Raw genomic sequence first — 72,089 nt, 5'->3', positions numbered from 1 at the left:
GAAATACACAGAAATTTGTATGTTATTTATTTGTAAAGCTTTGTTTTCTCTGTGCATTTTGGGAAAAAAATGTGGCCATTACAAAATCTAGCTTCCACTGTTGTAAACCTAAGTCAATAGGAGTCCTTTAACCAGGATTCATTAACGTAATAACATTTCTGCAGGGTTTTTTAAGCCATTTGTAATGTGCGTAGCCCTATATATTTCAGACTGTCTCTACTGATGGGATTGCCTTGAAAGAAAGAAATAGTGCTGATAATCAGAATGTAGAACGGGCTTTGCAGTTCTAATCTGATTACTGATATACTTAAATTGCAAAGGCGTTTTGCAGAATCAGAGGCTTAATCTTAATTTTATAAACCCTGTAAGAGCAAGCAGGGTAAAACCCAGCCAGCTCTTCCTTCTGTCAATTAAAAAGTTTAGTTTTTCTTTTGACATATATCAGAAGCCACTTCTATGCTGAATTTTATTTCACCTCTCTCTTTGATTTGTCCATACTTCATGCTGTAATTTAAAGGTTAAATACAGTGCATCTTTAGGTCTTTCCAGCACATCAAAAATGTAAAGCCTAGAAAATAATGATTTAATTCTAACACAAGACAGTCACAGTTAACTGACTGAAGCAAGACTGAGATAAAAAAAAAAGAATCAAATACACAGATTCATCTGGAATGGATGAAAATCTTTAATCTTTTGTTTTAATGTAGGCTATTTGCAAAAGCCCAGGACTTTTGCAATAAGTGATAATGTCTTTGTCAATAGAATAGCAGAAATGTAGGAGTCTTACAGGAAGATAAGTAACTACGGAAAGATTTTAATTACAAAATCAATGTACTTTTATATGTACAGACTAATTCATTTCAATAGTAGGCTAACTATTAATACTTAGTATTACTGATGAGTAGTACTTCACAATAATTCTGTTTAACGTTTAGAGCTCAAACAGTTAAACTAAACAGCAGCGGTAAGTATCCAGAACTTCACTCTTAGGAGAACTGTTGTCTGGGGTTTGTTTGCTGTGAAGGCTATGTGTGAGCTTCTTCATTTTGCTGAAAATCACTATTTTAAAAGCTCTGAATTTTCTTTGACAAGTAACAGCTTGAGATTTAACCCTCAGCTGAGGAATTGAGCCTCCTTATATACTGTGGACAGTTATGGCCAGAGGCCTAAAAGCAGACTGTGTAGGAGTACATTGCATCTCATTTCTCTCCCTGGGCCTCCTGCTTGCTGGAGGCTGTGCCTTGTCATTCCCTGATATGTTCATGACCCTGACAGGGTGAGGTGTTGTGACTTAGGTCTTCTTGGGTGTTTCAAAGTGATAAACTTTTCTGTTATCAATCTTCAGATTGTGCTAATTGATATCAATAGAAGCCAATCTATTGACTTAAATGATTATTGATTGTTAGAAGTCCTTAACTCCAAACATGACCAAGTCCCATCTTACATCAAGGAGGCTTTCTTTAGGTATTTTGGTTGCTTTCTAAACGCACTGAAAACACATTTTTTTAAACCTAATTTTGAAAAAAAAAATTTTTGAAAGAAGTCTTTTGATGCCATCAAATGCAAAATTTTGTTTGCCCTTATATACAAATACACTTTGATGAACAAAAATAAAAGATTTAATAAACCGTTATTCTAAATAAGGAAATAAAAGAAATGCAAGAGTAGAATTACAACTACAGAGCCTCTAACTTGAGATAGTTATCAAAGGAATAAAATCTCTGAATTGCAGACTTCAAGCTCTGGCAGTAACATCAAGGCTTTTAATATTAGCTTCTTAGTGAGCCAAAAGATCCAGTAAATTCTGTAAAACAGATTGAGAGTCATCTTGCTCGTGCTCATCTGACATGATATGTTTTAGGCAGTTTCAATAAAGCTCAGCATACCACAAGTTGTATTTTGTAAGAGAGGCAAAGGGGAGGCAGAAGCCTCTACAGTCTGTGCAGCTGCACCAGTAATGCTCTGCCCCAGCCTTTGCCTCTCCTCCACACCAGTCTTTGGGTAACAGCACATCTCATCCTGCTCTGCTGTACGATTCCTGCCCTGATGGGATCTGACTGCATGGCAGATAGGCCACATTCTAGGTTGCGGGTGGGTGGCAAGTGTTGGTGGTGGGGGGCAGCAGTGGAGGCCTCTGCAAGGACCTATCACTGCTCAAAGCTGACCCCAGCCACAACAAGTGGGGCACATCGGGGGAAAAGTAGCCAAAAAGGGCAGACATGCTGGACAGCAGTCTGTGAGAGAGAGGAGTGAGGAAAAAATGTGTGAGAAATAGCTCTGTAGACACAGAGTTGGTGAAGAAGGAAGGGAGGACCCTCACCCCCTGCTCAGTGAAGAGAAGGGGTGGAGGAGTCAGGGATGAAGGAGTGGAGCTGAGTCAGGGAATGGGGGAGGAAAGAAGTTGTTTTAATGTTTGCCTTTTTATTTTTTACTACCACAACAGTAATCACGTATTTATTTTAATCAGCCACGTGCTAAGCTAATTTTCCCCAAGTTAAACCTGTTTTGCCCACAAAGTCAATTAGTACGCAACCACCCTGCCTAATATCTCCACCCATGAGCTTTCTCATTGCTCTCCTTCCTATTTTCTCTGCATTCCCACTGTGAGGGGTGGTGAGAGGCCTGAGGGAGTTGGGCTGCCAACTGAGGCTTCCCCACCATACACTGCTTGACACGAGCCTTTACAAAACCAAGGCATTCCCTCAAAGAAAAAGAGTAATGTCAAGAAAGAACTGAAATGATAAGAAATACCTAATTTTCCTGCAGTGGAAAATCTAGAAATTATCATTACTTTTTGAACTGTCAAATGGCGATAAATCTGGAAGGGATTTCCCATAGCTTTCAATGAATCTGAAAGGATCATCTCTGTCTCATATAATCTTATGCTAATGCTGTTTATGGTTGGATAAAACCATAACTAGCTGTATGAAAAAAAATCAATTTCATGAAATTCAATCACAGACTTTCTTCACAGCTAAAAATTCCTGATGTAATATAAAGGAAGAATTTTTTTGCTTAAAAGTATTTAAGCAAAAATACATATCTCAAAAATATTTAGAAAATAATTTGAAGAGTAACTAAATCTTCATTCATATACAATAAGGTGGTCTCAGCTGCCTGTTGTAAATATAATGTAGCTCTTTGTCTATTATAGTAAGCCAGTGCTCATGGGTGTGGGGAAAGGCTGTATAATTTTATTGATGGCAAAAGAGAAAAATGGTATTTCTTTGCAGTTTTATTATTATGGTTTTATAAGTTCATGTGAATGCCAAAGAATTCATGTTAAGCAAAGGAGAAATTCCTAAGTCTCCTTCATATTGAAACTGTTATGTTTTTTTCTGCTGTAATACTACAATATTCTTTCCACATCACAAAGAGAAATGAAGGGATATTTTAATAAGAAGATGACCCTCTCAGTAAAAATGTCTATTTTCCCCATGTGCAGCACATAACACCTGCTGTATCTCTATTAAACAAATGATTGATTCTGAATCACTTCTTATGAGAGAGTTACCTTGGGAACAAAACCGTGTACCAGCTGTGTCACAGCCATCACTTAGCAATTAGCTGAACCCGTCCTCAAGCAGAAACAATGTCACTTTATCTCACAGGTCAGAGATTTTAGGTCAAAAGGATATGGTTCTGCATTTAAGTAAGTCATGTAATTCAAAGTCAGCCCATGAGGAGCTGAAAAGGGATTTATGGGAAAAATGAAGAGGATGTCTTATTCTTCAGCAAACGTATTTTATAAATTGTAACTCACAAAAATTAAATGTATTTGTTCTCCTAAAAGTATATCTTACCAGCAAAACTGATGAAATAGACTTTCACATATAATAATGTTACCCAACTGGTAGGTGAACTGTATAATATAGTACTCTTATTCTTAAAACACGGTAAGATAAGGACAAAAGGCTTGCTTAGCTCTTGAGTATTCTATATTAAATATAAATGTTTATTAATTAAAATCCTAATTACAATAAGTTAATTTAGGATCTTTTATTAGTGAAATTAGTCATGATAAGCAAATCCAAGTGGTGATTTTACAACACGACATTTACTGTATTGACCTCAAACCTCCTGAAGTGTTATGGTTTGGCTGAATTGATCATAAAAGAAAGCAGAAAAATGAGACCTTGATTCACTAATACGGGCTTCAGTTTTCAGAAGTTCTATATGTTTAAAATTTGAGATTATGCCCTCCCTTCTGAGCCTACTTAAAGATCGATTTCACTGGTTTTTCTCACTAGCAAGCACCATCAGATAATGCATTTTGCATTCCCTTGGCCTGCTGGAAGAAGGCATGTGTTGTGGCAGGTTTGAATCTGTCAAACCTGATTACAGAATAGGGATGCAGTTGCAATTTTTTTCTCAACACTACTCTACCCATTACTTCTCAGTCCTTCACATAGGCCAGGAGTCTTGGCCTGAGCTCATTCCTTGAGAACGTTTTCTGCATTTTCTAAAGGTCACACAAAGAGTTAGGCTGGAAAAGACCTTTGGAGGGCTTGTACAGTCAGCTTCTCCAAGCAGACCTAACTGCCAAGCCAGCTCAGTTGCCAGCTCTCATGCTTAACCAGTCTTGCGATGTATTTCCACCCTGCCTCTCTATGCTTTTTTTCTAATGCCAAAGTGGATAAATAAAGACAGTGCAGCACAAAGTAGAAAGGGGCATACAAAACACTACAATGTTGATAGGAAAAGCAGATCAAATACATAGCAAGCAAATTTTAATTATTCAGCAACTTCAGTGATAGAAGTCATATGAAAGCCTCCCAAACAGCTGGCCTTCTACACATGGCAGAACTTATTTTCTCTCTAGCTGCAGCTTATGCAATCTAGTGATGGTTTGATGATGTGTAGTCACTTTTAGAGGTCACTCTATTCTTTATGATCAATACTGCTACAGTATAGTGCAGAGAAACCCACCCTTCGGACATGATTTTATCTGAAATTGTGTATTATCTCAAATGAGGAGACTAGTCACCTGAGGCAATTTATATGATTACTGTGGATTTATGGAGTGGTAGGAAATATCAAAGAGATTTTTCCACACAGAAAAGTAACAACTGTTTGTTTCTCTTTTAGACTCAGGGTATTATGTAAGAGGTGCTACTTTTTATCAGGGAGCTGCAGAGCAGAGTTGTAGGAATTTTTATCAGATCTAATTGTTAATGTTACCCTCTGTCTTTCTAAATGTCTCTAGACCTATATTTTCAGGAGGTTTTATTTTAAGAAACATACCCACATAAAATGGTGTTCACAATCTGTTGATTGCTAGAAAATATTGCTAAATGTTGCAGAGTATTTATAGTGAAGGAAGCAAATCATCTATTACTAAAGAAAGAATTTGTTAGCAGAAAGCTATAACAAATTTATGGACCAGTCAAAGCTATATGGATTGGTTTAGAAGAGGCTTGTGATTCACAGTAGCAAATGCAAGAGTGAGATATTCCTCTTAAAGAAGACCTTTCGTGTTTTTTTCTGCAAAGGAAAAGACTCCAATTCAGATAAAGACACAATTGGTGCTTTATTCTAACCTGAAAGAGTTAATATGACTTTTAAAAGCCTGGACACATTGAAATATCTGACAAAGATGAAAGAAGTAACATGGAGAGATAAATTTTTATCTTTGATGACCTGTCATGAAGTGTATTGAGTACCAGCTGCTGTGAATTTAATTTCAAAGTTGTTTTTGACAGTGTGTTCCAATTATATCCTTATTGAAAGGCTACATTTTTGGTAGATTGACAAGTTTCCTTTTTATTTTTACCTACTAATGAGCAAAACAATCTGTTGCAGTATATTGATCCAGCTTATTTATTTCTGGATATTTAAAATATGGTCCATTGTCCTTGAGTCTCGAAACACTTTTACCACTTCTAATACAGAAATACACTCACATTTGTAAAAAGAAGGGGGATAATAATTTTTTTTAAGGAATTACCTTCTTTTGTGTGTATGAAAGGACAATTTTTTCAATAAGTGCTATGTGCTTGTCTTAGTTAGAAGGGGGATGGTTGTGTTCAAACTAAACTCTTTACCTAGGTCCAGTAAGGATCATCAGCAACCCAACAGACTATATAGTCTACTTAAATGTCACGAATTATGACTAATACTTAGACACTATCAACTTCTGTTGCCCTAATTCTAGGCAGTGCATGAGGACCTGATTCAGAATATTACTGACTGCATCATCAAAAAAACAGTAGTAGGAGAAATTTTGCTTGGACATATGGAAAGAAATATTTGCTAAAAGAAGATTTCACAACTGCCCAGAAAGATGGCAAGATACCTGTCCTTAGAGGTTTTAAAAACTGTCCTGGACAAAGCCTTTGCCAACCCAATCTAACTTTGTAGTTAGCTCTTGGAGCTGGTGACTGTACAGACGAACTTCCAACCTAAATCCTTTTTTGAGTCTGTGATTCTTTCAGAAGAGGCTATCAGTTAAATAAGCCATCATTGCAGGCAGTAAAGGGAGCATCACACTAGAAATTCAGAATTCATGCATACTGGAAAGAACTTCAGAAAGATCAGAAAGAAGATAGTGTGGCTGAAGAGCAGTGCAAAGGCAAAAAAGTAAAATCAAGGATCACTTTGATCTTTCAGAAATAAGGAATATAAGAAAGACAATGAATGTTAGCAGACTGAGTGTAAAAAGCATCCTAAGACTGTCCAAACCAGGTACGAGTATTAATTTTTAGAAGATATCAAAACTAATATTAACTCCTTTTTGAATGCTTCAGGAGATGGAAGGGAGACAAAGAACTGACAGAAACGATAAGTGACAAGGATACAGAAAAGATATAGAAAAAATAACACAACAGGAGAGAAACTACATATCACCATTTTATTATTTCTCTGCTGTGTTCAGCTTTCCATAGGGGGTATCATTGAGAAATTGTACCATGAACCCAACTGAGGGATATAAAATTGCTCTAACATTTAAGTTAGGAACTCTATAACCAAGCCAGCAGAAACATATCCAGAATAAAACTGCATGAGATTAAAAGGACATCGTTCTGAGAAAACCAAATAAAAACATGCCAGACTGTGATTAATGGTTATAATCAACGGAGTACAGCTGATCTGGATAATTCAGCAATGGGGGTTGGGCCTCAACTGTGTTGATGTTAATTATGTTTTCATTTAGCTTGCTTTTTGTGTTAATTTAATAGTGGTAGAGGATATTAATGCTGTTACAGCTAAAGCAATATCCTAATGGCTGAATTAGATTATGGCCTTAATATGAATTTCTACCCGTGTGAGCATTTGATTTTCCATTCTTTGAAACTCCCCGAAGCAGATTTCTAAGATAAACCTGTGGAGATTCATATCACACTCAAATATGTGCACATGCATTGGAACATCATTCATACTGTAAGACTGCATTACTTATCATTTTTGTCAAGAAATGATGGTGTCCTTGCTTGTTTGTATTATAGTCTGTGTGTTAGAAAAGGAATTGCTCAGTGGTTTTGTTGTTTGTTTTTGTTTTTTTGGTTTTTTTTTGCTTTAAAGTTTGTTAGTGTTTACTTCACATTTTCAGTGAGCAAAAGTTGGATTAATGCAATAGCTCTGTTAAGGAAGCACAGACTCTTGGGGAGCCAGGAAGACCAAAATGTTTGAAATAAATAAGAAGCAAATTCTTATGGTAATGGTAAAAACACATTTTTCTTTATTCCCACAGGATAACAACTAGTCAAGATAGCGTGCATTCTGACATTAGCAATATATAGCATAGATTAGATTTACCGATAATTCTTAAAAGTGTGCAGTATTTTCCATCTGTTAATAAATGAGGCATACCATCAGAAATGTATAACTTGTCCATATGTTTGGATACTGAGAAATGTACATCCGGCTTCCAGTAAAGTTTAGGGTAGTTGATTGGAGGTTAAGAAATTTTGGACTGTTTTATATAAGAGATAACAACTTTCAAGCTGACTAGAGGAAACAAAATAACCACAGTATAGTTTTATCTAATACACCTGTACTCCAAATAATAAAAATATATGGACTCTTACCCACATGCTCCAAAAATACTGGCAATTGATAAACCAGATAATATCATTGCCAAAGAAAATATAAATCAGTTTTTAAAAAATCATAGCATGTCTAAATATGTCTGACAGATGCTTATGGTCATGGTTGTTCAATTTTAAAGGGTATATAGTAACTTCTCTGAATATGATGCATGATTCTATCATCAGTCATCCTTCCCCTTTTCATCATTCACTGCTGAACACAGAAATACCAGATTATATTTCCCTTTTTTATTAATATTATATTATAAAGCATATATTTCACTTTTTAAGTCTTATTAAGCTCAGGCATTTTTCTTCCTAAAAAGTAATTCTGTCAATTTTGCAGATGCGGAAGAGTCTGCACTGACCTCTGTAAAAGGATATGGGATGCTGAGAACGAAACAGTTCATTGCTTGGATGGACTGCACTAAAAATTAGTTTGGCTAATCAAATCTCGTGCAGGAAAGAAGTTAAATCATTCCCCACACATACCCCTTCCAATGAGAACAACAAAAGAGACGTCTCTGGTGTTGTAGTTACTCAAATTCTCTGAGGCATACATCTAAATATGTTAACCAATAGGATTCTTATTTTCCTTCTCCTATATCTCACTATTAGAAATGGTTTCTACACTGCAGTCGAAATTTAATGTATTATTTTTTTATTATATCTTTGTTATCCTTATTGTTTCTTTTTTTGTGGTGTTTATGTGCTTGAACCTATTGTAGAATAAAGGCATGGTTTTAAATAAAATGCATGGGCTGTTATTCTTTGATTTTGTCATTTATCTTCTCAGTTGTTAAATTATTTTAACTTCTTCACCTTCAAAACTTTCCAGTGTGTCAATACCTGGTAACAAGAATAGCTAAGCTAAGTATCACATAGAGTGTTGTGCTGTGTAAGAATCATTGTAAGAGGGCCTATTCTTTTCCTGGTGCACAACGTAGTAACTCTTCATCTGCCAGAGGAAACTCAGCACATCACACTGCATGCTTTCCAGTTTGATACTATTCTCTAATCTGTTCCAGGCTTTGCACTGCTGAGAGGGGAAGATACCTTTGCAAAATCAATTTAACTCTATTCTTGTTCTTGTATTAAGGAGTGTTGCGCAGTGTTTCACAAAACTTGGTAATGGAAGGAACCTCCAAGCAGGGCTAATTTCAAAGCTATATAGGTCGCTCCAAAAGTAATGCCTCCTATTCATTTCCTAGGAAATTACAAGAGCTACAAAAAGTACAAGCACACTATTTGACAGAGCAAATGCTCAGCTACAAAACACTGTTTTTTAATATAGTCATCACCATTAGCTGATTCACATGGATGAGCTGATCGAGATGCTCTTCATTTTGTGGTGTGACAGCTCACATCCGCTGTTTGGTCTCCAGAAACACTGAGGAAGCATCAGTGAATGTCAGTGGGTACTGCCATTTCAGCATGGAAGAATTCAGTCCCACACCTTTGCTTCATCTGCATTTCCATGTCAGACACCATTTGTTAGACTGCCCCGCTGCTGCCACCTGTTATGCAGCAACAATATGTAAAGGAATACTGGTGGGAAGGTTTAACCTCTACTGCCATTCCACCAACATCTGCCTCTCTTATCATGGGCCAATATCATTAAATACCAGGCTTATTTGGACTCCCTGTGAAAACTTTCTTCCTGTGTCCACTCAAACCTCCTCTATTGCAGTTTGTGATTGATTGTTTTTCTGTTTGCACTTTGAGAAGAGTCCATATCCATACACCACGACTTACCCCTACGTAGGGGAAGACTGTACACAGGCTTCCTTCTCCAGTTCTTCATGCAAACATCAACTTTGCCAGCATGCATATAATAAAACAGTTTTTACCTTTCAGACTCTTAGATGAGCACTCTAGTAAATGACAACACAGAAGCAGGCAGTAAGAAACAAAATTAAATCAAATGTATGTTTCAAATTATTTACTTTTATGTATTTGGAAAGTAAAGCATATAAACAGTTGTCACTTATATTTCTTAAGAATATATTCACCATTCAATTCAGGTGTATTCCAGGAACCAAGAGACCACCACTTAAGCACTTAATATTTGTGGTATTGTCATGCATTACAAAGCACTGCTGCAGTACAGCTGTGAAAGATTTCTAACTCCTCCATTAGTTCTCCTCACTTTCCCTCTCCCAAGCCCTCCCGTGTCTTGTGAAGATTTAAATATATGCCTGAAAAAAAAATAGCTTGATTAGTCTTTACACCATAAATAAAGTGATGGCCAGTAAAAGGCTTTGTGAAAAGACTGAATTTTTACACACAAAGCTAGTATCAGCTCCAGCCCAAAACTGTATGACCCCAGCAGAGCTACTAGAGTTGGCAGTATTTCTTCTTCACATTTTGAACTTCACAGTGCTCTGTTTTCTGGGTTCTTTGAAACAAGCACTGTTTATGGCTTCCCAGGAGGACCAAAGACCTTACAAAAGATATTACACAGTACAGAATGTTGGCTGCAGTCTTGCCAGTCCATACCAGAAGCTAATGTTGCGATACATTAGTTTAGAAATGAAAGCTTAGACGACCAGACTTACTGATGTGAGCATTTCATGCTTATAAGGCAGCATTCCTTAAGAGTACATCTAAAGGTACGAGTCCAAAAATTTAATATAGTGATAAAATTGATAAGAGCAGTTTATAGGGTACAGTGGTTTATGAGAGCACATAAACCACTGTACCCTATAAACTGCTCTTATCAATTTTCACACTGTAGCAGATGAGAGGCAGAATTCCTAAAACAACCTCGTTTTCTTTCATATGTTTTCAGTATTTCATCAGACAGACGCTCATTTGCTCAGCACCACTTCTGGTGGAGCTTAGGGAAAAATGTTTAGTGGTATCTTAGAAGGTGTGAATGGCACAGTTGTGAGAAGCACAGTAACTCATAATTTTTTTTGCTCTACTCTGCCAGTAGCATGCTTTCGAAACAATTTTGAAAAGGCAGCTTTAACTTGGTGCGTGGCTCTCAAAGTATTCTTCAGTGGCTGTCTGCCACTACTCTTAATGGCTCTTTCCCTTATTTCTAACACCAAGTACCAGCCTCCCCCAACTTCCCAAAAGGGAAAATATGAAAAGGAAAAAGAGTCCGTAGAGGTAAAAAAAATAAGCATAAAAAAAAAGTACAACTAATAGACTAGCATGAAGAATTGGAAATGAAAGCAAAAGGAAAAGATAAAAACAATAAGAGAGAAAGAGGAGAGGGGCTAAGTTATCCTAGAAGTTATGTATTCTCTTCAGTTTGCAATGCACTAATATTATTTGAGCATGTACTGCTGAGTACTTCTGCCAGTTCTAGGGCAGCACTAATAAAGATGCTTCTTCCTTATCCCCACCAACTTGTAACGTTTGTTGTTCAAAGAGAAATTTCTTACTTCACAGATCAAAAGCACTTTGCAAACTCTAGTTAATACATTTTCTGGATATCTGTGTGAATGACATACTTGTTAACAGTATCAGAATCATAGAATCCTTAGAGTTGGAAGGGATCTCTAAAGGTCACCTAGCCCAACTCCCCTGCAGTGAACAGGGACACCACAGCTAGATCAGGTTCTGATCCAGCCTCACCTTGAAAGTCTCCAAGGACAGGGTATCAACCACATCACTGGGCAACCTGTTCCTCACCACCCTCACTGTAAGATTTTTTTCTTACGTCCAACCTAAGCCTACCATCTTTGAGCCTGAAGCCACTTCCCCTTGTTCCAGCACCACAAACCCTGCTAAGGAGTCTGTCCCCTTCTTTCCTGTAGCTCCCCTTTAGATATCAAAATGCCACTATCAGGGGACCTTGCAGCTTCTCTTCTCCAGGCTGAACAGCCTCAGCTCTCTCTGCCTGCCCTCATAGGAGAGGTGTTCGATTCCTTGGATCATTTTTGTGGCCCTCTTCTGGACACGCTCCAACAGGTCTATGTCTCTCCAGGACTGAGGGACTCCACATCCAGAAGAGCTCTTACTATGTTAGGTTAAAGTGAAGCGAGGTGAGGCAGAGTCTGTCACTCAAGGCATGAGCTGTGCCTGTCCAGAGCTCTCCCAGAGGCACTCCACACAAACATGCAGTGTGCTCTCTTTGGGCCAGACCCTTTTCTTTCTTTTCTTGTCAGTGTTTCCGGTGGCTCGACCACATGGGGCAATTGCCACATTCTCTTCAATGCTGATTTGCAGTGACAACTTTGGGGACACACATTGTGCTCATCAATGGAGAGCAGGAGAGCTTGACCATTCTGATTCACTGAGCTGCCACAGCAAGAGATAAGTATTTACTTGTGCCTGCTGTGCTGCAGATAATAACATGTTTCAGAGAAATTATTTCAGTAATTAAATTGAACTTTTTATCTCGCTGAAAATATCCCGAGGGTTTCCCTGTGAAAATCCTAATAATGGTTTTACTACTTTCCTTTTGGCAGCAGCTCACTAAGTGTCAGTAATTCCATTCTCTCCTAATATATTTCAAGGCACAAGAATTAGACAAATGCACTGGAACAGCATGAAGCTGTGTCTGATAGTCATGAAGGGTGAGTTGGTCTGGAGAGTGCTACTGACAACTACTGAGCACAGATGCAGTGTTACTGTTGGAACAATCCCCATTCAGAGACCTCCTTTTACTGGACACAGAATATCTCGGTGGACCTGTCATGGGAAAAGTTCAATTTGTTTTCCAGTCTCTTCAGCCAACATCACCTATAACAGACCAAAGTGTTCCCCTCCTTGATACTCCTAATATTGAATTCACTTAACTGTAAATGTTCAATTCTTACTAAAAATTTTAAATGACTTGACCTAATTCTTTCCACTAAAGCTTCTAGGACAGACAATTGATCTTTGTCAAGAAAAAAAGTTATTGATGAAAAACACCCAGTGGACAATGTTAACCCTTGTTGTTTTGGCTGTTTTATCTTGTATAGAGCTGCTGAATTCTGACTGCTCCTGGACTTCTAAAGCATTTCATAGTCCAAAGGAAGGAGATACACAATAAAGGTACGTTTCAATGGTTATAAAAATAGCATCTAATATAGAACAATGTATTAGAAGTCAAGACATCTGTTCACATTATTATGAGAGTCTCAGTTCAATTACATTCATTATAAATTATGGAAGAACAATTACAATAAAAATGCACATGTTATTGTTTCTGAGCTTGAGGCTAAATTGAAGATTAGGTTTCTGTGCATTATGAAATCTGAAAGAATATTCTGAGCTATCACAATCCAGAATTACTGCAATAACTTACATTAAAAATTATATTTGAAAGCAGATTAAACACAACTATGCCCATATATTTAAACCTTGGATGTCCAGAAATAACTGCAAGTACACATAGGGCTTAAACACAATCTTTAAATGGGAATGTATGCCATATCACACTTTTACCTTTTCAAAACAATATTTATCTACTTAGAATATTTGTGCATGACCTACACAGAACTCAGGAGCATTTGGTGCAATTCCACTCTTTTACACATCCTGACAAGTCTTACCTACCACTTAAAATAATTTGTCTCTAAATAGTCTGCCCTCTTGTGAAGTGAAGAAGGATTTTGTTTTATTCTGTAGGCAATGGTTAGCAGGAATATGGAATTGTATGTGTTGGAAGGGACCTATAGTTCCTTTGGTGCAAACTCCATTTCAAAGCAGGGCCAACTCAGATAAAGTTAATCAGGGCATTGGCCAATTGAGCTTTCAATATTACTGAAGTTTACAATGCAGAGAAATCTCCCAGCAATCTCATTCATTGTTTGTTTTTTACATCATCCAGCCACACTGTAGCTCTAGAAGCATCTTGGCTTCATCTTTTCTAAACCTTCCCTTTCAGTAAATGGAAATGTAACAAGATTCTTCCCTTATCCTTCCCTTCCAAAGACTGCAGAAAGAAGTTTTCTGAGCTGCTCCTTGCATGTGATGTGCTGCAATCTTCTAACCATCTTGGTCATCATCTGCTCATGTCAATGTTTTTTTTCCTAACAGAATCACAAAACAGGACACAACATGGTAGATGCAATTTCAGCAGTGTTGAAGAGGAGGGGAAACCACCTCTCTCCACCTGCTGGCTATACTCTCGCTTATGCATCTTCAGTATGCTTTTGTCTTCTCCATCGGAGAGCACTGCTGACTCAGTGTGTCATCCTTGAGGTTCCCCAGGTTCTTCCTGACAGCAAATGGAACACGTAAATGCTGGCATTATCCCAAGAAGGTTTAATAAATGAGGATTTTGAGATGGGTTCACTGTTAAATATACATGAGCAGTTTGGTTTGAGCTTATCAAAACAGGGTTCTGTTGGTTTATTTGGATCTTATCACCACAATAACCTAAGTGTGTCACAACCTACTAATCTCTCAAAGCTTCATTTTTCCTCCATAATAAATATTTTCTGGAAATTATCCATCACTTTTTTTCTCAATTTTGATACAGAAAAACTATGATTGTTCAAATATTAGGTTCGGAAATATGGGCTGCATCTACCCTGCAAATGAAACCTGTGTTTGTTGGCTTCCTTCAGTGCCTCCCACAGGCTAGAAAGGAAAGACAAGTGCTCTGCATCCTGAGTTACTGGTAGAGTGAAGTGAACCTTGAGGACACTTGAATTCAGACAGGAACAGCAGTGGCTAGAAGCCATGGTAGGACACCAATGAGAAACAACAGCTAGCATTTTGGTTAACCCTACGCCTCTGTAGAGACAGGATTTTCATGGGTTGTAGTTACATTCTTGTCTCAGCAAACTAAGCATGAGCCTCCTGTCTTCCAAGAACACTACGAAGATTTCAGAGTTCTGCAAAGAGTTATAGAGAGTCGGGGATTCTAGACTTAGGTGTATCAGTGCAGGCTAGCTAGTATCAAGATTTTTTTTTCTATCTCCTATATCTGTTTGGAATGATATTTCTTTAATTCAGTATTGCAGAAACAGTGAAAGTTTTGCTTTTCATGCAGTAAATGAGACCTGAACTGAGAAAACATATTCACCAAGCTGCTGTGATGCTGAATGCATTAGTGGTTAGAAATTACGAGATGAAAATAACTGGAAAAAAAGGAAAAAGAGACATCACTGAAGTCACATCATACTTCAGACTTAGTATCAGACACATATTCTTGGGTGCACTGAGTACAAATCAATCTTTTTTCTCCCTCATGTAACTTTGCTGGGACCACTACAAGTATCTGGAAATATTTTATAAACTCATCAATGAAATACCACTTACCATCTACTATAGTGTTTACCTGAACTTTTTTTTTACATTTTCATTCTTCATTTTCAAAATGGAAAAACCATTTTGCTCCACCACAGTATTGCTTAGACCTCTTACTGTAATCAAATTCTTCTTTTTAACAGTGTTTTATAATATTTTTTTTTTTTGCTTTCCTTACAGAAAACACATGTGGATGCAATGTGCATACAGTTAAAGAAAACAAGCTGTGGGAACGGAGAGTCACAGTTTTAGGTGTGAACAGCAGGCAGTAGAATCATAGAGTCATTTGAGTTGGAAGGGACCCTTAAAGGTCATCTCACCCAACTCCCCTGCAATGAACAGGGACACCCACAGATAGATCAGGTTGCTCAGAGCCCCATCCAGCCTGACTTTGAGTGTCTCCAGGAATGGGGCTTCCACCATCTCTCTGAGCAACCTATTCCAGTGCTTCATATCTAACATAAACCTCCTCTCTTTTAGTTTGAAACCATTTTCCCATGTCCTGTTACAACACAGCCTGCTAAAGAGTCTGTCCCCTTCTTTCATACATCCCCCCCAGATACTGGAAGGCTGCTCTCAGGTCTCACTGGAGTTTTCTCTTCTCCAGGCTGAACAGCCCCAGCTCTCAAGAGGAGAGAGCCTATGAGGACAGGTCCTAGAAGAATGTCCCTAGAAGAACCAGTTTCTTGGTTTTCAGTTACTAGTCACTGAAAGAACAATCTCAGGAGTTGGAAAGTGAACCAACCAACCAAACAAGATTTTTCTTTAAGAAACAAATCAGTAGCTATTGAAGAAGGCAACACTAAGCAGCTGGATAAAGCCACCTTCCAGGCACAGCAGCACCCTTCAGTACTGCATGGTGTGTAGCCCAGGGGGCAAAGGTGCTGTGCTGAGAACCCTAGAGACTTCTTGCAAGGGGGCAAGATCCAGAAGCAGAGAAAAGTATTCCTAATCATACAATCAATGCATAGGATTCAGCCATTGAATTTTTTATACCTTATGATCAGGAATAACAGGACATTTTTTTAAAGATAATTTGCTCTATTGCTCTCAATAAAATAATCATAGAACAAATGCAAGGAAGGACTGGTTTACACAGGAGCATGTTGATCTGCAGAACTTACTAAGCACATTCTGATCACGAATTAGAGAAACAAAGTTATGTGTGCTTTAGCAAAAAGTTAAGTGAAAACTGTAGAGAATCAAAAGATTAAGAAAAATCAATTAAGAAAAACACTCACTAATCATTTCCCTTTTTCTTGTTGTGCCTAGATGTTGCAGACCCTGTAAGCTATTTAGAGCTTCCTGCAATAATCTGAAAACAACACACGCTTAAAAGTAGACTCAAATGCCTTTTTCCTTCTGGGTATGTCTGCAGTACTGCCAAGAAATGCTAACATAGCCATGTTAGCTGTAAACAAGCCAATTCAGCTGTGAAGTAATGCCAGACAGCTGGATAAATTGCTACAGAAAAATCTTTTAACAATGTGATGGGCCTGCTGCTGGCACCCAATTCAGCTGGTTTACATCTACATTTGGTCTGGGAGAAAGCAAGTGAGAAGAGAAGAGGAGGCATGTTGGTGTTAGGTAATACAAGTAACAAGCAATTGGGCAGATTATCAATGGTTCTGACTCAATACATCCTGATATAGAAAAAGTCATATTTTTTAATCTTGTCCTTGGGTCAAAAATCTGCACTACTGTCTGTTCAGAGAGCTGTGAATCAGCATCACATTGCAGTCTTCAGAACAAACTCCTTTATTTTACATCTCTTCATGTGAATCCTCCTCTTCCTTTCCCTCTCCTCTCCCTCTCCTTAATGTTCCTTCAAAGCCTTCATGTCGATCATTTTATTTGTTCAAGTAATCATAAGTGATCTCCTGTGTTCCTTTTTCCTAGTTAAGAGAGCGTAATACTGCTTTGTGATTTGGTTGCATTGGTATAATCTTCAGGTTTCATTTTTTCTTTATTTTACTAACAAGCATAAAATAAAAAATGGAATCTGTTGCATGTTAGGATTTTTAATGTAAAGAAACGCAGGGTAGTCTGATCTGACCAAGAGATCAGTTTATGAGGATGGTTGTGGTGGATGGAATCCTTTCTGCTCTCAAGTTTAGTGAGACTCTTTTAACACAGAAAGTACTTCTGCAGCTCTTGGTATTAGAAAAAAATTGGGCTCTTATAATTCTGATGGGCTGTGCTACTCTGTAAATGTGCCAGGGTCTCTTCTGTGAAAATAAACCAAGAAAAGATCCTGGAAGGGTGTATAGATTTTATACAATTTTAGGTCCTAGGTGAACTACTCTGGATTTGGTATAAGCCCCTGAAATCAATGAGATTATAGTGAGAATGTTGGCTTATCTCCAGCAATATGGACAGCTGTGCAATGCTGTGGCCTTTTCTAATTTTGATCTAGCACAGTGATGCCCTTCATTTCCAGCAAATTGATCAAAATCAACATCTAGTACACAAAGAGTTCTTCACTTCATTTTGTTGTTCCAGAATACTTCTCCTCAACTGCATCATTATGCAAGATAGAAGTTATAAGAAAGAAAGAAATGGATTATGATCTGAATATTGCTTTGAGTGGTAAAACCTATGTTATTGTCTTTGAAAACAACCCACAGTATATTGAGTGGTTACCTTTTTTCTTTCTGCTTTAGTTGGCTGCTTAATTAAGGTCCTGTTTTAAAATGTTGAATAATGCATATTGATTAATAGCTTTCTCAAAAACTGCAAGAGTAAGATTGACATCTGGTGGACTTGACAGATGCACGAGCCATTCACAATGCTTTTATGTCAGGCACTTCAGTCCCTAGAAAAGGAAACTGTGTGACTAATGAGTTTTGCACCACCTCTTCATGTGCTCATCTGCTTTCCCATTGATGTAATTTATTAGGCACTTATGTGAGTCATGGTTAGCACACTGAAGTGGGAGTGGTTGGTGGCAGCAATTATAATCACCATAAAGCAAATAAAACAGAAATCAGTAAAGTAGGAAATGATGTCTAAGATGTGGGGAACACCTGTTTTCCTTATACGCTTGCACTAAATATTTGCAAGGAATTAAATAAAGAGACAGGTACAGTTGACATTTGATAATATGTTTGTACTCACAACTATTTCTATGAACAAGTATTTTGTATCACTGATGAACTTTTAAAGATCACAGTTTTTCCCTATTAGATGAAAACTTTCATGATTCGCTATGATGAAGTGAGTCGCTTATGTGACATCTTCACTTTAGAGACACTTTCAACAGTCATACAACAGTCTGATAAACAGAATGAGAAATATTTGTAGGTTATCATAAGGATAATATATGGTTGCTGGAAGAATAAACTCCAAAAATAACTATTCACGTTTAGTTATCAAAGGGCTAATGTACTGCAGGTGGGATTTAAAGGAATTTTTCCTAAGCTGTTTCATTCAAAACTTAAAGATAGTTGGAAAGAGTGTGAGCAGTTGATTTATATAAAGAGCCCCTGTTTTGTATGAATAGATAAAGTAATAGGTTGTACAGGTTTCATTGTGCGGATGTGGAGGCCGGCTACCAAGATTCTGACACCTGGTCACTTTTGTGTGCCTACTGAACCACCTACCCAAGTAGCAGATGGGACTCAAAGCAACTTAAAGGTGCTTGAAATATAGTCTAGTCAGGAAGACACACTTCTAATCAAGGACAAAAGGTCTTTGGTAGTCATCAGAAAAATACTGCTGTCCACGAGGGTTAATAAGAAGCTGCTAAGTTGGTTCTTCTAAAGAGCATGAGTATAGGTGCTGTACAGCATGTTTTTTTCTGCATAGTCCACTGGCATTTGGGGTGAACAGGAACGTTGTGTTTCACGTGCATAAAATCAACAATGGAAGTCAGCTCTGTGAAGAACACAGATTTGAGCTAGCTCCAGGCAATTGTAATGTAATTGTACATAGGAATTATTCTGACAGAGTATGGAAGTGGGGTTGTCTAGCTTATTTATGTCCAAGCCCAAAGGACAAGTAATGAATTTTTATTAGCATCCTGCAAGCTTTGTTGATAGAAACTCAGGAAGCTGAAAAATGTTTGTATGCACGTCATAAAAGAGGGTACAATAAACTTCTTACATTTCAGCAAGTTAGATATTTTTTTGTAAAGGAGATTTTTGCTGATTGTGACAAATATCTAGCACCTCAACACTGAGCTAATCAAAAAACACTGAGTCAGGGTTGGAATGTATCAGTACAGACTAGAATATGACTGCATCAACAGCAGTCCTGCTGGAGATAACAGGGGATAGCAAGCAGAATATAAGCCAACAGTGTAGTCTCATTGCAAATAAAGCAAATCATGTGCAGAGTTATTTTAATATCACATCAAGCAGACTGAAGGAAGTTATTGGCCTCCTGAACTTACTATTAGAGATGACTCTCATCTGTATGCAGATACAGACCTATAATTTCAAAAGGGATATGGAGGAACTGAAAAAAGTCAGGCACCAAAGATGGCCAGAGCACATGTTGAGGTAGGAGGTTGCAGTATCTGACCTTTGTTGGTCACCTGAAGAGGAAGTGAAGAAATAATCCAATATTAGTCTGCAGCTATCTAACTGGTAGCTACAAAGCTGAGAGGATGCTTTTTTTTTTTTGGTAGCAACTGATGATTACAGAAGACACAATGGACTTGATTTATAACATAAGAGGTTCAATTTGGACATTAGGAAAAGATATATTCACCAGAAGGGTAAGACAGCACAGAAGCACGTTATCCAGGGAAGAGCTGCAATCTTCAGATTTGAAGGTTTTCAAGACATCCTTACACAAAAGTATGGGTGACCTAACGTAGCATGGCAGCTGTCCTGTTTCAAGCAGGAGGCTGAAATGGACACCTCAGGAGGACCTTCCAAACATTTTCATAGTTTTAGGACAGTGTTCTTATCCAAGCTGCCCCATGTGAGCTAGTTTTAAGCATTCTAAAAGCAGACAGGATGTCTGATGCCAAATAAGAAATACACAGGCTAAAAGGCTGTCTTAGAACTGAAATTCAGTTTGTAGAGATTGCTCGCCCAAGTATCAAAAGAGTATAGAAAATAATTAAGAATGAGGCAAAGGCAATTCAATACCAAAAAAGTACCAGCTGAAATGAAGTGCTGAGAAGTAAAAACATTCTGAGCTTCTTTTAGGAGGCTAAGAATGTGTGCTCATAGATAGCAGTACCTATGAGTGCTAAAGTAAAAAAAAAAAAAATCACATTTCCAACATCATTTGTGTATTTATCAGTACTGTATGTTTTTTTTAAAAAAATGGCACTTAAAGAAGAAACAAAGAACTTGCAGAAGAAAAGTAGCTCTCTCATTCTTAACGACCTCAAAGCCACAAGCCTTTCCTTACTTGTGAAAGTCATGCAAAGAAAGATGAGGTGAAAGACCTAAGTTCTGGAGAAACTCATCACAACAACCAGAAATTCAAGACAGACCTCGTTGCCTCTCTTACAAGCTGTGACTAAATGTTTTCTATTTACTGAAGGTAATAAATAGAAGTAGAGGAATGGCATAAAATTTATTGATTTGCTAAAGGTAAAATTGGTGTTTCAAAGTCAATGTTGCCATTGATTCAAAAGCAGTCATGACTAAAAGTTGTTTCTGTAGCTGTTGAGGCAATCATACCTACATTATGTATGCAGAAACGAATCAGTTCCGGAAATTTAGTGCTCTAGTCCTATACTTAGCATGATTTAAGGAGCAGAGAAAAGTTAGCTGATCACTTTTAACAACAGCACAGTTGTTCCCTGGCGTAAGTCAAGCAAGGCACTATGCATAGGGACTGAAAGAAATCTATCCACAGTTATCCAAGACAAGACCACCACAATGCAATTTCTGCAGCTCACTGGTCAAGTCAGTTGTTTGCTGCATTTGTGTGGTGTTTGATAAACTTAAACTTCTGATTATGAGAATTACACTTTAATTTCAACCTGAATTTGATTGTGTTCATCATGCTTTAAAATTTTAGTAAAATCATAGTAAGTTTGCTTAGTGTATGATCAGTTAAGTAAATAAATATAGGCAAGCTGCAAGGATGGAATATTGAGACCATAAGTAGCCATAGATAAGAAATTTGCAAGTCAGTTATGTCTCTGCAAGGTCATTTCCTCTGAATAGTAATTCAAAAAGAATCAATTCACTACAGAATTAGTTCTTTCTAGAAATGCAAATATTCTTCAGTAGGATATTGTTGAACAGAATAAGCAGTTTTACTGGTCATGCAATTGGAGGTGACTTCTTGGATGAGCTTAGAGAATTTCTTAAGCGTGGAAGCTATACTAACATGCAATCACAGTACAGAAGGAGATACAGGAAAACAAGAAAATGAACTGAATGAGAAAAAGCCAATTTTATACTTTATGATTTTTATTGTATGATTTTAGATGTAATCTTCTCAGCTGCTGCCTCTATTCTACTTCTGTTATTACAAACTGGAAGTTGTTAATATTCATGGCATTCATATTTTCTCCTTACTTGTGAATCATGACATTCTCTTGAAGTGCAAAGATGAATTTACTGAGTCTCTTAGCCCAGTCTCCTGGTCTGTTGCAGACAATCATATAGCATAATCTTATGAAAACTTAGTTTAAAAAAAAAGAAAAAGAAAGAAAATAGAGCTTTTTCCTGCCTTGGAATGTAGAAACTCATAAATTCTCAAGATGAGGATTTTGCTGGAAAAGACGACAGTTCCATATATTTCACAAAACAACAAAAAAAATAAATGGTTTCAACTCAAATTTATAAGTTTGAGTAAGGCTGAATTATATTTGGGGGGGAGGGCAGAGAGGGGAAGAGAGAGAGAGAGGAGGAGGAGAAATCACTACAATATCATGATACTTTTTTTTTTTCTAATTGTTAGATGAGATTTACTCTAATATTAAAAGCTAGAAACTGATCCCCGGATTTTCAGGACTGCTATTCATGACACTCCTGTAATACTTCAATTCTTCACAGCCTTGCTGACACGTACCCTCACTCGTGGTTGCTGTTTCATGGACATACGATCCCATGCCACCAACAGTCACACTGCCATTGTTGCATGCAGACTCCCACACAGACATGTGTGCCCACCATAGGCACTCCCTTGCCTGGGAAGAGGGTTATATGCAGACTTCAGTGAGAAGGCAGAACAGACTGTATGAGGCACAGGGCCACAGTCAGGCAAGTGTACTGACCAGCAGCCTGCTTCAACACACTCAGCACATTTATCCCGTGCTTGTTCCTCCAAGAAATACTCTGATCCTTCCCTCTGTCATAACTGCAGTGCTAGCCACTGCATCTGTACATTGCCACTGAATGGCCAGTAGCAGAACTGGATATTGTGCATAGGATATTCCATGCCATAGGACACCACAAAGAAGGGGTTCTGAAGGAATGGAAGTTCATCTCGCTCTCTTACGCTTCTCAGGAGCTAGCTGGGCATCGGTCATGGAGTGGTGAGCAATTGCTTGTGCACCACTTGTTATATACATCCACATATATTTTTGTTGTAATTATTATCCTTTTCCTTTCCTCTGTCTTAGTAAATAGTTTTATCTCAACCCACAAGTTCTGCTTTGTTTTTCTTGATTTTCTCCCTCGTCCCACTGGGAAGGGTGGGATTGAATGAATGACTGTATGGTGCTCAACCCCCTGCTGTGTTAAACCACAACAGCAACTAAACTATAAGCAATTAAGCAATTAAAAGAATTCCTTAACTTCCCTAACTGATTGTAAAATAAATGTACAACAGTGAGAGCAACCAGGTTTGAAGCCGTTATGCAGTGCCCTTAGCACTTTGGGTTTATTAGCTTGTAAGATGACTCCTTTCATCTGACAAGTACACAGAGCCTTCTTACTATAGGATAAAAGTAATGGTAAGGCTTAGACCTTGCATTGTCTAGAATAATCTTCCTTCTCCTCCACAATGCTGACCCTGATTACAGTGAAACAGATATTCAAGGAGTTACATGCATTTTTTGAAATTGTAAACTAATTTTCCTGTCATTATTTGACTAAAGAATTAAGTCTAGTCACCAGCAGTAATGTAGTATAAATGCATCCCTTCATTTTTTCCAGTTTAAAACACACAAAGGAAAACAATTAAAAAAAATCTTTACTGAATTAAATAGACTCACCTAACATGACTTCTGGCACATGGACAGCAGTTCCTTCTCCACCTACAGGTCCACTATTGCAGAACAGATATGGTGCCCTGATAGCAGGAGAGGCAGAAAGCTATTTCTGGGGAAGTATCAGAGCATGATGCCAAGACTGAACCATGCATCAAGAGGAGGAAGTAGCAAGGGACAGTAGTGGTTGGTTTCTGCTTGTAGAGAACAGAAGTCCCCATCTGCCCACTTGGCTTGCTGTCTAGAAAGATTCATTGCTTGCCAAGGGCTCAGGTCCAAAATATAGCAGAGAAACAGCCATGGCTCTCAGGCTATAAGTCCCTGCTGCTTATCCACATGGACATCAACAATGCTGCCAGAGGAGATCTTAAGTGTACTAAAAGTTACAATGAAGATCTGACTAGACCTGGAACTACAGATTGGTCAGACTCATTTCTACCCTTTTATAATCCATGAACCTCAGTGCCCCCCAGAGCACATTTCTGAGTATACACAGGAGAAGGAGATGACAAGAGTAGCCAGTATGGGTATACCATGGGTAACCATGCCTGAAAATCTGCCTTCTCTGATCAAGTGCATTTGTGGCCAATTGGAGGATACTGGATGACTGTGGCCATTGGAGGATATTGGATGACTTTGACCTTGACTTTAACACTTGTAATCTTTATTCTTCAAGAAAAGAAAGTTTTTGAAAAGAGTTCACATCTGATAAGTTTCTGTATTAGTTCTTCCAGTTAGTGTATAGGTTCTCATCAATTTCTGACCACAAGGACTTGAAAAGAAAGTTTATGTAAATAGTTGTGTGATGATTATGGAACAAATTATGTGTGTCAGTTATGGCATAGAATCACAGAATGGCCCGAGTTGAAAAGGACTGGAATGATCATGTAGTTTCAACCCCCCTGTCATGGGAAGAGTCACCAACCACCAGACCAGGCTGCCCAGAGCTACAAGGAAGACAATCTCCTCTCCAGTGCCACCAAAAAAATAATAATAAAAAAGAATACAGATTTCATTATGTTGGAAAGTCTCCTCCTGCAAAGAGGCAGTGGTACACACACAAATCCTGCAAACTGAATGTTTTCTGCAATACAGGAACAGATGCTGCATGGATGAGGGCACACTCAGCACCTGGAGTGACACCACAGAGAGAGGCAAAACAATTAAAGAACAAGATAAGAAGCTGGAGCTATCAGAGCAGTAGCTGCAGAAGAAACTTTCTGAGCCCTGTTAAAGCTGAAAATGGCCAGACACATCTTTAGTATCATAAGCAACTTTGCATCTACAGGTTTGAAGCATCTGACTGAAGACTACAATCTGTCCCTGCAGGACAGCTGGAGGTCTCCAGGAACTGTGTGGAGATGTGCTGAGAACCTGCTCTGCCAGGTGCCATCAACATATTCACTATTATTCTTGACCTCTTCCACCACTGCTTTTAGGGACTGTAAAGGAGAATGAAAATCACTTTAATTTGACCAGGATCTTTTGATGCATGGAACTTTCATTTTCTACAGGAACTTCAGGTGGGATATTTGAAAACAAAGTTGCCACTTCATAATCGCAAAGACTCTCAAAGGAAGAGGGCAGATACTATTGTTTATGTCAGGAATTAAAGCAAACAGTTTCACTTCAAAACTGGAAACTTTCATAATTTTTGTTTCTCAGATGTTAAAAATAATGCAGTTTTAACAAAAAAAAAGTAGGAAACAAAATGAAATGTTTAAACAATTTGCCATTGGTTTGTCTTCTTGTGAAGACAACTAACAAAACTGTAGAAAACTGCAAGCTGCTCAACTGTTTTCCAATCTGGAGAAACACTGATTTCATGTTCACAGAAGCCAATATTTTGTTATTTCATTAGAAGGAGGAAATTAAAAAGCAATTTACTTCTGTATTCTGAATTATGGGGTTGCAATAGTGTGTTAAACATGAATGTACCCCTCTTTTTGCTGTATTTCTTAAGTAGGACATGGCCTCTTTGAATAGCTAGATGACCTTCTGAGAAGGCCAAAGTGCAGGAAAAGTTGTAGTGGTGATTTATTAGCGAGGCAAGATTCACAACAGTTGTGCTTTTAAGTGTTGTCTAATGATCCCCTCCAATGCTCAGACTGAAATTTTAGACTCTCAAAAATCTTGTTGGCTTGATGCCTAAACCCAGGAAACTTTGGCTAAGAGTGCCCAAATGTATGTGCTAACACTTCATATTCTGTAAACATCTGTTAAGGACAGTCCCACCTGGTGGGTAGACAAACTCAAGGGGAAGAACACAGTGAATAGAGAAGGCATTGCCATCACCTCTCTTATATAAGAACCCTGACGTTGACATCAGGAATTCCACTGCAGTGATGGTGTTTCTCTGCCTGTGAAAATCTGAATTTAAAGCTCTTTTAAAACATTATCATCATAAAATCATATGGCAGTTTCTCAAGCTGCAGCTAATTTGGACTGAAAACAACTAAGAATGCAGCCGGTAGCAGGCAACTTTCTCTGCACCAGGCACTTCACAGGACATGATAAATGCAGGTGAAAGAAGAAGAGAACAGATCATTTTAGGCTTTTCCCCCTTGCCCTACTCCCTCAGTCCAACTCTTTGTTCATGCATGTTCCCCCTCCTTTAGTTTGCTAGATCTTATCCCATAAAGAATAATTATTGAAACAGTCTTGATACAAGACATTCTGCACTGGAAACCCCTTGGCATCTCAACCTGTTCTATTCTGAATGGAATAACTGAGTGAGAGATTTACAGCAATGATAGCTTACTTTTGAGAGCACTTGCCTAGAACCTGGTGAACAGCTAATAGGATTGTAATATATTCCCAGAACCAGATCCATACTTAATGAAGGCAATGAGAACCAATACATCATGTGGTTAAGAAAGTTTTTTTCCTTTCCTAAGTTTCACTTATATCAGCGTGTGCATGTATCAGTAGTTGAGGATGGGACACTTGTGTATAACATACAGAATGAGAGATGCCAGTTAGCAAGTCCTCACCACGCTTTCTGAATTTCTTTGCTGGTGACAATCAGCTGCCTCAGGACAGTTATTTCATTCCCTTCAGGAGTCACCAGTTTTAGAAGCATAATCTTCTCCCTCAGGAACTTGCTTATTATAACTTCCAAAAAATATTATGCAAAGTGGTTGCCCATTTTCTTTTGCTCCATTCATTTCAGTACCTTGTGATTGCAGTTTGTCATCCTGCTGGAATACCAGGATGAAGAAAGGCACAACCCACATGCCTTATGCTGCCATCCTCCTGCTTTGAGTGCAGGTCTGCTGCTGAAGAGCCAGCTGTGCTGCTGCCTTGTTGCTAACAGCACCTTCATTAGTTGCTTCCAGTTTTATTACCATCACCATTTGTCATTGGCTATCAATGAATGCTGTTCTTCTACCCCATCCTCTTTTGTTTGCAGTGATTGCACATTAGATTGCAGGGAAAGTCATGACTGAACTTAAAGTACATTTCTCTGCTCAATGTTTGTTACAAAATGGAGGTGCTGAGCTTTCCACAGGAACAGAGAGCACGAAGGGGACAAGGGCTCTATGATTTTGTGAAATCATGTTAGCTCCAGTCTCCAATACAATCAAGAGCAGCAGCCTGCATGTGCAGTTATCCTTTTGCAGCTGTGAAACCAGACCAGAGATTCCAGGTGTTGATATGCTCCTTCTCAAAGTGCCACATGGAAAAAGCAAGAATTCAGTATCAAGATGTTATTAATTTTTCACTACCTCCTTTTTCTGCTCAGCTGTTTAAGCACTACTGAAGCAGAACAAAACAGAGCAAAACCACAACAAAATACCACAGAATAAACTGAATTACAATAATAACACAAAGGCAGGATTCCTATTCTCCAGATTTCACTTTAAAAGCTCAAATACAGAGCCCCTGGTCTCAAGTGCCTTTTTTAAGTTTTCTCTCTCAAAAGTCAATACTGTTCACTGGTCTGAGGCTTAGAATTCCTAAATTCAATCATTCCCAAAATATTTTATTTTTAAAGCTTTATAACTGTACACAGTGCTGTAAAATGGTATGTGAGGGAATAATATTAGTTCTTCATGGTATCTGTGCTATGCTTATCTCCATGGTAGCTAAGCAATTTAGAAAAGAATAAGCAAATAACTTACTGCTGCATACTTCTCTCCACCAACCTTCTATTAGTATATACTATGTAGACCAGATCAGAAAATGCCAAGGTTAAACAGTCACATAATCTAACAGTGTAAAACACTTTATCTCCAGCCTTTGAAAGTCCTGTTCCTGCTAAAGTCATTAGTCTGACCCTGCCCAAACTAATACAAAGAGGAACTGAGGGGAGCACCCTAACTAGCAGGTATGGTTTAACACAGCTCCTCACAGCACCAGGTCTGCCTTATCCTCAACTTCACACACACTGATTGCAACCCCAAGCTCTTATCGTGATTCCCTCATACACAATCAATGAATATACAGATGTTAAAGCATACCAAAGAACTTGGCTACATAGTTATCACACCAAGGCAGAAAAGACAAGACACTTACCTGTATCTTGGGCTCACCTATGAAACTCCAGCAGAGTAAATCTCCAGAAGAGATCTTTCCCCACTGGTAGTCAGCTCTTAAATAGGTCTAGAAGAGGTGGAGCCAGGCTCCACCCCTTCCAGCAGCACAGGTGAATTGCTTTCACCTGTGCTCCCATGGCTGACTCATTGCTCCCTCAGGTGATCAATCAGAGGTTCAGGCTGTGATTCAGCAGTTCCCATACACCTCACTACAGTGCAAGTTACCTGAGTTACTTGTGCGGGACTGTGCTTCCCTCCAAACTGGAACTCCCTCACGTGAGACGCAGCCAACTGAAACACAAAACAACCACGTCAGGGAGATGGGCTCCATCAGAAATGGAAGGTGCATACCTCACCAGGGCCACAGCCCTGATCACCAGCCTCTCTTTTACCTTAAGCTGCCAGTACAATGCTACAGCATGACCCTAATTAGAGACTGCTAAGGGAGTTGCCAGCACTTGCTTGAATGCAACACCACTCACATAAAACTAAACACAGGTAGCCAGGTCCTGTTCCTTCTCTCCTGTTTATCATGATGAAAGTTCACCAATGCAAAGACACAGTTTCATTTTCCAGATTCACAAGCACAGTGCATTCACAGATCTCTCTGATAACAGCACAGGCTCTAAACTTTGCTAAGACCCAAGCGTAGGCCATAGGACCTTACCCAAGCATTTATGCAAACCCTGACACTTTCCAGACATGGGTCTGCTACTTGCCAGCTAGCCTGCGTTGAAATGAGTTACTCATGCACATGAACATGGAAATGTCCACACACCAAACTCTCCAGTTGGCCATGTGGGCCCATGACCTGAGACCCCTTCTGCAGCTGTTGAGGCACAAACCTCTCCTCACATAGGACAGAAAGTGAGATTACACCAAAAATAAAAATAGCTAAGAACAGGATTTAATAAGAAGTCAAGAAAGACTGTAATGGGTGCAGGGCTCAATCAAATGTTTATAATCTATCAGCTTTCTTATACTTGATTGCCCTACTTTATCCCCATTTGCCTCAATTTTCCCAAGCTTATAATTCCCCCATCCATCTTAATCCCTCTCTTTTTCCTTTTTTATGAACAACTCACTCCAGCTACTTTTTCCCTTCTGATCCTAATTTAGGCAAACCACATTTGGTATTTCTGGTACTGTTACCTATGTCATTTAGGCTTTACATGGCGTTACTGAAAATGGTAACTTAGGCACTGTTTTCCATTCAAGACTGCTCTCCCCAGCAGCTCCCTGCTATTCCCTTCCATGTACCTGTGGACCCTGGCCTCCTCTCACGTAGCTCCTCGTAACAATCTGAAATCCAGCCATTTCTCATGGTGTTATTCTGCAAAGTTTGTCAGCTGCTCACTCTGTTATTTGTTAAGGAATCATAGAATCCTTAGAGTTGGAAGGGACCTTTAAAGGTCATCTAGTCCAACTCGCTTGCAATTAACAGGGACATTCACAGCTAGATCAGGCTATGTTCAGCAATTTCTCTCCTCGTGTCTGGCGTTTCCTAATATGTCTGATGCAGGATAAAGACAATGTAAATCTTAAATCAACATTCATGGATAAATTCTTGAAAACAGAATTCAACTGCACTTCCCATAAGTGGTTCTCTGAGACGAAAGAGACAAAGAACTATATCAAATAAACTACAGCTTTCAATTCTATGGAACTGCGTTCCTGGAAGCAAGGCTAATCTCTTGTGCAGAGAAAAGCAAGGGAACAGTCTTGGATTTAAAGCTTAAGTGAAGCTGTTACAGAGCTTTAAGCAAATGAAAAATACTTCCAGAAATTTAGAAAAGGAACTAGATACAACCTGGCCAAGGATGTTGGCATTGTCTGAGTTGCTAAGCAACTAGATAATAGTTATTCATTTCAAGATTAAATAAATTTTGTAATTTAAGGAATGAATTACAGCTTACTATGTATTATTTAGATGAAATCAAAATATACTTTATAGTGATATAGTACTTCTTCTTTTTGGCTGTACAGTAGTCTGATAACACCATAATTAAGAAATATGAATTATTTAATCCAAATTTATGTACCAAACCCGTATGCCCTTCTTTCCTCAGTTTTTCCCCTTGTCTTGAGATGCCTTAATGTCACCAGTCCTGAAGCTGATGTCTATGACTCCAATCCTCCTTTCTTTATTGGATCTTTATCTCTGTAGTTGTCAGTACATGACAAAAAGATTTATTATAGTAATCAGTGTTCCACTGAAGGCACGGCATCGTGTTTGATGCTTATGAGATTTATGAGCTAAAATGAATTGTGGGTCAACATAGATGTTAACTAGCACCAAAAAAGCTGTTGGAATCATCCTGGAATGCTATTATTGTTATTATTATTTTCTTCAGAATTGTGACTTATTAAAATCATTCCCAGTTGGTAGTGCTGGAATATACAGCAAAGTGTATGCAGGCATTGTGAAGGTTGTTGTACAGTCTCGAGATGAAGGAAAAAAATGAGCAGCATAACCAAAGACACAGGATATGAGAGGGAAGTATTTAAGTATACAGCAATAGCTGAATACTCGTTCAGGTTTAAGTGTCCATTTTTACCTTTTGTGATTTTTAGCACGCTGTAAATACACACCATATGCTTCATGGTAATAAACGGTTCTGCTTTCGGTTGTACCGTCAGTACAAGGGGCCAAATGCTGATTATCGACCAGTGAAAAGCAGAGGGGTCCTGCAGCTCTCCTGCAGCTCTCAGCAGATGGATTTACAGCGCTCACGCACCCCTTTGTACGGCAGCCTCCTCACGCGGCACTGCACATCGCTCCGTGAGAAAGGAAGGTGATTAAACATGTGCTGTCTACGCGGGGATTTGTTGATATAGTAATGAGGGAAGGTTTATTCCGGCTGCTAGCGGAGGCGAGCAACGGCAGCAGAACAGAGCCGGTGATCAGCTCCGAAGCACGCGGCTGCCCCGCACCAGCCCCGACCCCCGGCTGCGGCTGCGGCTCCTCCCGCTGCCCGCAGCACCCATGGTGGGCCGGCCGCTGCCATGGCAACGCGGGGCGGCATAAGGCAGAGGCCTGACAGCCGGGCGTGAGGAGCAGGTTGAGTGTTCAGGCTAATTAAAAGGTTTTGTGTGCGAGGTCACCTTGTAAATGAGATACGATGCTCAGAAAGCTGCAGCCAGCGCTGCTCAGCAGAAAGCGGAACAAACGCACAGGGGTTTTTTGGTGCTTAGCCTTTCTTGACTGCAACCTGTAATCCTCATGGTAAGCAAATGAAGTGGCTCTGGACAATTGGTTGCTGGGTCATCTTGCTTAGCAAACAAAAGTTGTTTTCTTGTAAGCCATTCACACCCTCTCTGATGAGGGATTTGGTCAGAGGGCTTCTACCCTCAGAATCTCTTCAACACGTTTGATAAAGTGCATTACAATTAACAAAGCCAGAATGAAATTGATTTGAGCAGCTCTGCAGGCTAATGCTGCTTCCTGTGAATTTTTAAGAACTCTTTGCATGTCTATGTGCTCGTAGCTCATGCTAACAAATTGCTTTGAGAATGGTGAAAATTCAGACAGGAAAGCAAAGCACTTTTCTTATATTTCACCATCAGATTTTTGTTTGTTTGTTTTGTTTTGTTTTTATGTCAGTGTATTCTCCTGCTTTTCTTTTAAGAAAATGAATAGGGGGAAGAAGAAGACCAAGAAAGCTACCTGTCAGCACAGGTACAACATTACCTGCTGGTTCACTGTTATTTGTGCACTGCTGCTCCGAAACATTTTGTCATCTCAATCAGTTCAGAGATCTTTCAGTTTCAAGCTGGCATGTTTTCCAAACACCCACATGGAGCATCTCCAGTCTCCCTGAGGAATGGGTGTGGAAACGTGCAGCTTCGCTCCTACAGCTGCTCCTCCTCTGGCCTGTGTTTATGTTTCTGATTCACCTTATAAATCTGCAGTTTGAAACACACCACTAGAATGTTGTGAAAATTTGTGTTTTTCTAAGCACTGACTTTTTTCCTGTGTACGCAGAAAATGAAGGGATGTTTTCTTTACTACATGTCACTGTGTGAAATAGAGCTCCAACAAATATCTAATGGTATTCACCATACAGCACAGATGTGGACATCATTCAGAGAATGACATGAGACACATGATGGTGACCAAAGAGACAACAGCATGGGCCAACATTCAGAGAACAAGCAGAAATCAAGTCATATCTGCCATTCAGAGAATAGCCTGGAAACAAATTGTGTCTACCGTCAAGAAAATCCCAAGGGGCCAAAGCAAGGTCTCCATTCAGATTACAGAGTGTGGCACAGGTATGCAAACCATTCAGAGAGGAGCAGGGTGCACCGTTCAGAGCACAGCAAGAGTGTAGGTCATGCCTGTTACTAAAAGAGATTCTAGAAAGTTGATGAGGTTTTGTCTAGGTTTTGTGTGTTTGCATGTTTGGTGTTTTTTTTTTTTTTTAAGGAGGCAAGAGGACAGGGCTGTCAGATAGAAGCTCAACCAGCCCCATCTTCTGTGTAAAAGTAATCATTTGACCAAAGTTTGGCAAGTGATTTAGCCAACCAGATTACAAAACTGTGGTCTCCTCTTGCGTCTGACATCAGAAAAGAACAAAAACCTATGGGTCTTTTCATAAAAATGCAGCTATGCAGGAGAAAAGCAGACAACAATGATTTTCTCCTAAATTATGTTTCATTGTTGTTTCCTCCAGCATTGTATCTAGAGTATCCATTGTCATCTCAAGCACAGGTTCACAAAGTCAATTGTATGAGCTTTGACAAGACCAAGTGCCAGGTCCTGCACTTTACCCTGTAGTTTATAGACATAGAATTCAAATAATAAGGACAGCCTACCTATTTGGTTTTTTGTTTGTTTTAGTTTCGTTGCCTTGGCCTTGTATTCAGTTTACTGTCTTTAGAGGTGGTAGGTGCAAACCATATGCTTTTGTTCAAGAATTCCTCCAGCCCTGGTAATCAGGAAGAGTATTCAAGGAAAAAAGCAAAAGATCCCCACCAACCAACCATGGAAGCCAAAATGCCAAGCTTACATCATATTCAAGTTCTGGCGCAGATTTAACTTCTATTACTGATACCAACAAATTTTTCATAGCTTTCAATTCATTCTCTAAAGAGTAGCACACAAAAGAAACAGCAGAATTTCATTTTTACAATTTTTTTTATTCTTCAACCTGCTTACAGAAACTAATTAGAATTTAACAAAGGTCTACATGAAATATTATACAAAATATCAACAGTGCTGAGGAGCTAATCCCTGAACGTGCTCCCTTTCGATATCAGCCATCTGCACTGCAGCTTATAGAACAAAACAAATATCTCAAGGTTTTCTTGGCTGCAATTCATTATGACACATGCAAACTAGAGCTCATGACAGGCTCCTGTTCAACAGAATTTGGCAAGATAATAAGAGTCAATTGTTTGTACTGTAATAAAAAAAAAGTTTACAAATGAAAAACAATCAAGTAGAATAAATGCATTTGTCAGAAACCCATAATCCTGGAGCACGCTTTTTAGAATGCAAAAAAATACAAAACAAAACAGCAACAACCACCATGATCTCCTGCTTCAAAACCACACTCTGTGGGAAATATCATACAATTGTCTGCAAATTATCAAAACATCTCTGAAATCTTTCAAGAAAGAACAGAGTATCACAAGAAGTTTCAACTGCAATCCGGGAGTGAAAGTCTTCAGAAAGATGCATTACTTTCAGTCCAGAACCACGAGCAATCATCAAGCTCCTTTATATCCCATCACTGCCATTTTTAGTAGAGTTGTTAATGAAGTTTTTGGATACCCCGTTACTTCAGTCAACATTTTTCTTAAGAGTGGTGTCAGTTCATAGAATTGACGTATTTAGAGCTATCAAAGGTTTACCTAAGGAGGAGGATCCTCGCCTCGAATAGCTTTGTACTTTGCCATGTCTTCCGGGAACACCTTTGTTAGTTCTTGAATTAATAGACTTTTAAATTTCTGGAAAGAAAAAAATATATATGTACACATATATACATGTATGTATGCATGCATACCAACTGCATCATTGATTTAGGTTTTCTTAAGTAATATTATCCAATTAATAGAAATCTTTTGTACAACATTTCTACATTTCAGTGACTGAAGATAATGGTATTAAAAAAAAAAAAACACCAAGTGACATTTACAAAATTCAAAGAAAACACTAAAATGAAGTCTGCTAGCAAAGTATCAGGCAAACTAAAATACTAGAATACTTACACCTCTGATAAATTCCAGCATATTGATATCTGCCTAGGATCTGACTTCTGCATCTCTGAGCAGCTTCTACTGCATGTTATAGTTTAAAGAATAACACAATTTGAAGTGAAAATATTCTGGACTCAGAGCCTTAAGTTACAAAATACTTTTTTCCTCCTTACTTTTACCACCACTTTCCTTTCTGATGCTTTCCATGAAACTCCTGAGACAATTTAAAACTAAGAAGCCCTCCCTATTGCAATTGCTTTCTTATCTCCTAGCATGGAAAAAATGTGCTTTATTTCCCTTTACAGCACAAGGAGATGCAGGAAGTAGACAATAAGTGACATTACTGAAATTCAAGACAAGCATATAGTCCTCTTTCCCCCCCCATTACCAATCCAAGATGGCCCAGAATGAACAGGAAGACAGATGGGAATTAAATCCATGAAGCTCAACTAAGATACCTAAAAACTAACCATAAACATTCAAAAGTTTATGGACTGGATGCTTCAGTCCATACATCCTTGATTGTAAAGGAGACTTGTTTAGATGTTATTTTTTAATGCAAAGCTGATAAAGGACATGTCCACTTGATTTGATACGTAAATAGCTCCACCTTCAAGAAGTACAGGCACCTGGTTTAGAGATGAATAATTCTTCCTACAACTTTTATGAGCAACAAGCTTTATAACAAGGAAAAAAATTGCTTAAAACATACACTGATGAGTTTACATTCTGCAGCACAAACTCCCATCCTCCATAATTTTAGAATTCAGCTTAAGAATGTTCTTCTGAAGCACAAATAACCCTTTAAGCCACAATAAACTACTTCTCTGGTTTTCTCTTTCAGTAGTAGCTATCCACTAAGAACCTGAGCATTCTGGTATACCGTATATACAAGTACAGAAAACCCTAAATACTAGCATACATTTAAATCATTCAGTAAGGATTAACTTGTTCTTATATAGCATGTTTGTCATTTTACTAGCTGAAGAACTATTCAAGACTGTACAAATATACCCCCCCTGCTTTGCCTATTTCTAGATTTACACAAATCACTGTTACAAATCTGTAAGTGTGAAGTACTCTGTAGTAATCAAAGCACAAACAGTGAAGAGATCTGTTATATACATTCACAGTCAAAAATAAGACATAGCAACATCTGTATCACCAGCCATAGAGTGAACTACAAGTTTCCTATTCAGAACAGGTTGTAATGGCATTCCTGTTAAGATACAGGGATGCAGAACAATCCCTAACACAAATCACCTAATAGGGAAATCTGATAACTGTGCAAGTGAAACCATGCACGTTTACAGAAAATAACTGGCCAGATGCATTGTTATATTAGTACTTTCATTATTTTTGGTTTTACCTTCATTGTGTCAATTTTTCCTTTTACTTGCTCATTCTTAGCCAAAGCTCTCTCCAGGCACTCCTTAGTGTAAAGCTGAGGGTTGCGACCTTGATCTATGTATCTGAAAATACAAAAGATAGCACCTAAGTGATTACATTAGCTCTAGAAAGTTATCCAAGGAACAGAATTATTCATCCTGCTCTCTTGCTTGATACTATACCAAAGCTGAGATGAGTTACTTTCGAAATACAACTTCAGGAAGCAGCTATCACAGTAAAGGTAAATGTTTGTTTACACAGTGCCTCGATTTCTGAAAAACGTATTGAAACAAACAACGGTGTAACCATCCATCTCCTCACAGACACTAAGTAAAAGCAAGGGGAAAGGTTCCCCTCCAAGCAACTAAAAGGGCATTAATCATAGAATAGCTTTGTTAATACATAGCAGGCAATCAGCACATAGGAATAAGACACTCAGTGATTCAAAGATGAGAGCACACATGCGACGGATGCTCCAAAAGTAATGCCTCTTATTTTACCATGCTGGCACATGGCTTCAGAGGAGGATGCTTGTGGTGTGGCAGTAAACCAGTGAACCTTCCCACCAATACTGCATTTCATTTTGTTGACACGTGACAGATGGCAGCAGAGGAGCAGTCTGACAACACCAAGTCTGACAAAATAGTACATATGAAACAAAAGGTGTATCATGGAATTCCTCCATGCAGGAATAAGTGCACCCACTGCTGGCATCCAGTGACACTTGCTGAACGCTGATGGACACCAGACAATGGATGTAAGCACAGTGAGGTGGTGTGTTCCAGTAGTGACAACGGTGGGTCACCTCCACCAGTGCAGACATTTACAAGTGTGGCACACAGGCTCCTCCTCATTGGTGAATACACATAGCTAACGGCAGTGACCCTGGTGTAAAGTAGTGCTCTGTAGCTGAGAATCTGCTTCATCAAACAGTGTTATTGCACTGTTTTCCTCCATTGGAAATAAGTAGGAAGCACTACTTTTGGAACAATTTACATATGATAGTAAAAGCAGTACCAGCACTTGCACCAGCAAGCATAAGCCTATTTTTCCCTTGCTGCATTAAGCATTCAGTTAAGGGAAACTTCATCACAGACGGAAGAGACAGAAGTAAATGAAAGATTTCAGATATTACGGTAGATTCATTATGAAAGGCCAACTGAGAAAGCCTAATGCTGGCAGTAACACGCTGGATCATAGCAAAACAACAACGCCAGGACCTGCAACAGAACAGCTAAGTTAGTTCACGCCTTTCACGTGAAAGCTGCAGCGCAGAGCCCTCCCTTCCCTTCCTGCCAGCCCTCCGCCTCCCACAAGCAGGAAGCGCTCCCTGCCTGCTGGCACCGCGGCGGTAACTCAGCAGACACGCAGCTCCAGCGTGGGCGAAGCCACTCACTCAAACACTTCCAGGGGAACGCTGATGTCGTGAAGCTGCTGCCGGCACTTGTCGATGTCCTGTAGGCCCGTCACCATGAAATTCCTGCAGGGAGAAAAGCGGAGCTGCTTAGCGTAAAGCGGGCGCTCCTCGCTCCCCGTCACCGCCCGAACTCCCGCCAACAGACGCCGCGAAAGCAGGAAGAGGCTCACAGTTTCTGGTTGAGGCCGGCCTGGCTGCTGGGCTGGAAGTCGCTAACGATGATGCCGAGCTGCCGGATGTTCTCCACGAACTTCTCCAGGTGCTCCTCCAGCGAGTCGAACTTCTCCGCCATCGCCATAGCGGGTCACAACGCTTCCGGGCCACGGCGCATGCGCAGAAGGTGGCGGGGGGGAGGGGGGAAAATGCGGGTATGCCACGCCCCCTGGCGCAAGCCACGCCCCTATCCGTAGAGCACGCTCCGTTATCCGTAGGCCACGCCTCTTGTCCGTAGGCCACGCCCTCTTGCCGTACGGCGCCCCCCGCACCGCCCTGCTCTCGCTGTGGTGGGCGCGCTGTGCGCTTGGTTTGTTCACGTTGTACAAAATCGCGGGGCAGTACAGGGTTCCTGGTCCATTTCTAATTAACCATGTAATTAAGCTCTGTGCTTGCCTGCCCTGGAGCTCCGTGCATGTTTTAATACACTGCCTTGGCCCCTATACACACAATCACAGGGTTGTAGGGGTTTATAGGGACTTCTGGAGATCATCAAGGCCACCCCTTGCTAAAGCAGGTTCCCTACACAGGGTTGCAGAGGAAAAGATCCAGGCGGATTTTGAATATCTCCAGGGAAGAAGACTCCACACCCTCTCTGGGCAACCTGTTCCACTGCTCTGTCACCCGCATAGCAAAGAAGTGCTTCCTGAGGTCTGCATGACATTTTGTGTGCTCCACAAATACAGCTCCATTGCATTTAGCATCATTTCATCAGAGCCACGGGACACTCCTGCAGCTCGGTGATGTGTCCTGTCAGATGGCTCACCTTAATGGTGCTGCCTCTTTGTGAAAGCTGAGTGCTCTGCTCCCCAGCTTCAAAGCCGATGGAAAATGAGTTCTGAACAAAAATAAGATCTATAAAAGCTAATTTGCACGAGTCAGTGTTTGCTTTGGGCTCTGCAGATTTATCAAATACACAACTGCAAATAATGAGAAGTATTTTTTACCCTAAAGGTAAATCAATACTAAATTATATTTAGCACCTCTTATAAACATCAGATAATTGGACTTTGGCAATACGGATCATTCTGCAGCCCTTAGCACTGCTTTGTTTGCTGTTTTTTTAGAACTGCGTAGCATTTCCAGGAATTTGTTGGTAGACACAGCAGGATGGGGTGCACACAACATGATAAAATTACCAGCACCTCCTCCAAAGGGATCAGGCTGGAAGCTCCCTGCTCAGTCACTGCTGCTGCAGTCTCCCCAATGACAGCTGCATCTGGACCTTGAAGAGCCTTTCTGCCCAGCTTCCAAAATACAGCCTCTCCATTGCTATAAAACTAAAATCCAAATCTCAAATCCACTCTCACCATGGTATTTCAGTCATCCTGGTGCTGGGACCTTTCAGTTCCTCTGGCTATCTTGCTCTGTGTGGAAATTAAGCATTCTTTGAGCTGTGGAAAGAAAAAGTTTTGATGTAACACATGAAAAGCAATGGAGGAGTCATTGACTGATTATCTGAGAAGGGCTCATTATCTTCCCCATCTGTATAAGATCTCCAAATTATGTGTTTCTTTAAACTGTGTAAGAAATAGAAGTAACAGAAGTCCACCTGGTAATAAAAAGCATGATGGATTTTACTGGAGAATGACAAAATATCAGTCTCTATTAAAAGTACCAGCTATGGTTTTCCTTGCAGGAAGATTATTTGACATGTCTAAATTCCCCTGGCACATCACAATAACAGTATGTTTTATCAATAGCTTATTTCCAGTATGCCTGTTTTCACCTGAATCTGAGAAGTAATGTCAATTAGAATCAAAAGTCAGCCCTTTGTGTCTGACACTACTGCTGAGTTAAATGGAGTTTGCTGTCAGGTTACAGCAGATAAGAATCTGATGCTTTGATTTACTGTGTTATTTGAATGGATATTTGGATTAAAAACTAATACAGATATGATATTCAGTCAACAAATAGAATGTATTTTAGACATTCATAGTTACAACTTGCAGCCTTTTCTGTTCAACAGTGAGAACCATCAAAATCAGCAGTACCTAATTTATTGACTAATTATTAGCTATATTTTTCTTCCTTATATCCTATCAGTGAAAACAACAAAAATAGTCGGGGTTTTGCTCAGCTATTGTGCCAATTACGTAGCATAAAGCTGAGTCCTTGCTGAATACAAAGCACTGTTCCAGAGCTTATAATTTTAAGTATGCTGACACAAAATTGAAAAGTGAGTGATTGCAAACAGCACTAAATATTAAGGAAAATATGGCACTGTGCAAATGCTAAATTGTAAAGGCAATCCAAGGCTGCAAAAAGCAATTAGTCAATTCTTGTCCTGTCAAGTATTTTCACCATATGATAAATAAATCCCTTGCCTTTTGATCACCAGTTGCTGGCCATTCTGCTTAATAGCTGGCAGAATGTTCTGTGGAGAACAAAAGTTCCAGAATTATGAGATTTTACATGAGTACTTTGCAAAGATTGCATGAGAAATCTTGCCTTGAGAAACAGAGTAGTTTTTTCTAGTATTTGGGAGGGAAGAAATTCCAACATAGTATACTTCAGATTAAATCTGAACATGAGGAAAAAGGAGAAAGAATTTGGAAGTAAAATCTAAATATATTTAGTTGTGTCAGATGTGGCTCTGCAGGCACAAGAAGATGGAATTCAAAGATGATATCCATCTTTGCTTAAGGGAAAAGGTACTTTAAACACATTCAGTAGAAGTATGGAGCAGACTAGCTTGCTTTAAATCCAGTAACAAGAATGGTCTTTGAGATACTGCTAAAGCCTCCTCTCCTCCCTCTTTGTGGAGTTGAGGAAACATGACTTAGTTTCTTGTGATGAGTGAAGTCTGCTCTGTGTCTGTTACCCGCTATAACTCAGTTAAAATATCTGAATGGAAGAAATAATAGAATTTGACCATCAAATATAGGGATATTCAGTTCATATTAAATCAGTACTAACTAGGCTGGTTATTTGAGATTAGTGAATGTTGTTAGATAAACGTGTGTACAGTGATTTAAGATTAAAAATAGCTATAAATATACAGCCAGTTATTAAATTCCTTGTTGCCTACAACTTGGAGAGTATTTTCCCATTTGAGGGGAAAAAAGGCAAAGCAGAAGCTTGTGTTCCAAGGAGAGGTATAGATAGACAGAAGATAGATGGACAGATAGTCTGGCACTTAATCAATGAATCGGAAGGTATACAGAGACAGAAAGATTTAGAAAGAAAATTGCATGGTTCATCATTTAAGTAATCATATTGCACACCTACCTTTATCTCCACGGAGAGAGCAGGAAATTACTGGCTTGTAAGCCAGACATCTGTACTGGGCAGTTAAGTAGAATTTGTAATAAAGGATAGAATGAGAGACCATGTAGATCAGCGTGACCCATTTGGGAAGAGTAGCACAGATTATGTAACAGAAAATCTGGTTTGTAAACTTCTAATGAATTTTTCAAGGAGTCAGCAAGCATGTGGATAAGAGAGCTCTAATTGATACAATCTACTTGAATTTCCCATTGGCTTTTAGCAAATTCCTTAACAAAAGTCTTCTAAGAAACTAAAACAATGGCATAAGAGGAGAAATCCTGGTGTGAATGAAGAACTAATTGCCAAATAGGAAAAATGGAGTAGAAACAAATATTTAATTCTTTCATGGGTGAGTGATTTCCAAAAGAATTCTACAGGGATCTGTGCTGAAATGTGTGCCATTTGAAGTGCTCGTACGTGACCCAGAAAATAAATCATACAGTGGAATGAGATAATTGGTTTATGAGAAGGTTAGTCTGGGGAGTAAAGTTGAGTACATGTTGTAGGAAAGTGTAGAAGGATGTGAAGAGGCTTGGTAAAGGAGCAAGAAAAATGTCTGAAGAAATGCAAATAGTTCAGGTAAAATGACACACAGAGCAAACAAAAAAATGTAAATTCATGACCTGATGGTGACTCATGGCTGATGGCCTCTTGCTCTGCAAGATCAACACTCTGGGACAGCAAAAGAAAGTTCTGTGAAAATATTAGCTTAGAGCTCAGCCACGATCAGAATTCCTACAGAGAGTTAGGAATTGTTAGGAATTTGAGGACAAAGTAGAAAATGTCATTATGACACTGCATAAATTCACAGTTCACCCCAATCTTGAATACTGTGTACAATTCTGGTTCCCAGGAGTAGACTTGGAAAAAGCCAGAGAAGGGCTGCCAAGATGAAAATGGCAGTATGAATGGTAAATAAGAAATGGTTTCAGTACTAGAAAACTGAATAGGCAAGGACTTGTCAGCTTGAGTGAGAGCCCAATGAAGATGTCTTCAACAGAGGCTTTGCTCTACCTATACCTTCATGGGTGGTCTGGACAATTAACTGCTTTCCAGCACAAGAACCAGGACCCAGTGAAGCCAACAGAACACAAATTCAGAGCACACACACACCAAAAGAACAGGTGATTTTTGTCACGAAAAGTTTAGCAGCCTTGGAGAATAACTTCCCAATGGATGCTACAGACAGCAAAAGCTTAATTGGTTTGAAAGGGAAATGGGACAAATGCTTGGTAGTGTGTTGGAAGAGTGGCAGATAAATTACGTCTGGCTTAGGAAATCCCCCAAACTGAAGGCATTCCAGGTCCAAGACAGCATTCAGGAGCGTTTTCATCCATATTTGTCATGTCCTCACTCTTTAGCATTTGCTTCTGATTACTGTTGAGCCTTTATCTGAATGTGTTGTTACTATTAGTTGTCCCATATGTTGGAACTTTCCAAGAATGACATGCTGTGTAGGATGTAGGCAGACTACATGGTGGTTTTTTACAAAGCAGAGCATAACAAGGTTGATTTGAAACTGTTTTTACAGGTGCCAGGTCTGAAAAAAAAACCCTCTATTCACCATTTTCATGTTTGATTATATACTCCATATAAATGACCTTTCTAATGCAATATGGCACAATGGAGTGTTTAATTACAGATATTGTCACCATTTTTTCCTCAGAAATATAAAAACACACAGATTATTCATCTCTTTGTCCATCTCTGGAACAGTGATTCTCCTCCTAGCTCTGATTTTCTGCCACTGGCCAATAAAATGGAATTAGTAAATAAAGTAAATACAGAATACTTGTTCCAATTATGGATCTTTTTTTTTCTCCTTCAGTCTTTCCACTTTCTTTTTCACTTTGCTCCTGTTTTCTTCTGCATGAATGTATCTAATCCGTGGATCCCTTTTCTCATTCTGTCTCTGCAGACCCAGAAATGTATGTTGAAAATTTTATGTAATTAACTGGGAGCATCACCTACCTAAAAATCCTTTTTTATAAGCCAGCTACCCTTCCTTGTTTTGACTGCAGCAGGTGATAAGCAAAAGAGAAGCAGTAAAGGTGGATGTGTGCAACATAGAGAATACTGTTTTCTTGTTCTTGATATATCAAGTTGATGGTATTTATGTCTAAGATGGTTTTGGACTCATTCCAAAGTGTGCAATATTTTCATATCTTACTGTAAAAAATAAAGTGATAAACAATTTTCCCAGAATAATTTCCTTATTCAGCTGAATAAGAGGTGTAATGATAGATGAGATATTTAGCAACCTGCTCATTAATTACTTGTAATAATACATTTCTTACCAAGAACTAGAGGGATGGTACATTTATGCATCATGGCTTGATCCTATTCTTACTGAAATAACCCATATTTATTTATCAAAGAAGTGGCAGGATCAGGAATTTGTTCATGCAATAATTTTGCTCTTCCAAATCTAGTAAAAGTGGACCTGAACAAAAGATCACTGTGGGACTCTTTCTGTTGATAGCAATGGACTTTGGGTGAGTGTTCTCACAACTCTAGCTTCAAGGAGGCCATCGAAACACAGCAAAAGACTTAATTATATGCTTCAGAACAGGAAACTTATTTTCATAGAGTAATGACAATGGTTTGCACTGTTGAAAACTTTTATTTCTTAGCACCCTTAATACTACATAAACAATTACTTGTTAATTTTGCTCTTAAAAAATATACTGAGAAAATCAATCCAGTTGTCTGATTCTTCCCCTGGAATATTAATCTTATTCATTAGACTGCGCTTATATTGCATCCAGATTGCCACCACATGGCATTTAAAGCAAAGTTAAGATCTATTTTTCTGAAATGCAGAGTCACTTTCATTACGTATCAAGTACCTCCACATGATTTTTTTTTCCAGAGGTGTGAGAAAGATATATTATCTCCTCTTAGAAGAATATTCATTACGTAATAGCAATAAGTAAGACTGATTTGCCTTTTTATGCTTTCTCTTTCTTCTTTTTTGCATTCTTTCTTTTCTTCTTTCTTTCTTTCTTGTTTTCTTCCCTGAAACACAAACTAACTAATGTGATTTAAAACTGTCTCTTTCATTACCTGAGAAGAAGGAAAGAAGGCACAGGAGTATTCCATGCAGTAGGATATACCAAGATTCCAGACCAGATGTGTGCTAGCAAACAAAATAGACCTGAGACCATTCTCCAGCACTGAGTCCAGCCAGTATGCAGTGACCTTATCTACATTCTAGCTCATAAAATGTGCCTGAAAGCACTTCTGGAAAAGTGCTTCTTAGTCCAGAACAAAAAAAGTTAAGGGGGGGGCTATTATAAGTGTTAAACACAGTGGATGCATGTGTATCTGTGTTTGTGCCCCGACACTTTTAGTTTTTCTAAGTGCTACGATTCATGATGCATGAGAAAAAAGGGGGAAAAAAAATGAAGTAATGCTCATATGGGGTTCAAAATGAAACAAATTGTAAAATCAGAAAAAAATACTTAGCATTTAAGATTTTATCCTGTGTTGAAAAATGTGTAAATCATATGTCCACTACATTGTATAGAATCACTATTGCATCCAGTTTGGAACTACTGATGCCATTAGCTTCACACTGGAATAGTCATGGAGCCTGCCTGGTTTTCGTGCAGGGAGGCTGGAATCAGCAAGCACGACAGGATTCAGATGGATAAAAGCGAAGGGTCTCGTGAACACCAAAACAGCTCAGAAGTTACCTCCAGTTCAGACTCGGACTGCCAGGTCTTCCATGCTCTTTCAGAACTGCTCAGCTTCAAACTCATCACAGTATATTAGTTGGGAGCAGTGGGCAGCAGTAGGCTTTGGGGAACTCCAAAACACAATGGGGCAAAAGGTTTCCACATGTAGCTTCTTCCCCCCATGCTGCTGTGTGGGTATCCTGGACACAGTTATAGCCACTCAACTCTCTGGTATACCTTGTCATGTTTTGTCAGCAAGGTCACGCAGCAGATGCAAAGGTCCTTCCCAAAAAGCACTGAGCTAAAGACCCTTGCTATTTTTTTTTTTCAGAGGATTCAATAACTCTCCAATTTTAAAGTCATTCTCCACACTCTTCTGCGTTCTTTTTTCACTCTCTACAATCTGCCTGCATCTCTAGGAAGGTTATGTCCAGCATCCAGTCTTAAAATAGGTTTTACTCATAGAAGTTGTCTGAGTGAGACTGTAATTTATAGGTATCTATTCTTTCCACATCTTTTTCTAGCCAATGAAGAAATGCTTTATTATCCAGTTAGTTTTGTTCTGTGTATTCTGTGCTTTAATCAAATAATTTAATCATCTTTCTGTTCTCTGTATGATAAATTAAACAAATTGAACTCTTTACATAATTTTTTTGGACCACTTTCAGTTTTTTCTGCAGCGTTTCCAATTTTTCAGTATCATCAGAAACAGGAAGATGATCTGCACCTTGAAATCTGTTGTTGGTCTCTGCTGAGATATGGATCCCTGTTCTCCCATGCCTTGTGCTGCTTGTGCTGCTCACTCTTTTCCTGTTAATATACTGTAGGACTGCAAAACCTCTTTGCTGTAAAATTCCACTGGGAGTTTGGGCTGATCTGCTGATATGTTATGAATTCTAATTTCCTTTCCTGATTGCCACTATAGTAAATATATTCTCCAGTTAAATAAACTAGCACAATTTGCTCACAGGGCTTTGTAAATTATGTGTGTTAAAATACATTTATTTCACAAACCTGACTATTCAATTTCGGCTGCTTTCACACTATTTGTCGCTTCACCAGCCTTCCTATGAGCTCTTTCCTTTATATGCAGTTTTATATTTACCTCCAGATCATCAGCACAACCATTAAGTTATGCCAGAACAGGTTCTTTGGGGAACCCTACCAGTACTATTGCCAAATAAAATTTTCTTGGGAGTGTCCCTGGGAGAAGATCACCTACTCTGCTGTGTTGCTCCCAGAATTGATTTCAGAGTGATTTGGCTCGCTTCATGTGAGATGAATGCCAGGTCAAGTCTGGCATAAGGGATTGCTCCAGGGCCCTCTTCTTACAGACTGTACGGATGAGATTGTGTCAGACTTGCCTTGCTTGGCTTGTTAGTCCAACCCTTACTCCAACAGGCTTCATGTCCCTGCATGTCTCCACAAGCCCTGCCTCAGGCCACACAGCATGCGTCTTCAGTATCATCTTATAAAAACACCATTTGCAGGAGTACTCAGTCCTTCATTTTCCAGGATGGCAATTTTAGTAGCACATGCTCTTAGATGGACTAAAGATGGAGGTGCTCAGTGTAGGTAATAGTCCACTATGGTCCCTGTGGAATTCATGTCTTCCTCCATCCTCTTCTCTCTGAGGACACTTTTGAAAGGGATCTATGAGCTCTGCTTGAGCCCATCTTAGCAGGCACATACTGTTTGCAGGAGGATGAAGATGCAGAAGACACAGGGAGTCCTGAGGGCTATAACAGGCAAGGCTGACTGTATTGAAGAAGGGTCCCTGGTACCAGAAAGGGGCTGAGAGAAGAGGAAGAGACTAGCTGTTATACAAATGGAAATAAGATAAAGTTATTAAGGAATCATTTGGTCCCCTGACTGCCGAAGGCCCTGCTGCCATGGGTTTGACATCAGCCCTTCTGCTGTCTTCTCTCTGTCACCAGAACCACAGTGGCAAACTTAACAGTCTCCTTGTCTGTGACAGGCGTCACAGGTTTGGACAAGGCCTTGGCCCAAATTCACAAGACATTTAAATAAACCCACATTTCTTACCTAGAAACCTGGATAAAGCATCTTCTGCTTTTCACATGCTTTCATGCTTTTGGATTTCTATACAAATGCCACCATTGGCTCAGATTCAAAAAAATATGATTCCTGTGTCAGATGGGTAGAAATGGGTGAGTGTAGATGAAGGTTCAGTTTAACTCACCATCCAACTTTGTGGCTACAGCTGTATGAGAAGAAGGGAAGTTACACCCTGCTCTTGGCAGACCTCTTCCCAGCTAGTGAATGTGAATGCTTCCAGGGCTCCAGCATAAATTTACTTCTACTGTTCTCCTGTAGAGGATGTTGGGAGACAAAATGCGCATTGTTACTAAATCTAACAGAGAGAAATCTCCACACGTTAGCTTGCTAATAACATCCCAGTAGCCAGTTTGCAACAGTGTACACAGCTTCTGATAATCTAGGATCTCTGTGTGCATTTTTAGGCATATGGCCTGGGCAGGAAAAGAACCACTCATCTGCACCAACACCATAAGTGGGACAAAAGCAACGTCATCTTTCTGTAGATGTTAGTTTTTTCATGGCCTGTCTGTCTTCCTGGAACATCTCTCCAGCCAAGGACCAGTGACCTACCAGCTGGTGGCAGCAGCAGCTTCTCCAGGATCAGCACGTTATGATATGATCACAGTTCCTGGGGACAGTAAATGACAGGCTATGTAAATTCATGCTTCTCACTTTTGAGGAATTGAGTCATTGCCAGTAATCTTTCAACCTAACTATTTCTTAAAGCTTTTCTAATCCTTTGTCACCCCCTACAAACTTTTTTTGCAGAGTAGCTTGGGAGTTATAATTGGCAGTTTGTGAAACATGAAGCTAAAGCATGATGACAATGCTGATCGAAGCATTTTCTAAGCCCTTTGGAAATAAGAGGAATAGTTCATTACCCATAAATGCTTTCCTATTGACCTTTCTTATACCTGTATGTTGTAAAGAGGAAGATGAGAGAATGTGGTTAGATTTAAAGAAATGCAGAGGATTGACTGGAGTCAAAGAAAAAGCATCATCAGTATCAGACGTCACTTTAGAGGATGAAAGAAGGCAGATAAACACTCAAAGGTGCTCACTGACATTACTGAGTCATGCAAAGGAAGAATCATAGAATCACAGAAGAAAAGATGAATAAACAGTTTGCTTGCTGGGGAAAAAAAAAAAAGTGTTTTCAGATTTGCAAAAAATTTGATAAATGAAACTTCAATTGGTTCTGAGAAGGAGACCATGTTCCATGCTATAAAGGAAATCAATGGCACCTCCAATTGGTCTAGGTAAATAACCCTAAAAGAGTTTCAGATCTAGAAGCTGGCTTAATCCTGAGGATATTAGCAGAGTATGCAAGCCTTAGGATTTTAATGCCACCTATAACAATCTGTCTGCAGATCTGCAGAAGAACTTGAAAAGACCAGTAGAAGACAAAAAATGGAGATATATATATATGTATACATAGACCCATATATATAGTATCCAACTCCATTGGAAGCCCTGAGGCATGGAATTTATTGTTAGTAAAATGTGAATCAACAGTGATCTCATCTCTTTTCTCACCCACTTGGAGATGCTGGCACATCAGACGCCAAGAGACTCATAATATAACCCTCATTTTCTCACTCTGAGCATTCTCCTATCCTATTCTGTTATACAGTTATGTCTGTAGGCTTCTCAGGCTCTATCCTGCAGGAGTGAAGGCTACTGCTTCCAATACTTGGGAGAGTATTCTAGTCCTTCATTCATCAGATAGCTGAAAGCCTGTAGATTTCCAGTCCAAATGTATTCAGGATTACTCACAGTGCAGCCATTCGATCATGTGATGAAGTCAGTATCCCTCTCTGACATTTACTTCTCAAATACATTTATACAGTGTCACACCCTCATTCAGTCCTTTCTGGTCTATACTAAATAAGACCAGATCTTCTAATTCTCCTAAGTATGCATTTTTTTTCTTGTAAACATCCTAAGAGAGCCTGAGATGTCCTTCAGAAGCACCAGAGTGCTCCATGTGAGGCTGAGGGCTGCTGCTAGATGTGAGCTTTGAACACTGTCTAATTTCACTAATCACTGCACAATGGCTGGGCTTGAAATCAACCCCAGGTAAAGATGCAAGTGACATATCTGCCAGATGTCAATTTTTTGTAGCATGAGAGAAGCAACTAGTTCTGCTCCAAAAAATAAAAAGGACAGTGTTGGGGATTGCAGAGCAGTTCAGTTTGACTTCTATACCTGGGAAACTAACAAGAAAGTATGACAATGAATATGGCTAACAGATAAAATCATCACATCACATAGAATCTCAGAATTGCAGGGGTTGGAATCAAGAGAACAATCATTGAACATCCTGAGTTGGAAGGGACCCATAAGCATCATTGTGGCTCCATAAGAACCACCCAAAGCTCAAACCCTATGTCTGACAGCATTGTCCTAACGCTCCTTGAACTCCATCAGCTTGGTGCCATGCCTGCTGCCCTGAGGAGTCTGTTCTATGCTCACCGCCCTCTGATGAAGAATCTTTCCCTCACCCCCAGCTGCCCCTCCCCTGACACAGCTCCATGCCGTTCCTTCGGGCCCTGTCGCTGTCACACAGAGCAGAGCTCAGCGCTGCCCTGCACACCCTGTGAGGAGCTGCAGCCGCCAACAGGCCTCCCCTCAGCTCCTCTGCTCTGGGCTGAGGAAACCAATGGACCTCAACTGCTCCTCATATGTCTTACCTTCAGACCCTTCACCATCTTTGTGGCCCTCCTTTGAATACTCTTCGATAGTTTTATGTCCTTCTTACATTCTGGCACCCAAACTCAAGGTGAGAATGCATCAGAACTGAGCAGAGTGGGACAGCCTCTTCCCTTGCTGGCCTGGCAATGCTGGGCCTGATGCACTCCAGTATATAGTCTGTGGAAGACTATGAAGTAAGAATTGATGAAGATTCCATAGAGATCTCAGACCAAAATCTGTTAAGAGCTTTCTTGAGCGACTGATGATGTGGATAAGGACTGCCTAATCAACACAGGAGGATCTCCACTGTCAAGCTGTTTTATTCTGGTTTCCCTCAAGACATTCTGGTTTTCCTAGACTTGCAGCCATCAATATTCCATCCTGGACTAGCCAACTAATTCCCTCGCTGAGGAAGCCTAGAGCTGAAAAAGAAGAGCTTGCTACATCACAACAGCATTTTTACCCTATAGGCAGCAGGGCACAGTCTGAACCAGATGTCACAGCAGCTCTCTGTCACAGCACAGCCCCATTTGTCAGGGCACACCTATCATGTCCTCACACCAACCCAACAGTTTTCTCATTGCCTCCACCATCCATCTTGTGCTGCTTTACAACTCAGTGGCACCAAGCCACAGAGCTGCTGCTTGGCTCAGGTCTCCCTTTGCAGACCACCGGGTAGATAACTCAGCAGTCACATGAGGAAGGTAAATAACCTTCATCATGTTAAATTGATGACCACAGCTCCTACTGCCAACTATCACAGAACACCACACAGTGACCTTTCGGTCTGAAACATTAATGAAGCCAACACGAAGGTTCCCTCCAGTTGCTAACTGGCATTATGCTTCAGCTCAGCATATGTACCCACAGTCTCGACTGGCACAAGATACTTGGGCAGGGATGGCTGCTGAGCACCCTGTTCTGCACAGCTACCCATCAGGACTGTCCCGATCCGTCCTATCCTGACTTGTCTCACCTTGACCTGTCCCACCACATCACCATGCCTGCTCCGGCTGCAGGCAGAAGGAACAAACACGTCCTCCTGCCCTCCCCCTGCACATCCTGCTCCAGTCATATACTCACCAAAATGCAGACTACAATCTTACTGATTTAGAGCCCTTAATAATGCCATACTTGAAAAGCAAATATAATTCTGCTACTTCTTGATCTTAAAAACAGCAAGATTATCTAACCTATGGTTTATCAGACAGATCTGTCCTTTAGAAAACCTGGCAAAGACATTAGCTGTGTTTCATACCATCTGTTGATGGTGAATTGTCACCTGCTGAATGTGGACTCACTGGTAAAAGCAAGTGGTTAAATAACAGCAAGAAGAAAGAGGGGGGAAACAATCATTGAGATAGGTAAAGACCTCCAAGATCATCTAATCCTACCATCAGCACATCCCCTCCATGCTCACCAACCATGTCCCTCAGTGCCACATCTACACATTTCCTGAACACCTCTAGGGACGGTGGCTCCACCACTTTCCTAGACAGCCTATGCCACAGCCTCACCACCCTTTCTGAGAATACATTGTTCCTCATATCCAGCCTGGACTTTCTCTGGCACAACTTGAGGCCAAAAATGTGGGCAGACCCCAGCATTACTATGAAAGCAGGTCAGTTACTCAGTTGTTGATGAAAACATATTGTGTCCCATGGCACCTTTCAAAGTGTCCAGGTGGTTTCCTCTAGACCTCTTTACATAAGTGCAGTATTGGCAACTCTTCAAAACCATAGAAAACAAGGATGAGAACACCTAGGGAAGGGGATGCGTTGGATGGAAAAAAGTCCTGTGGAAGTTAAGTATCCCTGGAGGAGATCTGCAACCTGTTTGGGCAACGTGTTCCACACAAGAAGTGCAGGAGTGGGCGCACACAGAGAAATGCATGGACACGTATGTACCTATACCATTTGAGAACCATAAAAATCTATCTGTTTTTATAGGTATACTTAAAATGTCTGATATGCGTGTTATGCATAGATTAAGACCACAGATAGAATAGGTATATAGAATCGCAGCACTTTTGTGTGCTTTACAGGTGAGACTGTGTGTTTTGGAGCGTATACGTACATCTCTGCACCACAAATTCACACACAGCGATGCGTTTCAGTCTAAGCAGGCTCTCGCACAAGTGTACTACGTATAACGGTGCCGCAGCAGCGCTGACCCCCGGCACCAGCCCCGGGCCGCACTGCCGCAGCGAGAGGCCCCGCGGGGTAGCGGGCGGCCGGGCGGCGGCGCTGCGGAGCGGGACGATTCCGGCGGCAGCCGGCGGCTCGGCGCGGACACAGCGCGGGGGCTGCGGCAGGGCCCGGCCGCGGTGGCGCCGAACAAAGAGCCCGGGCGCGTTGCGCCGCGGCGGGCGAGCGGGGAGCCGGTGGGAGGCGGGTGCTGGGAGCCTCCGCCGGTCCCCCCGCCCGGGGGAGGTGCCAGGCACTCGGAGGGGACCGGCCCGCCGGGGATTGGCTCGGGTGGGTGTGAGCCGAAGGTGCCGGGGAGGCCATCTGCAGCGCGGGGGGAGGGGGCTCTCCGTTGCGCTTCCCTTTTATTTTTTTCTTCCCTTCTTTTTCACGGGATAATGGCCACGGCCGCCGGGCCGTGATGTCCCCGTCAGCAGCCCCTGCGCCGCAATGCCGCTCGCAGCAGCCCTAGCGAGGGGAGGAGGCGTTTGAGCGGCGGCCGCACGTCCTCCCGCGCCGCCGCCGCCTCCCTGCCCGCCGCCCCTGCGCCCGGAGCCGAGCGGCGCGGAGGGGTCCCCGCCCGCGCGGCGCCGCCCCCCCCGCCCACCGCCGGGGCTTCAGAATAAAGATAGAGAGATAGATATAAAATAGCGGCAGGAGGCACTGCGGCCGCGCGCAACATGGCCACTCTGCTGCGGAAAATCGGGCTGATCCGGCTACACAACCGGGACACGGAGGACCCCAAACACCACCACCACCGCAGCAGCCAGCAGGGCTCCTCGCTCCGCGGCCGGGGCGGCCCGAAGAACGGCAGCAACAAGCCCCAGCCGCAGGGCCCCCCCGGCGGCGGCGGCTGCAGCAGCAGCAGCAGCGAGAGCAGCCCCGGCGGCCGCAAGACCAAGAAGGCGCCGGAGCCGGCCAAGCAGCCCCCGCCGCCGCGCTCGGGCGGCGGCCGGGAGAAGCCGCGGGAGGCGGCGCGGGAGCCCGGCGCGGGTAGGGAGGCGGCCCCGCAGCGGCCCGGCTCCAGCTCCGGGCCGGGCTCGGCGCCGCTGGTGCCGCTGGCGTCGGGCTCGGGGCCGCTGGCGCCCGCGGGCCGGCAGCAGCACTGCACGCAGGTGCGGACCCGACGGCTGATGAAGGAGCTGCAGGACATCGCGCGGCTCAGCGACCGCTTCATCTCGGTGGAGCTGGTGGACGAGAGCCTCTTCGACTGGAACGTGAAGCTGCACCAGGTGGACAAGGACTCGGTGCTGTGGCAGGACATGAAGGAGACCAACACGGAGTACATCCTACTCAACCTCACCTTCCCCGACAACTTCCCCTTCTCGCCGCCCTTCATGAGGGTGCTCAGCCCCCGCCTGGAGAACGGCTACGTGCTGGACGGCGGGGCCATCTGCATGGAGCTGCTCACTCCCCGCGGCTGGTCCAGCGCCTACACCGTGGAGGCCGTCATGAGGCAGTTCGCCGCCAGCCTGGTCAAGGGGCAGGTAGGGGCCGGGGGGCGCGGGGTGTCCGTGCCCCCGCTGGGATGGCGGCCCCGGGAACGGCGGGGCTCTGCCTGTGGCTGACCTCGGCCGGCCGCAGAGACGCGGGGCGGCACGGAGAGGCGAGGGGCAGGTACCCCGCCGTTCCTTCCCGCGTGTGTGTCGTCCCTCCTCTTGGCTGTGTTGCCGGTGGCATCAAGGTGCATGACGGTCGCATCCTGTGCCCCGAAGCAAGAGGGGCTCTACAGCACGCAATGGGGCTTGGGGCTGGAGCCCTTCGCCAGCTGGTCAGCCGTGTCTGCGGGGCCCCATACCGGCTGGCTTCTCGTGTGAAGTCCAGCCTTTGGTGCGGGGCTTTGTCTGCCGCTATCCTCCGCGGTGGCCTTTGCAGCCTGTACCTGGCTTTGCTGTGGCAGAGCTGTGCCAGCTTCAAGTGCCGCTGCCCAGAGGTAGCACCTCATGCAGGGTGACTCTGCAGCTCCCTCTCTCCCCTCCTCAGAAGGTTCCTAGCTCCTCTGGCCCTCTTCTCTCATCTGTCCCCAGCTGAATCAACACATTCTATTTTTTTTTTCTTCTGCAGAATATCCTTGGGAGAGAAGTAATTCATAAAGTGTTTTTAATAACTGGGTAACTATTGGTGGTGGAGCCCGTTGTTGTGGTCACTGTAGCAGGCAGTGTAGCGTACCCATGGCTGAGTTAGGTGGTGTTTCTGCTCACCTCACAAATGCCCTTGAGCTCTATGCCATGCACAGCTCCTTGTCAGTCACTGCACGATGCTGTGTAACTTCTTGTATTCATATCTTGGAAGTGAGGAGAAGAGCAAATAATAACGTATTTTCCATTTGCTTGGAAAAGAGAATATCACTCCTGTTTGCCTCTGCTTGGTTTGTCTTAACACAGAAAATATGGGCGTTCAGTGGACCCATTTGTAAGTGGCCTTTTCTGCCTTTTCCTTGAATGATCTGGGCCTACTTTGCTTTTTTTCAATCAGATTAATCAGATTGTATTTTTCTCTGCCTTTCTTTTGAAGAGGTCAAGTTCTCTAGGTCACCTTGGTATATAATTAAAAAAAAAAAAAAGCAACCTTCATTTATGTGGAGCCCATTAAGGTGTACCAAAGTTCTGCAGCTTCTCCTACTGTGTCACACAATTTATTAACTCATCTCTTTTTACAGTATCTATATTTCTTGTTATTTTTAACAAGAACCTAGGAGGACAGTACTAAATTTTCTGCTTTCCCCCCCCCCCACAACAATTCAGCACATTTCTGCAGTAACAGATGTTGAGTGTTAAATGGTTAAGATTCACTGACATCATAAAATGGCGCAGTTAAGAAAAACACTGAATTATTGAATTATACAATATATAACTACATATTTATTAATACTTCTCTCTAAATCCCGTAAGAGTTTTCCCCAAAGTCATGGTAGTTTCTGATACTGAAGGATGTTTATGAGGGCATCGTTAGTAGGCGCATTTAATATACAAGAGTTTCAATATACAAGAGTTTCAATAACATTCTTTCAGAAGTTCAAGATGACAGTGTGTGGGGGGTGAAATAAAAGGGTGAAATAAACGGCTGCTGGTAGCTTAGTAGCTCACTAACTGTGAGATGCTCAGAGTGTGCATTCCAAAGTAATAGGTGATATTAACAATAAATTAAATTTCTCAGTTGCAGATGTGTAATCTGCGATGGGCTGCCGCTCTGTAACTGTAGCCAGGCTCTGTGTAATGGGAGCCACATTTCTGTAATCACACTCTGGTTATGTAATCTTGATTCAATTGCATAATATGGCTCAAAATACAGCAGACGCTCCTGGATCCCTGTTTTGGTTTTTATTGTAAAGGTAATATGCTTTGGGCTGTAGTTTTTAGAAAGAGAATACAACAGCAGAAATGTCGGAAGTAGAGGGTACTGTATTCCCCTGAGCTGCAGGGCTGGTTTCAGGTAATTCCTATCATGCTGTAGGCAGTCTCACTGCCCGCAGTGGCTCTTCCTGAACAAACAGCAACAGCCTCAATCAGGGTCATGGTTTAATTTCTGAATTAAAAATCAGCAGTGGGTGGTGGGTGGGTGCAGCACAGCTCGTGCTGAGGTCCAGGGCAATCATCCTCAGAGACCACCTTGCCATGTGGGTCCCACTGGGAGCACGAGGCTGTGGAGACCTTCAGGAGAAACGTCACCCACGCGTGGAGCGGTGATGTAGCATGAAATCATCGTAAATAGTCAGGGCTGTGACACATCTGAGGGTGCGTGTCTGTAATGCGAACGCAGATGTGAGTAGGCAGGGCTGAACTTTCCACCAGCATGTATTTTTCCTTTTGACAGTTTGAATGATAAAATGAAGGTGGTTGATTTCATTCACTATTTCTTTCTAGTGCCATTTTGCAATACTAACTATGGCATTGCTGTTCTGTGCTGGGTTTTAGTTCTTCAGGGAAAACTGTAGCCCTTCTTGGTATATCAAGTTGTTGACCTCTGAATGTATAGAACCTTTTTATTTATTTATTTATTTTATTGACAAAGTGGTGGAAAAACTCACGGAGCTAGCACTGAAAATACATTTTGAGGCAGTCAAGACTCCTGACAGTTTCAGATTTTTTGACAGACACTGCAAACCTTTTAGCAGAGCAAAAGAAAAACTGAGAGAAATTGTTTTGATGTCTCTCAAGTGAAACATCTAATTCAGGAGTTTAATTTTTAGGAAGACTTGAACACGGCTGATCCACAGCTTGAGATGTTAGGTCCCAATTCCCAAACTCAAGCAGGAGTTTTAACCTGTATTGGATTTTCATGTAGGATTCCTCCAGGTTCCCCAGGCAGGATCCAAACACCTCAGGTAACATTGCTTGGAAAATGTTTTACATTATGGGATGCAGAGGCACTCGTATTGGCCCAGTAACTATTTTGGGTTTCTCTCCATGTCCTTGTTTCCTATTGGAACCCTTGAATTGCATTTTTTTTAGATAGCTTTTGTCTGGAAGAAAATATTTTAATGGAAGAGAGATAATTTCTGTTTGAATGAAACAATTCACCAACCCCAAACTATGCTTTTTTCAGTTTTCAAGGGAGGAAAAAAAATGTTAATTGCCAAACAAGTTGGGGTTTGTTTGGTTGGTTGGTTCAGCTATTCAGCTGAATAAGTCAATTATTCACACAGCCCTAGTCAGTATCTTGAGGGGAATTCTCAGTACATCAAAGGCCTAAGACTGTTTATCTGTCTGGAATCCAGAATCTTATTTTATAAACTTGGTGTTGTCCTTAACTCAACTGCAGCCTTGGATTCAAGGGGACGGTGTAGAGTCAACCATTTGCTGGCTTCGCCCTCTTGGGCAGACACTTGGCTCCACTGAGCCCCAGTCAAGGTTGCCATTAGCCCATGGTGGGGTTAGGAGCTAACCCAAGGAAATACTAATCTGGGGTGATGCGAAGGAATTAATGTGAATGCCAGTTGTTGGTTATCTTGAAGGCAACTGTTCAGCATTCCTGCCCAGCAGGACCTTCCATGTCTGTCCTCTCATCTAGGCTTTGGGAATGGCCTGCCGAGTGGTGCCCTCACAATAGTCTGAAATTAAGGAGAGGGATTTAAAAATGCATCTGTTGCTCTCAGTTTCCTGATAGTTGTGATGGTAAGACTAATAACGTGTGCAGTTGGGTGAAGCAGTGGCAGCAGCGCCAGTCATATGAGAGCACTGAAGGAGTGGTAGTCTGGTTGTGATCCTCACTGAGTGACGCACATGACCCAGGCTGGCATGGGGCTCAGGAGCTGGCTTGCATCTGAAGATGCTGCAGATGATACAGTCCCGAAGGAAAAACAGACTTTGTCCAAAAGTGGAAGAGGATTTTGAATCTTTTAATGCACTAAACAAAACACTAGCACTTTATATTTAGAAGAAAAAGATACTGCAGCTTGTTTCCTTGGATAATGTTAGCAGGCAGTTGGAAAAATGAAATAAATCCATGTTGTTTCTCTTCAGAGAGGAATGATTTGACATTGGCTTAGTAGCAGCTTCAAAGAGGACAAAACACGTTGGTGTTTTTTTTTGTTTTGTTTTGTTTGTTTTTTTGAGAACGGCCAATACAGCTGCATAGGATGCCTTGAGGAGTTTGTGCCTAAGCTGGCAACTGTTTGGTGCAGGCCATCTTGTCCTTTTTCTGAGTTCCATGGCTCACTCCATGGAAGCTCAGGATAGGTCTACCAGCCACAAGTAGCTGTCAGGTAGCTGTCAAGTCTGCAGGCAGGCTTGTGGAAAAAGTTCTTTGTTTTGAGGAAAATAGGCCTTCATTCTGCCATATAAGAAAATATGAGGAACACAGGGATTTTCTCAGGGCATACTGACTGGAGAATCTGTAGTCATGAGTGCTCCTGCTGATGAGAACTTCTCTGTAACGTTTTAAATCAAAGCCAAATGTAATCTGTAATTAAGATTTAATTTCCTGTAGCAAAATTTTTTGAATTCAAATAATTTTTATTTGTGCATTGTAACTTTAGAAATACCTCTGTGTAGCCTCTTTGCTGGAAGAGAGATATGGCTTGCATGAACATTAAACTCATCTCTCCTTCCATTTTAAAAATACTGTATCACAGCTGACTTCTACCAGGAGAAGTGGGCTTATTTTATGAAAAAACAAACACAGAACATAGCTGTTAATCATAGTCTAAACTACTCCCTCTCCATCCTTTCAAACAAAAGTATGAGAGAGCAGATAGCAGATGGGACTTGCATGGCGTCCAGGGTGTCAGCAGGCTCCAGGTCTTTCAGATATGTATAGCAGAAATTAATTGCAAATCCATGAGCTTTCCTACTCCAGGTACTCAGTTTGAGGACTGCAGGCTTGAATACATCAGCTGATCTCAAATGCTGCAGAAAGTTGTAGAGGACTCAGTGGCCTCTGAGTTGTTTGGGGCCATCTTCCTATTAGGATCTTAAAAATAAAACTGTGTTGCTTTTAGCTTTTGATTTATTGCCTGAGTAAATGATGCCGGTTGCCTTCAAGGTTAGGACTGCCACTGAATACATATTGACTAATATACAGAGATTACAGAGGAGACAAAGAATATATTACAGGGTTTGTTCCCCATGAAAAGGTATAAATGCTGTGTTGAAGAGGTAACAAAAAATATTGTTTAGTTATAGAGACGAAAATCAGATATATTGGCCTTCAAAGGTTTCTCTTTTATTGCAATTGAGAAATCCCTCATTTTCAAGCTGAAGTTTAAGAGGGAGCATAATATTTGCCACATTGAGGTGCTGGGAATGATGAATGGGCTGGAAAAAACACTGTTCATGTGTACTCTGATATATTGCTCTTCTGACTATAGACTCTATTATTATGCAAATATATTCTACTGAGAGGAATGAAGACACAAGGATTCTAACTCGTTGAAGTAGGAGGCAGCTTTAATTCTTCTAAAAAGCAGAGGGAACATAATCTCCATTTTACCCCTTCAAAGCACAGAAAGGGAGACTTTTAGAGATTTTTAAAAAACATTTAGCTATCATTCTCAGTGTTAAATAGTCATCAAATAAGAAAAAATCACTAAATTGAAACAAACCGCCTGTTTTAGAACATGCTTTTATGGCAAGTGGAACTGATTCTTCAATGCAGTACTTGGCTGATCTTCTGCATCAAAACTCAAAAGAATCAATGCTTTGGTTTATAATAAAATTGGACTTGCTCAGGAGAGCAAAATTTTTCCTTAAGCTGTAGAAGGAGTCCTCATTTTCTTAAGAGAAAGTGTTTGGTAGGGTGAGCTGTAGTGTTTGCGTGTTCTGTCAGATACTTTGTGGAAGAATTGTATGTTTTTTCAAATGCAGAAAGCCTCGTCCCTGAGGGGTGACATGGTGTTCTCACGGAGGAGTAACCAAAGCAACCTACTTTCTGCTGTGTGAAAGATTTTTTTTTTTTTTTTCTTTTACAGGCTAGCCTTGAAAATAGGCTGTTTTCCTAGCATCTGCACAGTGCCCAGAGATCTCCTTGCATGACCAGAGTCTTCCAGATTGAAGATTTGTAACTCTGAGATAATTCTGGTCCTCATATGGTGGGCGTCTTACTGTTAGGCATGTCCCCCAATGAGAGTCTGCAGTCACAACGTGGGGTACTGGTTAGGTAATTTAATAGGAGCTATGTTTCTTTTTCCTGCCTGAGCTCTTTTGCACTGATGAGAGACAGTGAATATCTCTTTCCTTGACACATTCAGTCCTTCACATACGGTTTCCTGTTCACAAATTATCTTTTGCAATTGTCAAAAAAGGTAATGCTGATGTTAGGCACCGGGGGGGATGTGAGGATTGCCAGGTGCAATCACTCTGCAGTTAAACAGGGAGAACTTTGGAGGCTGTGGTGATTATCCTGTCTGAATGACTCAAAATATATGTTAAATTTAATATGTGCAGGATCCAGTTGTCTGACTTGTAAATTGGATGCCAGTTTTCTGTCGTGCTATGAAGAACATGTGGCTTAGGGCTGCCCTGCCTGACACCTCATGCAGCCTCATACTGTGGAGTCATTTCTGCAGAGCGCTGAACGCTCCTCCTGGCAGGTTTTAACTCTCAACAAAACCAGTGGTAATCGCATGGGTTTGGGAGTTGTAGGACAAGCTGCATGGGATGGTGTATAAGCTAGAGAGAAACATAAGTATGCCTCAATGAAAATAAATAGGAGCTCTGTACTGATCTATGCAGAGCAGGCAAGTGGGCACCATACTTCAGATACAGAAATGTTTCCTGTTTTGAAATAGGATCAAAAAGCCAATCTAGTTTTGCACATTCCTGTTAAACACCAGACTGAAGAGTGCATCAAGCATGCCTGTACTCAGCTGTGTGTGACAGATGTGTGCCACATGCCTTCCTCTTGCACATGCAGAGCCTGTCCTTGGAAACTGTAGTCTTATCCCCCTCTGTGGATTTGTGCATGTTGTTAAAATTGAAGCTCCTCATTGATTTCATTCTCTTTTCCACGAGTCTTCAGAAGCCCTGGGATTTCTGCAGTGACTCCTTGATAAAGTTAAAAATCAGTAAAGATCCCAGATCTGCATGCAGAGAAGAGTGAAAGTAAACCTGAGGAAGGAAGAGTAAGCCTGCGTTATGAAATGGCCCAGAGCTCAGATGTTTCTCATACTTAAGTTTTATGAGCTGTAGAATGACTATGTGTTTCTCTTGTTTCTAGGTTCGTGTTATGAGTGGTAGCAGCCCCCCCCCAATTTGCTGTGTGACTTATTTCCTGAATATGCACCCTTACAAAAGAATCACAAAGAAAAAGAAAATATTGATTAATTTTGTCAGATTGTCTGAGGTTCTTTAAACAACAAATTTCCTATAATTTTGACAAAATTAAATATTTCTATAAAGTATACTCAGAATTGAAGTGTTTAATGTGGGAGGAAAATTAGTCTTTAGTTAATAATTTCAATTTCCTTGTTAGAGCATTTAAGCTGAACAGTGGAGATCAAATCTAGCATTTGGGTTTTGCGGCTGACTTCAGATGCAGCTATGGGGAAGTCATATAACTTCTCTGCAGTCTTCTCTCCCATCTGTGAAGTACAGATAACCCTTTTTCCGAAGGTGCTTTGAGGATACGTGCTTAAAGCAGTTGGAAACAAGGGTTCTGACTAAGATGTCCATGTGCATCAATATGAAACGTATCACAGTCAGGAGATGAAGGAACAAGTGCACTGGCTTGTGACACTAGTCCTACCCAATTTGGTCTTACATCATTTAAATGTTCCCAGAGGTAGTCTGCTTTTTACTTTTGTTTGTTCAGTTTCTATTGCTATGGTGTACCTTTGAAACATGGAGACAGATATTGCAAGCTGGGCTGTGGCTCCTTTGTCTGCAACACCTCTCAAAAAGGATCCTTTGCTTTGTTTTGAGTTACTTTGCTTCACAGCTGTGGCGGTGTTCAATCTGGGTGACTTCAGTTTGGTGATGTGGAGGACCTGTGGACTAGCGCAGAGAGGGCTGTCATGCCTCTGGCTTTTTCATATTGTAAAATCATATCATAGAATGGCTTGGGTTGGAAGGATCATCAAGCTCCAACCTCTCTGCTGCAGGCAGGGCCACCAACCTCCACATTTAATACTAGATCAAGCTGCCCATGGCCCCATCCATCCTGCCCTTGAACACCTCCATCTCACCTGGACAAAGCAATCACCGTCAATAACTGTGCAGTGATAGAATGGAAAGAGGTACTCCAGGGAGCTTGGCAGAAAATTGACACAGAAAATGAGCCTTCTGCATTTGGTCTAGCAGGTTCTCTGTGGTGGCACGGCTGTCTCATGATGGAAGACCACCTTATTTCTGATCTAACTCGTGTTGTAACTTTGGGGCTGGAGGCAAATTTCAAGGATATAGTTGGCTGACAAGACTTTCTTGTTCTTTTGCCAAAACAATGTTTGTCTGACTCCTTAAATGCACAAAATTCCTTAACCCTCAGCTGTGCTGAAGCCGTGCTACTGACTGCTGTCCTTAGAGAAAGGCAGGGAGGAGCAGCAGCACAGTGCCCTGTAGCAGTCAGGGATTGGAGCTGTAGGTGTTCGTATTGATTAAAAGATGCTTGCACCAAGCAAGGGAGTGTTAATAATTGCCCAGCTGGAACTCAGACTTCTTTTCCCTGGACAAAAAAGGCACATTCCCAAAAGGAGCAATTGATAGGATGCTTTAAAGCTGGAACTTGGTGAGTTTCCACTTCTTTGTATGGATTATCCTTAAAAAGGAGATTAAAGAAAGACAAGGAAATACGGCTTCAAAAACCATACATTTGCAGAAAAACATCATGCTTTTAATTCACTTACTCTGCAACATTAACAGTATTTGTCTGCATCGTTTGCTGTAGTGCTTTGTTGTAGCTAGGCAACATTTACCTGTTAGTGCAGTATAAATTGTTTGCAGTTTCTGGGACCTGATCAATTGTGTTTATGTGAAGGAAAAAAGAATTAAACCATGTAATCAAGAGGAGGAAGTGTGTGTATTACAATTTAACAGTGATATGGCACATTGCAGTCACTGCCCTGAGAGCATGACAGTAGCCCACTTGAGCATTGCTCTGCTTTTGAATGTTTCTCTAAAGCTGGTAGAAATGTTTTCCTCAGGAAACTTGTTTAAACATTCTAGAACAGGACTGGCTCAGTCTTAACTGTCTGATTCCTCCACTGCTTATCTGAACAGATTTGACTGTGTTTGCACAGTACGTGACTTTGCACAGTTGAGGCCCAAGGCCATTAATCAGTCACCTGAGTGGAACGTGTTACATACCAGAGCCTCACGCTGTGCTCCAGCTCTCCAAAAAACCTCTAGTTTTGAATAAGCTGTGGAGGACAACAAGATGACGTGGGCACATCCTTCCTGTCCTTGGAGGGATCACCATGGATGTTGTATGTAGCATAGTGATTTGCTACAGCCTTTTGAGTCTAAACCTCTGCTTTTTTTTCTCTCTATCAACATTTACCTAGAAGTGATTCACTACAGGCTGCTTCTTTCTTGACGTGGAAAGCTGTGGTATGGCACAGCTTTGTGCTGACTGAAACGCATGGACTACATTTAACCCTGTATACAGAAAACAGCTGTGGTTTTCTTGGAAGACCAGTCTTAAGTTGTTTGCATATCAAGGATTATTGAAAGGAATGCAGGACCAAGGGTTTGCGTTAAGGTTAGTGCTAACTCAAAAGCCTCTCAGCTTCTTGAGCGTATTAGATGTGTGCTGTTCGTAATGAATGCTTCTTGTTAACAAGCAAAGACAAAAAAAAAAAAAAAAAAAAAAGGAAAAAAAAGCCTGTGTGTCACTGAAGAGTTTGCTTTGGCATGTCAGAGATGTGTACCACAGGGCTTGAGGCTGTTTTTGGAATCACCTTGGTTATGAAAGGTCTGGTGTCTGCTTCTGGTGAATCTCTGCAAAATTGAGGCCTGGTACATGGGACCTGCATTGCAGCACGACTGAGTGAGACCTCTGTCCCTGAAGGATTCAGAACGTGGCTGTGCAGTGCTGCTGTGAGCTGGGCCTGTGTTGTGGTTCAGCTCCAAGTGCTTGGTTGGGCCTAGAGACCTCCAGAGGTCCCTTCCAGCCAGCATGTCTGTGATTGACTGACTCTATGAGAGGCCAGTTCCCCGTCTATAGTCAGATAGTGCTGAAATTGATACAAGGTGGAAGAGCACCATACTCTGTGCTGTGCCAGAGCTGTTGAGTTTCAGCCTGGGAGCTACTCTAATTGGTTTGATGAGAGAGATAAATCCCTTCATTGCTGCCAAAAAAATTCCCTTGAGGCCATCCTGAGACTGGAAATAAGGGAATGAATTTCAGGACTATTTTTCATGGCGCATAGGCTAGATGTGGGCAGATAGATGGTTGGAGTTGGATTCTAAGCTGAAGAGCTTCAGGCTTCACATTTAGGATCTCTGTACAGGGCTTAAATCTGTCTGCAGACCACTTCATGACATGATGTTGTTGGATAAGAAAAGATACAGCACGTTCCTGATAGTGGTGCCAAGTGACTTCAAACAGCTATTTGACATTGAGTTTAATATTGGTGAGGATGTGCGTCACTGTCACGCCATGTCCTCCAGGAGAGGACATGCTGATTGTGCTGATGGTTGAGGAGAGTGTGGAGCTACTGTGGCGTCACTGGGAATTAGAGACCTCCAGAGGTCTCTTAGAAGATTTGCCCACAGCAGCTTTCAAATTTGGGTGCCAGACCATATATGAGGCTTACTTGTGTTCTTTTGCTGTATACGGAGGAATACTCAATATGTCCAATATCCTGTAAAGGTGACCTGCAGCACCTGCCAGTTACCTGGCAGTTAGCAGGCTTGTGGACTAGATCCTTACCAGTTTTTTAGTCTCGACTTGTGAGTTTGGGTGAAGATGACACTGAAAGCCTGGCACAGCAGGAGCACAGATTCATGAGGAGGCTCAGTGCAGCACATGCCCTTCTGCATTTCAGCATGGCTGTGTAAACCATGCTGCGTCATTACTTTCACCTTTCATGTTTCTAGCTTGTTAAAATTACATCTTGGTAAGTACATGAAGTTACAGCAGATGGCAAAATCTGAAATGTTCTCTTCAACTCTTTATTTTAATTAGATTTTCAGTTATTCCTTTATGTAAAGCTCTCTGCGAGTGTCTGAAAGTATTGCGAGTACTTAAATAAGCTCCTGGTGCGACTTCTCATAGCTAAAGTTGACACTAATGGCTTTATGAAAGGTTTTCTTGGATTTTCTCTGTTTTAAATCTTTTGTGGAATGTGCTGATCTTGTTCAGCTATTAGTTTGATACTTTTCTTGATTGGGTGCCAGGCACCTCAAAACATCAGTGATGCAAATGATCTGTGTGCCGTGCCATGGCAATAGTGACGCGTTTGGTTTGGAAATCAGTCACAATGCAGTTGTGCACAATTGAGCTATGGCAGTGCTGTATTTGCATAATGTATTTACCATCCTTTTCATATTTACAATATGCGGTGGCTCACAGTCTCCTGACCAAAGTTAACATGACTGTACGTTTAGTTAGCAGTCGAAAAACAAGTTGTAGTCAGAGCTGGCAGCAGTGCCTGTTAAAATTGTTTGATGATATTTTATAACTATGCACAAAATGCCACTTTTAGTTAAAACTGGGAAGAGTTTTGTGGACATAGCAAAAAGGTAGAAGTCCTTATCATGGTAGATACCACTCTAGTGTCAACTTAAAATCATCCAAATTATTTCATCTGATGTAGTGATATTTCTCAGATTTATTTGAGGCACCAGGAAGGGAGGCTTTCAAACCGCAAGGTTAAATTTTAAACAAATTATAAACACCTGGCAGGTATTGGTTAATAAGAGACAGTGGTGACCGTATTTGCTGTATAAACTTATGGAAATGAGTTGACTGCATCCAGTACAATTAGGTGATCTTTGATGGCACAGTTTACACTTAACCTGCATGCAGTGTTTGTGTAACCTGCACACGTGATTGTGTTTTAGAAATGGCTTTATTGATTTATTACAGTAAAAGGAAGTATGAGAAGAAAATCATGGAACAATGCTCATTTTGTCTCTTGCAGCTCCAGTGACATTTCAGGTGGCATGATGCTCACTACATTATTCTGACACCAAACAATTCTTTCCTTTTTCAAAGCAGTAAGCAGTTGACGCTGAATGTGAGTGGTAGCTGCTCTGAATGCCAAGATCCTATTTCTAGGTACGGAGTAGTATTAAAACATGCTTAAAACTAAAGACGACACAGATCACACTGTGCTAGGTGCTGTGCAAACAATTCAGAAAGGTATAAAAGCTTTAAAATTATAAAAAATTGCGTGTCAGATGAGATGGCAAATTGGTCTAATCTGTAAACAAAGTACTGAATCAGGTTTACATATACATTGAAAAGTATTTAATGGATGACATTTTGAAGGCGTAATTTCCCTCACTAATTTTATCTTCTGGTGCAATTTGCATTAACTTTTCCTATATTTCTCTAAGTGTGCTTCCAATGGAAGGTTGGACTAGGAAAAAGAAATACAGAATATGTTTTGTAATGACTGTAGCATATAGAATTTAATAAGTCGATGTGAATGCGTTGTGTGTGCAGCAGTAATGCTCCAGGGAAGAGCAATATCAAAAGTAGCACTTGTGAGATTTTGAAAATGTTACCTAGTTTTATTTAATTACTAATTGTGTCAAAACTGAAAAAGGAACATTTTCTAAGAAAACTTGTTTGTGGGATTAAGTGATTACCCTTCAGACCACCCTTGTTTGCAAAACATTAATCCCCAAATTAGCATGGGGGTAGGGAAGTTGTCTTGCTGTTCAGATTAGCAGATTATTGGAAGAGAAAATATACTGCCAATTTATAAATGGGGGATAGGAAGAAAAGCATCAAAAGGTAAAATAGTTGTATCTGAGAAAACCAAGGAGGTATAAATCAAGAGTGAAATGAAGTTCCTAATCTCAGGTTTTCTGGAAGAGAAGTCAAAGCACACAGGAAAATGACTTTTAAGGACAGGAATGTGAAACGGCTTTTTTTTTAATGTCCTGCATCTATTGTTTTGTTATAACAATAGTGGTGCTGAACAAAACGGTATCCGTGCATTATTTTGACAAATGAGATGGCTACAGAAGAATCTTACTTATTTAGTGGTACTCTGAGGATAGAGTTCATTGTTTTCTTTTTTCCCCCATGTTTTATTCTTTTTCTCCCTGCAGCTAATCATTTTCTCAGTAATAATAATTGCATCTTTCTGAGTGAAAGAGTGCAAAAAATAAGAGCCTGCTAACTTGGATCCTATGGTATTTGCTCATCAAATATGATATATTCTAAAAAACTGCAGGCTGACAAGTTGGAGAAATTACTGTACTTGATTTTAATGAACATCTATTTTGTGACAAATCCAATAGGCATAAATGCTTTAAAAGGTATTAGTGCGGTAGAATGGAATAAATTTACAGCTATATTTCTTTCTTCTGCTGCTTTGTAATTGACACGGACCAGTGTGCAAAATAAGGTGGGCTATTAATAACACACTAAATGTCTATGTTGCCATGCAAGGATTTGAAATTATATACTGTCATGTGTTTAGAGGTAATATTTAATTGCCAAGTAATAAAAGTGCAGTATGTTTAGATGCATATGTATTCAGGTATTATCAAGTCAACTCGTTGTGAGGCAGAAGTATGTAAATGGGAATTCTTTTATGTAGGTTGGAAGCAAGCAGGTGCTCCTGCCTGCAAGAAATCCCAGGGCTGTTTGTTTCTGACAGGTCAGAGGAGAAGACAAATGAAGTGTGTTTCACGGGAAAGGTGCATTTTGTAGTGATGTTCTGCATTAGCAGCAGAGTGTGGTGGGTTGGATACGGGTAGCACTGAGATGGAGCAAGCAGAAATGCATCACTTTTGTGGTGGTTTTCCAGTCATCGGCTGCCCCATAGTCAGTCTCACCTCAGACCGCTTTACGAGCGTGGCATAAAAATTGCTCAGAAATGTCTCTCTGTCTCCTCAGCCCCATTCTGGTTCCTGGAGCATGGGGGTGACCTGCAGAGCCCCTCTCTTTAGCAGCAGGAAAGGGCGTAGCAGCAGAAAGAGTGCCTGCTTAGTGCTGCTCTTGAACTGCACAGTGAGGGCTGGCACGCAGAGTGCTGTGGAGCAAGCATCCCTGCCTTCATTTGCACAGTTCACATGCAACAAGAAAGAGCAGTGAGCCAGCCCAGAAGGGCAGTGTGCCAGCACAGGGGCTCACTGGGGAGAAAAGCCCCGCAGAGGTCTTTTATTTATTTATTTATTTTTCCATTACTGCCTTATAATGTTTAATGATCTCTAATAGCGTATTTGCCTGCCCCACTTTCCAGTTTGGGAGCTATGCTTTCTGGGATCTGCAAATGAGTGCCTAATGCCTGGAGGTGTTGAAGACTTAAGCTATGGTTTCCAGCTGCGTATATTCACATGCTTAATGAAGGTTTTCTCTTTTGTTCGGTGCAGGGCCGTATCTGCAGAAAAGCTGGCAAATCAAAAAAGTCGTTCAGTCGAAAGGAAGCTGAAGCAACATTTAAGAGTTTGGTGAAGACCCATGAAAAATATGGGTGGGTGACTCCACCCGTCTCTGATGGCTGATGTTAGCAACCCGCACTTAACAAAAATGCTGAACAAAAGTACTGTGACATCTCCTCAGTGCTGTACACCGCCCATCCTTTTCTACTTCAGCTTCAGTTACATACCATGAATGTCAAGGAGACATCTAAGTTATTTATGAACAGATGTGTTTACAGAGGGAGAGGAAAAAAAGATGCTGTTTAGGATTATGTTTCAAGACTGGAGAATGGTCGTCATTGAAGTCACTTGAGCGGATGTTGAGATTGCATCATTTGCCCCCATACAGCCCACATTGTCTTCAGCTTCTTTCCATGACAGCAGCACCAAACAGCAGTACTGGAAAGTCTATCCATTACTGCTCAGTTCATTTAAATGTAAATGAAACAGTTAATATTTAATAGGGAAGCAGTGCATTGCAGGTACATGTTTGCTGTGCTGTTTATCTTTGTCTCCTAGCAGGTCAACATAACTTGAAGATTTGTCTTTATGTGGAACTGTGGTCTGCTGTGACTAAATTTAGACCTCATTTGTGCTCTATATATGACCTTTAATTCATAAATGAAACAGGAATTAAAATGCTGAAAGGTCTTAGTGTTGACAAATTATTAAGTGGAATCACCCAACCGGTTACAATGTGCTATCTATGCTGATACTGTGATGTGCTGTTCAGAAATAAAGCAGTGCAGTTAGCTGAAGGTTAGGTGGTTTTTTTAAACACATCCACACCAGGGTTCGGAGTGGTTGGTGGTAGCAGAAGCATAATTACCCTACCAGAACCTTCTGCAGTCGCATGTGGCCCCTCAGTTCTTCAAAACGGCAAAACAAACAAGTGGAAATGGACAAAGCAACCTTAAAAATTGTCTGCTTAATTTTAAAATGATATGCCAGTAAGAATTTTTGAAGCAAATGAAACATGGTTTGTAAGATGATTTGCATGACTGGATTTTTCTTTTTTCTTTCTACTCAATAGACATTGTATGTACTTAGAGCCCAGTATCTGAGAAAACCCACTGATGTATATAAGTGTCCTATTATTTAATCATTAAGATTTAAGTTTTCTGGTAAACAAATGGAAAAACTTTCTTAAAGGACTCCATAAGCTGAAGGTAATGTTTAGAATGGTATAAGAAAAGCATTAAAAATGTGGATTCTGAATGGAAAATCGTATTGGACACATGCTGAATAAAATCACCAGTATCATTTTTGTTGCCTCAAGAATTTAATCATTTTGGCCAACCTTTGTATTCAAAATAATAGATTTCTTACTGTGAAATCACATGGTGGCAATATTTTAATTGAAAGCAGGACAGTATCATTTGTAAGAATCTAATCAGGAGGGGGAAGAAGTACATGCTTGAAAATGCTTTCCTTTGCATGTCTAACACAAAGCCAAGTAGAAGTGGTTGATGACTGGGTTCTGGTTGTATTATAGCAGCAGCGGAGACCATACAGAGAGTCCCAGGGCTTTGATGTAAGGCTGCACACAACAGAGAAGACCAAAGAGGAATGAAGAACGAAGGAACAAGAGTACAAATTAAGAAGTAGCAGAGCAGATAGATTATTTATGCAGTACTGGTGCAAAACCACTGCTCAGTTCATCTGCTTTGCCAGTGTGGCTGTTTGTCAGCTAGAGGAAGAGGAAAACAATCAGAGCTTTCACCAAAATGGCTATGCAGGTCAAGACCACACAGTCTTGTGAACATTGCTGGTTTCTCACACTTCCCCTTTTTCCCTCTTCTTTCTCCTCTGACCATTTGTGACACCCACATGGTGTGCCTTGTCTCAGTTATAACTGGAAATGCTATTTACCGTAGATCTACACAGATCTTGCTGTGATTTATCTCACCCTGTTTTATAGTTGGCAACAATGCTGTAATTCAGTGTATTTATGCTTTCTGTCTCCAACTGGGTGTTGCTTCTGTGCGTCCAGCTGCAGAATGTGTCCTTTGAGAGAGGAATAACATTTCAAGTAATTTAGTTAGCCATTTTTACGAACGCTTTTTTGCTCTCTGCTAGAAAGAGGAAACGAGTATGTTTAGTTAGGCATTGTATAATTTGCAATCCCTAGTGGGAGTTACTGAAAATGTATAGAGAGATCTATCACGGGAAAGCTGGAAAGGTTTATTTTCCTTCTGAAAAGCTCTTGTCTCATCAGTACGGTAAAATACTGTTAAAAGCAGCATGAAGGTGTGGTGAAATCTTGGGGGGGGGGAATGTTTCTTTCTCTGCTGTGTTTCAACCTGTCTCATTTTTTCTGCCAGTGAGTTATTCTAAATCTTCCTGAGAACCATATCTTTAATATTTAATTAAAGGGTTTGCTAAAAGGAAGATAGTGGGTGGATTGCTACCACTTCCCTCAAACCTACTTATTATGTATCTTCTTAAATGTGCTTTAAATAGTTAGAGCAAACGTTGTTGCTAAAAATCAGAGTTACTTTCTGGCTGCAGGAGGTTCTTTGTATCACTCTGAGTCTCAGCGCTGTAGGAGAGGCAAATCAAAATGTGGAGTGCTTTGAAGCTGTAGCAGAAGGGGAGCAGAGTGATAAGCTACAGCAACAAATAGTCCAAGGAAGAAAGAAGCAAAAGTACACTGCACGAACTAGGACAGGATGAAGTTCCTGCCGCACCAAAAATAAAAATGTTCCTATTGAAGAGACAGCTTACAGCAGGAGCGACTTGTGCTAGGGGAAGTGCAGGGAAAAGGGAACAGCAGGGAGCACAGAAGCATTGTGCTGCTGACCGCGGAGGAAGGCAGATTGCTAGGAATGTAGGTAATTAAAAGATTTGGAAAGAGGGTTGAACTATTTTAAGGGAAAATACTGTATCGTTATTGTCTAGCTGTATCAGTAGTTTATGCCTCAGTGCTATTGCTGAAGAATAGATTTTAGTTTTTCTGTTCCCAACAAGCCAAAAAAAAAAAAAAAAAAAAAAAAAGATTTAGAATATCAGGAAAGGAAGGTGTGTGAGAGAAAGGAAGGGAGAGGGAGATAAATGTGAAGTGAGGAGAACATAATCAGACAGCTGAAACACCAGAAAGAAGCAGCGCGATCACAGAAGGGGATAAAATGAGGAATCGAGGGAGGAGAGCACAGCATGGTAGCAGGAGGCACCAGGCAGGGGTGTTGGACAGCCATTTACATAGGACCAACTAGCTTAGATGGGACCTACTGCAGGAGTTGACTGCAGATTTGGTCCTGGTGCCTTTATGTTGCAGGAACTTCAGTGAAAAAGATCCTGAAATGTCCTTTTTGTTTCCGTCTTAAAAAGTGCTGCCTATTTCCTCCTCACTCTATCTTCCTCCCGGCAACTGAGAAGGATTACAAGTTTTGGAGCTGTGGTGTGAAACTCGAATCGGGCCATCAGCTCACTTTCATGGCTGAAAAATAGATCAAGTGTCATTCCAGATCCTAAGCTTGGAGAGGCCAAAATCAAAATAGATTGCCAGTCTTCTGCTTTATCAAAGGTTCTTGGTAGTCAAGAAGTAGCAGCACTTCTTTTGCTGCTTCAATATTCCCACTCAGTCCATAAACTTCTCAGGGCTTCTTGGAAAATCAGCAGTCAACACAGGTCCTCCAGTTCTCATTAGACCAATTTAATCAAGGATATTATTTTCCATCTGCTGCCCCCAGAACAGATGATTAATTTGAACGTAGCATCTGGGGAGGTGTGAAATGACATTAGGAAATTGCTTCCTGTCTATTTTAGAATGTGTCCTTTTGGAAGACCTTCTTTAAGTCTGGAAAAGCTACTCAGCTGAATGCAGGCATGGGATGAAGAAAGCTTATGGTAAAGGGAGGAAGTTGGCTCTGAACATCTAAATGCTGAAGGATATCTACAAAGAGCAGAGCTGATGATTTATATGGGCACATGGTGCACATTAGGAATTTGTCCTAAGAGCTCTAAAACCAAACCACAACACTCAAAGACTTCTTGAACTTGCCTTATTTTCTCTCCCTAAGGCAGTTTCTCCATTCCAGACTGCACTTCAGTCCCAAGTTCAAAGAAAGATAGTAGGTATGGACTGTTTATTTGAAACTCTGACTCTATCATATAAAGAAGGAGCTCAATTAATTCTCTTTGTCCTAAGCAGATCTTATTTAAGATCTTAAAATGGACCTTCTTGTATAAATATCATAGTTGGGACAAAGACTTTCTAATATGACAAATCCAGGTGATATGACTGTATTATACATATGTGGTTTTAGAAAACTCCACTGAGATGGCTGAATATGAATGCATTTTTCTTGTTGGGGATGGTTTTAGAGAATGGCTGTCTTCCAGCTGAATGCTGGGCTGTGGAGTTTTATGGGTGTTCTGAGGATTTACTTTTTAGTGAGTGATATGTGGGCAGGTGTGATGCATGCTTAGGGACTTGAAGGCCTAGCTGTCTGACATTGGGAAGCATTTGCGTAGTCAGCGTGAAAGGTCTGACCCTTCCACACAGTAGGTGAATGCTGGTGAAGGAAGGTCCCTCTCAAAGTGTACAATGAATTACACTAACAGAATTAAGCAGGCCAACCTGCCAGCACAGTGGAATTTTCCAGTGTTCTGTTCCCCCAGCAGCCAGACAAGCACCAACCTATATTAGATGATTTCTGCTACGCACAGCACATTTCAGAAGATGGCAGCCAGTAGAGATGCTGAAGAAAAGCTCCTGGACACGTATCTTCTCCAGCCTTTCCGTCTGGGTGAGCAGGCCTCTGAGCCTATCCAGGCAATGTGCATTCTGCTTTATATCCATACACCAATCTTGCAAATACTTTTCAAGCATCTACATTAGCTGAATTGAGCCAAAGTGTTCAGTGCATTCCTGACCTGGGTTCTGCTCCGAAGAGCAGATGGGTTACTAAATTTGCACCGGAGGTTTTTGTGCAAGTTAGTGACACATTTTAAAGTTTTGCTCTGCTCACTCTGAAGAATAAAGTGGCTGTCAAAGTAGGTCTGAGGACAAATAGGTTGAAAGTGAGTCAGCTGCTATTATCAGCACAACTGCACCAGAGAGGCGGTTTCATTTTGTACATGAAAGGCTAGAGGTGAGGGAC

The 72,089-nt window shown here is 40.9% G+C and overlaps 2 protein-coding genes and 1 long non-coding RNA gene across 4 annotated transcripts; 1 reads left to right on the top strand and 2 right to left on the bottom strand.

The window, feature by feature from the left end:
* Positions 1 to 33,020: 33,020 nt before the first annotated feature.
* On the bottom strand, positions 33,021 to 37,240 carry MED10 (mediator complex subunit 10). The gene is made up of 4 exons (XM_031589189.2): positions 37,074 to 37,240; positions 36,883 to 36,966; positions 35,467 to 35,569; positions 33,021 to 33,848 (listed from the first exon to the last, which is right to left on the bottom strand). Exons 1-4 carry the CDS (start codon positions 37,199 to 37,201, stop codon positions 33,753 to 33,755), a joined length of 411 nt encoding a protein of 136 aa, XP_031445049.1. The 5' UTR covers positions 37,202 to 37,240; the 3' UTR covers positions 33,021 to 33,752.
* Positions 37,241 to 44,275: 7,035 nt separating this feature from the next.
* LOC149918469 (uncharacterized) lies at positions 44,276 to 51,009 on the bottom strand. 2 transcript variants are annotated; one of them, XR_016465052.1, is made up of 3 exons: positions 48,821 to 51,009; positions 46,270 to 46,755; positions 44,276 to 45,860 (listed from the first exon to the last, which is right to left on the bottom strand). It is a non-coding gene; the product is annotated as an uncharacterized LOC149918469 (long non-coding RNA). The 2 variants fall into 2 exon arrangements; XR_016465051.1 differs by having other exon boundaries at positions 44,276 to 46,397; positions 46,698 to 46,755.
* A 170-nt stretch (positions 51,010 to 51,179) lies between these two features.
* On the top strand, positions 51,180 to 68,249 carry UBE2QL1 (ubiquitin conjugating enzyme E2 QL1). Its single transcript, XM_031589190.2, has 2 exons — positions 51,180 to 52,494; positions 66,937 to 68,249. The coding sequence occupies exons 1-2, from the start codon at positions 51,688 to 51,690 to the stop codon at positions 67,066 to 67,068; spliced, it is 939 nt and encodes a 312-aa protein (XP_031445050.1). The 5' UTR covers positions 51,180 to 51,687; the 3' UTR covers positions 67,069 to 68,249.
* Positions 68,250 to 72,089: the final 3,840 nt, after the last annotated feature.

This window comes from Phasianus colchicus, chromosome 3 (assembly GCF_987193195.1).
Source record: "Phasianus colchicus chromosome 3, bPhaCol1.hap1.1, whole genome shotgun sequence".
Taxonomy (NCBI): Eukaryota; Metazoa; Chordata; class Aves; order Galliformes; family Phasianidae; genus Phasianus; species Phasianus colchicus.
Note: the sequence above shows the minus strand (reverse complement) of the source record. Positions and strands in the feature narration are given on the sequence as shown.

What these genes read in the sequence shown, in the direction of transcription:
- MED10 (XM_031589189.2), bottom strand. Translation starts at nt 37,201, where the DNA reads ATGGCGATGGCGGAGAAGTTCGACTCGCTGGAGGAGCACCTGGAGAAG. An exon ending in GCCGGCCTCAACCAGAAACT is followed by an intron (nt 36,967 to 37,073) that starts GTGAGCCTCTTC and finishes TTCTCCCTGCAG; the next exon opens with GAATTTCATGGTGACGGGCC. An exon ending in GTTCCCCTGGAAGTGTTTGA is followed by an intron (nt 35,570 to 36,882) that starts GTGAGTGGCTTC and finishes TTGTATTTTCAG; the next exon opens with ATACATAGATCAAGGTCGCA.
- UBE2QL1 (XM_031589190.2), top strand. Translation starts at nt 51,688, where the DNA reads ATGGCCACTCTGCTGCGGAAAATCGGGCTGATCCGGCTACACAACCGG. An exon ending in CCAGCCTGGTCAAGGGGCAG is followed by an intron (nt 52,495 to 66,936) that starts GTAGGGGCCGGG and finishes TGTTCGGTGCAG; the next exon opens with GGCCGTATCTGCAGAAAAGC.